The 72,089-nt window shown below is 35.8% G+C and overlaps 2 pseudogenes across 1 annotated transcript; one reads left to right on the plus strand and one right to left on the minus strand.

Annotated features, from left to right (window-relative positions):
- The first annotated feature begins 15,668 nt into the window (after nucleotides 1–15,668).
- On the plus strand, nucleotides 15,669–29,781 carry LOC143578258 (13S globulin seed storage protein-like; annotated as a pseudogene). Its single transcript, XR_013143229.1, has 3 exons — nucleotides 15,669–16,007; nucleotides 28,592–29,303; nucleotides 29,434–29,781. The product of XR_013143229.1 is annotated as a 13S globulin seed storage protein-like (transcript).
- Nucleotides 29,782–31,503: 1,722 nt separating this feature from the next.
- On the minus strand, nucleotides 31,504–31,726 carry LOC143578259 (mitochondrial import receptor subunit TOM7-1 pseudogene; annotated as a pseudogene).
- Between the last annotated feature and the right edge of the window lie 40,363 nt (nucleotides 31,727–72,089).

The following is a 72,089-nucleotide window of genomic DNA, read 5'->3' on the forward strand; positions in this document are numbered from 1 at the left end:
ATAGTCGAACGGAACGATTTCTACACCCGCGTGATAATCCCGAACCACACAATCGAGCAAAAGCTCTGATACCAATTGTAGGTTCCCAGCCGGATCTACACGAGATATCTCGTTCTACGTAGGTGCGGAATCCCTACGTAAGACGTTACGAGCGTAGAAGACAAAACGATTAAACACGTTACAATAAACACAAACACGTTATATTGCAACCGTAAACACATGATACAAAGATCACCAAATTACAGACTCTCTCTAACTCGTTCTCTGAATTAACTCGTTCTATTTTGTTTATCTAAGCCGTAACCTAGTTTATATAATCACGACAACTTTGCCTGGCATGTTCAGGCGAAGTTGTCACTAACTTCGCTTGTTTAACAAGTTCGCCCATATCAGCGAACTTGTTAGCAACTTCGCTTACATACAAACTCAAATCCAAACGACTCGATTACAGACACTAGACACTGAACTACTGACATCATGTACCAACAAAACTACTAGAAAAAATTACTTTAATGACACGTATTGCATGCCGTTAAAGGGTGCAGGTGACATGCAAAAATGAAGCCTCAGTCATGAATTGAATATGACATGCATCGGCATGTTATGTTTAATGGCACACATTTGTAACACACATTTATGACACCAATGTATGATTTGCATTTATGTGTGTCATCGTATTTTATATATATGTGTGTGTGTGTGTGTGTGTGTGTGAGAGAGATAGAGAGAGTATGAGGCTGTCACACATGCAAGCTTACATGCGAAACTCTTCAAAACTACATCGTTTTGTCTAAATGAACATTAGAACTACGTCATTTTAAATAAAAGTTATTAAAAATTAAATTTCACAAATAAAAATTACCTAAGTTAGTTGATATTGTTTCCTAAACTATATTGTCTTCCTCAATTCATTCACCCAGTTTCATATCTTTTTTTGCAAATTCGCCGTTGGCCTACTCCAAGTAACCAATATAAACATAATCAAACAAGTCACACTAACATTGTTATTAACGAGTATTTGAAGTCCTTCTCTAGCGACCAACTTCATTAAGTTTAAGACATAATAACCGCACTCGGTACTTCCTCGCTGAGTCGAGCACTACAAAATTACAAATAGTAAAATAATTAAGACATATAATTAAGTTGTCTAGTGATTTATAAACAAGAAAGTAATGCTTTTCATGTTAAAAAGTAAACTGCACATTGTTTCATAATTTTAAAGCATTTAAACTTAAATGGGTTAACGAGTCAACCAAACCCGACCTGTATTTAAAACAGGTTAACCCGAACCCGACCCGTTTTTAGAACAAGTCGTGTTAGCCGACCCAAGACCTATATTTTTTCATGTCAGGTTCGAGTTGTGTCAGGAATTATCGACCCTCTGATCATTATGTCTGGATTCAATTTATATGATATCTCATCAACATATGATCAAATTCAAACAAGATCTATAGCACAATTACTTAAAAAAATAGTCCATAAAAAGACAATTTTAATAAAGAATTAAATGCTCACCCTGCTGCTGACCCAATTGACTTTTACTTGCTTGTTGGATCCAACTTTTTCAGCGCACTGACTAACAATTCTGACCTGCGCGTGCACTGAACCGCAACTGACTTGCTGACCCGTTTGACCTGAAACCTGCTGACTCGTTTATCCCACTGACCCGTAATCCATGAACAACTCAATTAATCAAACAAAAACTATGTTTTTCAAAAAGAAGTTTTATACTTCATTTAACAAATCATGCTATAAATAAACATTTAAGTACGTTGTAGCAAAATCTTTTAGACATTAACAAAACACTTAAAGTTGTAGCAAAATTCTTTAACAAAATCATTGTCCATTTGCATGGTTAAAATACACTTTTAACCCTGGACCATTTAGTCTCTTGTCCTGCAACAGTGCAACCTGCTAACCCGCTGACCTGTGAACAACTCGACTAACCAACAAAAACTGAGTTTGTCAACAGAAGGTTTATATTTCATTTAATATTATTATCATTATTATTTTTATTTATTGTTTAATAAAAAGATTCATTATATGGTTTTTATGGTTATTAGGAATGGAATGTTGATAAACTGTTTATACGGAGGAAAACAAACGTTGCAGCAAAATCCTTTCACATTAATAAAACGGTTGAGTTTATGCAAATCCTTTACAAACTCAACATCCATTTGCAAGGTTAATATATACTTTTACCCCTAGACCATTCAGTCTTGATCCGCAACCTGCTGACTCGTTTGCTCCGCTGACTAACAATAATGGCATGCACAAAATTAAGGCTCCCAAGACAAAATAGAAAAACTTACAATTCTATCAAAAATCTCTTGGACATTTGAGTTGAAAGTAGCAAGTTTTTTGGCTCCTCCAATTGGGACCCATCTTTTATTGTAATTAATAAGAATTTTCCCTTTATTAGGTTTTTAATTTATATTCGGGCCTCTTTGTGACTTCGAACCTTCAACATGATCGGAACACCCAATTTTGATGATATGTTACCAAATCGCTTAGTTTCTTGTGGGTAAGAACTCGATCAAATTGGTCGGTCTAACATGGGAGAGGTAGCATGAATTTAACTTTCATATGTTGTAAGGTTGTAAGAGGGAAAACCATTTGTAATGGGGTAAAACTTATCTATTGGTGGTTAATGTGTGTACGGTTGTACTAGTAACTTTCAATTATGAGTAATAAAAATAGTTTTTCTGTTGGTCGTTAAAAAAAATAATTTTATCGTAATATTTGTTACATGTATTTATTTAGATTTTATATTTTTATTTTTATTTTTATTTTATCTACTTCATACTTGAAGAGTTTATGCCAAGATTATGATGATTGTTGTGCTTCTCTAGTATACCTTAAAGAAGGCTTTGTATTGCTCCAATGTCAATGATAATGAATTTGAAGTGACTACTCTTTTTTTTAGTGGTCTTCCTCTAAAATTCAGTCTCTCTGTCGTTATTTTATATTATTTTGGAGATTTGTTTTTCTGTTTTGCCATATCCTATTTGTTTGTATCAATAGATGTTCATCCGAGCAGGGAAGTTTGGTCAAACGTACTTTAATTCCGCAATTGTTATTTGATTATATGGTTTGTTGTGTTTTTCCCCATCATAATTGATTATATGAATTTTTATTATTTGATTGCACCATGTTTATATTGAATACTTGCAAAAATACTTGTAAGACCTCGATTTCGGTGTCCTACATTGGGTGTTGGATTAACTTATAAACATGGTTTCAAATATCATAGTGAATTAAAACTGTCACGGAAACATTAAACTTCAACCATATATTACATAATCACTCAAATCTCATTGTAACAATCAAACACTTGTCTTAAAACATAATAAAATATTATATTAAAACATCATAACATTCTTCTCGAGATGACAGCCTCTTCAGTCCAATGTCATTTGTCTTCCCACAAGCTAGTTGCCTTAGCTTATTTACCTGCGTGCATACTGAAAGTCAGCTACGTTGACTGAGTTCTAGTTATTCAGGTATCCTATATTACATTCACATGTATGCGAAGACACTCATTTCTTAATTAGCATGTTTGTCTTTCTTTCATACTTACATACATTCTTTCATCCTTGTATACTTTAACTTGCATATAGCATACGTAACTACCTCTACTTTTCAAGAGCCTTTTGCCCTATAACTCAGAGATATTATAAGGGTATGGTCCCCACCATCACAGATATTATAAATTTCTGGTCCCCACCATCACAGATTTTCAGTGGCGAAGCTTGGACGTGAACGCTGGGGGGGCGAACTCAAAATGTATAAAAAATTTCATAAACGAGGGGGGCCGGGCTTAAATTTTTTGTCGAAAACAAGCAAATTTACACTACGCATAAAATATTTCGAACGAAAACGGCTAAATTTACACTAACGCGCGAAAAAACAGGGGGTCGGGGCCACCCCTGGCCCTCATTATACTTCGCCTCTACATATATTATAAATGTAACACCCCGACCAAAGGCGGATTATACATCGGGGCGCCACATATTGTTTCATTACTCGTGACACTATTTGGGTGTCAATATTTAATAAATACATTCATTCGCGCACGCGCAAAGTAAACACAAGATAACATAAAGCAACATAATTCAATATATTATAAGGCAAAATATTCGAACAACAATAACTTGTCTTGATACATTTTAATCTAGGTCCAAAAGTAAAAACGTCCTACGTGTCCACAAGCTCCAAATGTAGCTACAGCAAACCTGAACATGTGTTAAAATAAAACGTCAAACACTTGCGTGTTGGTGAGAAATCAAGTTTAATACAATACATAGATAACAATAAATCTGCGCGCAACATGTGTATGTCTGGTTTTCAACAAGGGTGTAATCCGATCGGGACCAACTCTAAGATTCATAGACTGCCAGTGCTCACAATTGAGCTCACAAACAAGAAAGACTGTGCAAGTGTAAACAAAAGAGAAAATCATAAACGATAGTTCTCCCGTGTTCATCTAATGGTACCATGAGAACTGCGGAATAGACCGACAAGACGGTTAATGATCCACACATGCAAATAAACAGCCAAGTCTACGTCCTCAACACATGGGATACTGCGCGACTAAAGTTCATAAACAAGTTTAAGACTCCAAGTTTGTATGAACACATGAACATCCCAAAACATTAAAAATAAAAAGGGATTAGGTACGAGATTACTCACTTGATAAACGATGCGGTGTAAGATAAAGCAAGAACCAACTTTAAACAAGCACAAGTTAACCTAAAAATAAGATTATTGTTTTAATGATCTGTTTTAAGTCTTGATTATAAGTTAGCATAATTAATAAGTAAATTATTATATATAATATATTACCGGAAAAGCAGGGCAGAACAGGGAGGAAGACGGAGGCAGAGAGGGAGACGGCAGAGAGAGCAAGGAGGAAGTTAAATTAAGTGTTTGTGTGTGATGTGTTAGGAAAATATTATTATTATTTATAGAGAAACCCTAGGGAACACAATCCCTAGAAAAAGGGGAAAAGATCTCAAAAAGTAAAAGATTCCAAAAGCAAAAGATATCAAAAGATATGGTAGCAGGGAAAAGAGAAAAAGCTGACAGGGAACAGTAAAAAGCATGGGCGGATCAGATAAAGGTACTGGTCAAGCATGGAAAAAGCAGATCTCCAAAGATAATGTCAGTCACTTTTTCTACCAACCAATGGGGTTGGTGCGCATGCTGCGCCGAAAGTAACTTTTCAGACATAAAGCAGATTAGGTCAACGGCTCAAAAGATAAGACATCACAAAAGCAAACGGCTAGATTAAACAGAAGAAAAGACTCAAGACATAGCGCGAGAAAGCTTGAGCGCGAAGGCAGACACAGAAGGTCAAGAGTGCGCGAGCGCGAAGGCAGACAGAATCAACCTTTGCGCGCCGCGGAAAGAACTACAATTCTAAGCGCGTCGCGAGAACTATATTCCTTAGCGCGTCGCGGGAAGAACGGTATCCATAGCGCGCCGCGGGAAGAACTAAAATCCTTAGCGCGCTGCGGGGACAGTTCGTCTCGCGTATCGCAGGAACAACTGGTCTTCACGCAGGCTTCCTTGTAAGGAGTCTGGCGCGTGGAGCTGCGCAGACAACCTTAGGCGGGAAGGAACAAAGGACAAGCAAAGAGTTGGAAGAAAAGAGGGAAACAAGGCGTAAGGGCGGGACGGCGACAAGAGGGAAAAGAAGGCGGAAAGAGAGAAGAAGAGGGACGGGACGGCGGAAAGAAAGAGAGAGAAAGAGGCGGGAAGGAAAATATATTATTATTATTAAAAGTAAAAATATAAGTATAAATAAATATTAAATCATAAAAGAAAGAGATCGGGTCAGAGAAACGGGTACCTGGGTCGGGTCGGATCGGGGCAGATGTTACAGTCTCCCCTACTTTAAGAAATTTCGTCCCGAAATTTATCTCGAAGTAGGTTGCGCAGAGAACAGGTGCGGGTACTTGATCTTCATTTGATCTTCCCTTTCCCATGTAAACTCGGCTCCGCGCTTGGACTCCCAGCGAACTTTCACGATGGGGATGCGACTGCGCTTGGTTTGCTTAACCTCGCGATCCATAATCTCAACAGGCTTCTCAACGAAATGCATAGATTCATCAACTTGAACTTCATCAAGTGGAATGTGAAGGTTCTCGTCAGCTAAACACTTCTTGAGATTGGATACATGGAACGTTGGATGCACATTACTGAGCGCGGGCGGCAGGTCAAGTCTGTAGGCAACTTTTCCTACACGCGCGAGAATCTTAAATGGTCCAACATATCGAGGAGCAAGCTTACCTTTCTTCCCAAAGCGGACAACACCCTTCCAGGGCGACACTTTGAGGAGAACAAGATCACCAACTTGAAATTCGAGAGGCTTCCGCCTACGATCTGCGTAACTCTTCTGTCGACTTCTGGCAGTCAGCAGATGATCACGGATCTTGGCGATTTTATCGGTTGTCTCTTGAACAAGTTCGGGTCCTGTGATTTGAGCTTCACCCACTTCGCTCCAACAGATCGGGGAGCGGCACTTACGACCGTAAAGTGCTTCAAATGGGGCCATACCGATACTGGAATGATAGCTGTTATTATAAGAAAACTCAATCAAAGGCAGGTGCGAATCCCAATTACCTCCAAAATCAAGAACACAAGATCGGAGCATATCCTCAAGAGTTTGAATAGTTCGCTCAGACTGACCGTCAGTCTGAGGATGATATGCCGTACTCATGTCCAAGCGAGTTCCTAACGCAGATTGGAGAGATTTCCAAAAGCGGGATATAAAACGGCCATCGCGATCGGATATGATGCTCAAAGGAGTACCATGGCGGCAGACAATTTCCTTGACATAAAGCTGCGCGAGTTGCTCAACACGGTAGTTTTCACGAATGGGCAGAAAGTGAGCAGACTTAGTCAAACGATCCACTATTACCCAAATGCTATCATGTTTGCCTGCTGTCAAAGGTAACTTGGTAATAAAGTCCATCGCTATACCTTCCCATTTCCACGCTGGTTGTTCGAGCAAACCAGATGGGCGTTGGTGTTCAGCTTTTACTTTAGAACAAGTCAGGCATTTAGCTACGAACACAGCAATATCCTTCTTCATACCGGGCCACCAATAAGTAATGCGCAAATCCTTGTACATCTTATCAGCGCCAGGATGAATAGAATACCGAGATTTGTGCGCTTCACTCAGGATATCAGCGCGAAGATCCTCATCAAAGGGAATCCAGATGCGATTAAGATAGCAGAGAATTCCACTCAGATTAGGGACAAAATGCGCTTCCGCGCCACACGCTAACTCGGCGCGAAGGTTACCATTACTGATGGATGCGCGCTGCGCGTCACGAATACGCGATTCAAGGTTGCTTTGAATCGGCGCGAAGTGAAGCTGCGTGCGCGGCAAGATACAGTTAAGCTGGCAGGGTTTTCGGCTTAGCGCATCGGCTACCACATTAGCCTTACCAGGATGATACCGGATCTCACAATCGTAATCGCTGATGAGTTCGTTCCATCGGCGTTGCCTCATGTTAAGTTCTTTTTGATCATAGATATGCTGAAGGCTTTTATGGTCAGTGTAAAGGATACACTTAGTACCATAAAGGTAGTGTCTCCAGATCTTCAAGGCAAAAACAACTGCACCAAGTTCGAGATCGTGAGTTGTATAATTCTTTTCATGAACCTTAAGTTGCCTTGATGCGTAAGCGATAACCTTGCCTCGTTGCATAAGAACACAACCGAGACCTTGGTTGGAGGCATCGCAGTACACGACAAAATCATCATTACCCTCAGGTAGCGCAAGAACAGGAGCTTCACACAACAAACGCTTGAGCGTTAGAAAGGCTTCTTCTTGCTTCGAGCCCCAAATATACGGTTTACCTTTGTGCGTTAAAGCTGTTAAAGGCAAAGTGATCTTCGAGAAGTTCGAAATGAATCGCCGGTAATAACCAGCTAAGCCCAGAAAGGAGCGGATCTCAGAAGGAGTGGTCGGCGTAATCCAGTTCTTGATTGCTTCAATCTTGGATGGGTCGACATGAATACCCATCTTGTTTACAACATGACCAAGAAACTGTACTTCATCAGACCAGAATTCACACTTGGAAAGCTTAGCAAAGAGCTGCTCGGCTCTAAGCTTTTGCAATACCAATCGGAGATGTTGCTCATGCTCGGCCTTGGTCTTAGAATAAATCAGAACGTCATCGATAAACACAATCACGAATTTATCCAAGAAAGGCCTACACACCCGATTCATTAGATCCATGAAAACGGCGGGTGCGTTGGTTAAACCGAAGGACATGACCAAGAATTCAAAATGGCCATAACGAGTTCGAAAAGCAGTCTTGGGAACATCTTCATCGCGGATGCGCAACTGGTGATAGCCAGAGCGGAGATCAATCTTCGAGAAACAAGAGGCACCTTGGAGTTGATCAAAGAGGTCGTCAATACGCGGTAAGGGATACCGGTTCTTAATGGTGAGTTTGTTCAACTCGCGGTAATCAATACACATGCGAAACGATCCATCTTTCTTTTTAACGAACAACACCGGAGCACCCCAGGGCGAAGAGCTAGGGCGAATGAATCCTTTAGCGGTCAACTCTTGAAGTTGGCTTGCCAATTCTTGCATCTCAGCGGGCGCAAGACGGTAAGGAGATTTAGCTACGGGGGAAGCACCAGGGACAAGATCAATACGGAACTCGACTTCACGAGCGGGAGGGATACCAGGAAGATCATCAGGAAAAACTTCAGGAAAATCACGCACAACAGGGATATCGCGAAGCTTCTTCTTTTCTTCAGCAGGTTTAACCACATGGGCTAAGAATGCAATACACCTTTTCCGCATGAGCCTTCGGACTTCGGCGCAAGACATAAGTTTAAGACCGCGGGAGGGTTTCTCGCCGTAGATATGAAGATCACCATTTTCTCGAGGTATGCGAATAATCTTCTTGGCGCAAATAACTTCGGCGCGGTTATGCGAAAGCCAGTCCATACCAATGATAACATCAAAACTTCCAAGAGGCATGGGGATGAGGTCGATCAGAAAATCGTTTTCGTTAAGGTTAAGCGTGCAATCTTTAATCACCGAGTTAATTAAAACAGTTTCGCCATTAGCCAATTCAACTGAAAAATCTTCTTTTAAGTTATCGCGCGGTCGTGCAAGCTTCTGCTCAAAGGCGCGAGAGATAAAACTTCGATCGGCGCCAGTATCAAAAAGTACAGAAGCATAAAATCCGTTAAGCAAAAATGTACCATTAACTACGTCATTAATCGCTTGCGCTTGGTGCGCGGTTATGTTAAAAGCTCGTCCGCGTGTCACTTGGTTCGAAATCTGGTTCACCGGATTCGCTTGCGTAATCTGAACTTGTAGCCTTGGGCACGCGTTCCGGAAATGACTGGGATCACCGCAGTTAAAGCACGATCTGGGTCGTGGGTTTTGGTAGGTTGGTTGAGGGTTCTGCGGGTAGACTGGTGGTGTTGGCGCAATTGGATTGGCGGGAAGGACTCTACAGTTTTCTGCAAGGTGACCAGCGCGGCCACATCGGGTACAAAGTCGACATGGGACTTGAGGTGGGTGGTGAAGTCTACAGGTTGGGCAGAAGGGGTGGTTTCCTGTGTAAGGTTTCTTAGGTGGCGGGGCAGGGAGTGCGGGGTTGGTTAAGGCATAGTTGTGGACTACAGGAGGTGTTGGGTAGGCTGACAGAGGGTTAGGCGCGTATACTGGAGGTTGGTAGGCGGGTTGTTGGACTATGGGCGGGCTGGTAAGCGCGTAAGCTTGTCTGCGCCTACGTTTCGGGTTGTTATGGTGTGAGGGTTCAGGTTTGGTTTCTGTTGGTTCAGGGACAGTCTTGGTGGGTTTGGTCTTCTCAGTTCCCCGCAGGAACAGGGTTCCTGCTCTGACATGGTTGTCGCTGAGCACAGCGGCCAATTCGATGGCGTCAGAGAGGGTAACTGGGTTTCTGGCCCATACAGAATCTTGAATTTCCATGGGGAGACCCCCAAGGAATTTCTCGATGGCTCGGCGGGAAGGGGTAACAAGGTGAGGGACAAGCAGGCTTAGTTCATGGAAACGCGTCGCGTACTCGCGCGCTTCACCGCTGTATTGCTTCAAGTTCCAGAATTCCTCCTCCAGGCGCTTAACTTCGTTGGGAGGGCAGAATTCTCGCGTCAGAATTTCCTTGAATTCCTCCCATGTCATGCTAGAAGCAGCTTCTGCGCCACGCGCTTGAGCTACTCCATTCCACCATGTAAGCGCTCTAGATTCCAGGACACTGGAAGCATATAGGGTTCGTCTGCCTAGAGGGCATTGGGTATGGAGGAAAGTGTTTTCTATTTTCTCAAGCCACTGGAGCATCACGGTGGCTCCTTCAAGACCTGTGAACTTTGGAGGGTTACCCGCGTTAAAGGACTTAATGTTGTAACCAGAGGTGTTAGCATTGTTTTGGTTTAAGGCTTGGGCTATTGCGGCGGCCATTTCCTGGGAACGTTGCAGCGAACGTCTGCGCGCGGCTTCTTTCTTCTTGAGATGGCGACGAGATAGCGGAGGCATTCTATAAAAATTTTAATTTTAGTTAATATCTTGGTTTTATCGCAAAGTATAACCTTATAAAGCTTGGTTTCGCGGAGTCAGTTACTGTCAAAAGTTAAAGTAAAATAAATGACCCTAAATGCAGACTTAATAAAGGTAACAAATTCGAATCAAGAATCGACAATTCATGTATCACCATGACTTTCCGAATTCCCAATTTAAAATATACGAGCAAACGAGTATTGGAGATTGACGATTCATGTATCACCATGACTTTTCAATCTTCAATATAAAATATACAAGAAAATGAGTATTGGAGGTTGACACTTCATGTATCACCATGACTTTTCAAGTCTCCAACATCAGAACATAATCGTAAATGGAAATTGAAAATCAACTATTCATATATCACCATGACTTTTCGGATTTTCAAATCCAACAAACGAATATGTAAGTAAAATCAATAAAAATCGAAATTCAACAAAAATCGAAATATCGCGGAATAAAACATAAAATCATATACTGCGCAGGCGCGAGCATATTCATAAATAACGAGTAATTAACAATAAGCGCGCAAACATGAGATTTCTCTCATGCGCGAGAGGGGACTCTTAGGTATTCTAGGCCGTTACGTCTAACCACCTATCCTAAAGTCAACGAGCTCTGATACCAATCTGTAACACCCCGACCAAAGGCGGATTATACATCGGGGCGCCACATATTGTTTCATTACTCGTGACACTATTTGGGTGTCAATATTTAATAAATACATTCATTCGCGCACGCGCAAAGTAAACACAAGATAACATAAAGCAACATAATTCAATATATTATAAGGCAAAATATTCGAACAACAATAACTTGTCTTGATACATTTTAATCTAGGTCCAAAAGTAAAAACGTCCTACGTGTCCACAAGCTCCAAATGTAGCTACAGCAAACCTGAACATGTGTTAAAATAAAACGTCAAACACTTGCGTGTTGGTGAGAAATCAAGTTTAATACAATACATAGATAACAATAAATCTGCGCGCAACATGTGTATGTCTGGTTTTCAACAAGGGTGTAATCCGATCGGGACCAACTCTAAGATTCATAGACTGCCAGTGCTCACAATTGAGCTCACAAACAAGAAAGACTGTGCAAGTGTAAACAAAAGAGAAAATCATAAACGATAGTTCTCCCGTGTTCATCTAATGGTACCATGAGAACTGCGGAATAGACCGACAAGACGGTTAATGATCCACACATGCAAATAAACAGCCAAGTCTACGTCCTCAACACATGGGATACTGCGCGACTAAAGTTCATAAACAAGTTTAAGACTCCAAGTTTGTATGAACACATGAACATCCCAAAACATTAAAAATAAAAAGGGATTAGGTACGAGATTACTCACTTGATAAACGATGCGGTGTAAGATAAAGCAAGAACCAACTTTAAACAAGCACAAGTTAACCTAAAAATAAGATTATTGTTTTAATGATCTGTTTTAAGTCTTGATTATAAGTTAGCATAATTAATAAGTAAATTATTATATATAATATATTACCGGAAAAGCAGGGCAGAACAGGGAGGAAGACGGAGGCAGAGAGGGAGACGGCAGAGAGAGCAAGGAGGAAGTTAAATTAAGTGTTTGTGTGTGATGTGTTAGGAAAATATTATTATTATTTATAGAGAAACCCTAGGGAACACAATCCCTAGAAAAAGGGGAAAAGATCTCAAAAAGTAAAAGATTCCAAAAGCAAAAGATATCAAAAGATATGGTAGCAGGGAAAATAGAAAAAGCTGACAGGGAACAGTAAAAAGCATGGGCGGATCAGATAAAGGTACTGGTCAAGCATGGAAAAAGCAGATCTCCAAAGATAATGTCAGTCACTTTTTCTGCCAACCAATGGGGTTGGTGCGCATGCTGCGCCGAAAGTAACTTTTTAGACATAAAGCAGATTAGGTCAACGGCTCAAAAGATAAGACATCACAAAAGCAAACGGCTAGATTAAACAGAAGAAAAGACTCAAGACATAGCGCGAGAAAGCTTGAGCGCGAAGGCAGACACAGAAGGTCAAGAGTGCGCGAGCGCGAAGGCAGACAGAATCAACATTTGCGCGCCGCGGAAAGAACTACAATTCTAAGCGCGTCGCGAGAACTATATTCCTTAGCGCGTCGCGGGAAGAACGGTATCCATAGCGCGCCGCGGGAAGAACTAAAATCCTTAGCGTGCTGCGGGGACAGTTCGTCTCGCGTATCGCAGGAACAACTGGTCTTCACGCAGGCTTCCTTGTAAGGAGTCTGGCGCGTGGAGCTGTGCAGACAACCTTAGGCGGGAAGGAACAAAGGACAAGCAAAGAGTTGGAAGAAAAGAGGGAAACAAGGCGTAAGGGCGGGACGGCGACAAGAGGGAAAAGAAGGCGGAAGAGAGAAGAAGAGGGACGGGACGGCGGAAAGAAAGAGAGAGAAAGAGGCGGGAAGGAAAATATATTATTATTATTAAAAGTAAAAATATAAGTATAAATAAATATTAAATCATAAAAGAAAGAGATCGGGTCAGAGAAACGGGTACCTGGGTCGGGTCGGATCGGGGCAGATGTTACAATAAAATCTAATGCCTTATTTTCATACCACCATACATTCATTTCATACATTTAGTTATATACTTTCTCAACACATTTTATATACATACACTTAACTCTTTCATATCATACACTATCAATAATAACACATTCATATGGCATACACTTATCACTTTAGGTAGGGGTATTGACTAAACACATATGAGTATGCACACAACCCTGAAAACATAACAAGGGGCTAGAAACTCACATGGATCATGTTTCTCTCTGAGTAAACGAAACATCTCTTCTTAGCTTTGCACGGCTAACTATATAACAATCATAAGTATTTATTAACTACTCTTAACCAGATCGTATTCTAAGTTAGTGGAACCCATAACGAACGGGGGTTCTAGGGACGGCAGCCCCCCTAGCAGGGTCCAAGGGGCAAAGCCCCTAACTGGGGTCGAGCTGAATTTTAAATAATCAAGTTTTTGCTAAACCAGTCGAATCGAGTTTCGTCCTAACCGAGTTTCATTCTAATCGAGTTATCGTACTGAGTTTTCATTCAAATCAAATCGAGTTTTCATTCAAATCGAATCAAGTTTCATTCGATTCGTTTTGTTTTTGGATTCGATTTGATTTATCTTCCAAACGAATCGAGTTTTCTCAAGAACTCGATTCGAATATGCTTTTCCATGCCTTTAAGTTATAAATGTTTTCTTTCAATCCGATATGACTGTCTTATCAATATGTAGGATTCTGGGGCATAACAACTTCATTTCCTTACTTTAACACAGTCCGAACGTCACTAGTTTGTCCCGACTCATCCCAAACAACTTGTTTACTAAATATTTTATGTTTTTCTTACATGGTAAGGTCTGATTCGCCTTAGTACCAAATCTCAAAACAAACCGACATCTAAAACCTAAACATTATATCAGAAACATACCTTTTTCGGTTCAGGTTCGAGTCTAGACGTAGATCTGGACGTATTTTTTGTTGTTTGGTGATACTTGAATCATGAAATTTGCTCTCCTTTAGCTCGGATTGGATCCGGGTTTAAAGGAGAGTGTCTGTGTGTTATGGAGGCAAATGTGGTGGAAATATGGGTTTTAGGAATGTTATAACGGTGTTTAAATACCCTCAAGCCCATGGACTTAAACCCATCACCATCCATTAATCCATCTTCTATTTTCCAATACCACACTTAACTTACTATTATTCAACATAATTAAGTAATAACACACAATTAAATAAATAAAACTCTTTTATATATTATTTAAAAAGTAGGATGTTATAATTAGTTAAAATCTGAAATTAGTCATTTGACATTTTGATAGTTTCATATAGTTATGTTTAGAATTTAGATCGTTATTAGTAATATTTAAAGAGCTTTTCTGAAAACAACCTTTCTATTCTTCAAGATAGATGTATAATGTGCCAACACAATGGGTGAATATTACCATGTATTGTTGTTGTGATTATGTTTAGTGATGAAAAAACGATCTTTTAAACCTTAACTGAATCCACTTAGTTTTGATAATGACCAACTAATGTGACTTGAAACATTACTAGTTCATCAATGATGATTTTATGTCACACACACACGTATATACATATATATCCCAAAACACTTTATTAATCATCTTGAGTCTTATAATCAAGTGTGACACAAAACATCAAAGTGAAAAAATGTTATGATAAAATAAATCTCGGGAAAGAAAGTGAAAAAAAAAACTTACAAAAGACTTCTCACAACGTTAAAAACACAAATCAAACCAACCCTGCGAATTAACCACAAGCCGCCAGGTTACAACACTTTTGTTTTGGTCTATAAGAGGAATTCTTGTCCAACAATATATTAACCTCAACTACTCTAACGCACAAACACATTTAAAGCATTTTATTTATTTATTGTAACATCATTCATTCTTATATTATTAAGGAGACATCAATAGATTTCCTTGTGAGTTGTTCATAATTTGTTGATGGTTTGTGAGGGCAATACTCTTTTGACATAATATTGTTTTGTCATGTTTAAATACCATCTTGACATAGTAAATGGTTGAAGAATCATAAAGACTTACTATCTTGAGATATTGTTTTGAAGTAGATGGCCACTACATTTGTTTAGTGAAACGTTGTATTGGTAATCTCAACCATTTAGAGAAACTTTGGTGAGCAACTATTAATTGGAGAATCGGGAAGAGGATGTAAAGTAGATTGGTGAACATATACTTTAACCTCTATAAAATTAGTTTATCGTCTTTATCTCTTAACTTCTTACTTATTACATAAATTATATCTTAAGTTGTTAAAAGAGTTTTAACAAAAAAAAAAGATTAGTAAAATAAATTAATCAAAGTTTAAGAAAGCCGATTCACTCGCTTTTCACCCCACTCCTATCTCCTCCACAAACCTTCCATGTGGATAGATGTCCATAATCATTTATCTAAATCCCAACATTAAGTCACGAAAAACCTAAGGATATTAAAAGGATATTGACTTAAAAAGATCTTCCATGAAAATTTAATTACACAAATATTGTAAAAAGTTGTAATAGCCAAACTCTATTTATAAAAATATATACTGTATGCTACCAAAAAGATTCCAAACTAATTAATTATTATTTTAATTCCCAATCAACCAAATATCAATAAGACTTGACTTTAATTCTATAAATAGCCAACCCCATTTGCTTTGTAAATCATAAAGGCTCTCTCTATCTAATATTTCACTTACTACTTTTTGTAATAAGATGAAGAAGGCAATGGCGGTAGAGAAGTTTGATCAAACAGTCTTTGAGGGCGACAGTGGTGGATATTATGTATGCTCAAACTCCGAAACACGTTTATTTGCCGGAAAACTTCTCCTCCACCCTCTTGGCTTTGCTCCTCCTCACTATGGGGATTCCAGCAAAATTTGCTTCGTTCTTGAAGGTACTTCTACTTTAAATTTCGTACATGCGGCCATGGGTAAGAAAAAACCTGATTAACCGAACCAGGGTTAAAAAAAGAAACAAACCAGTTTAAAAAAATGATTATAGTTATGTGTACGAATAAATAAATTAAACGAACGAAACGTCCTTAATTAGCATTTATATATATTATTTTCTATAAAGAATATAATACGGTAACAGTTTTGTTACAATTTTTTAAATAACATATTACTTGCTCTTCGTTGTCCTTTATTAATTTTTTACCAGCCAAAGACAAATGTATAACTAAAACCATAGCTAAAAATACTTAGCCAAGGCAAATAACAAAGTTGCATAACAAGAAGTGGATATTTTAAATCCACCTAATTATAAACTTTATGCCTCTGCTTAAAAACCATCAAAACACCAAATCCATAATCAAATCAACAAAAGACTCATTCTTGAGATCATTGTAGTTAAAGATGATATCACTCCGCTTCCTCCAAACCATGTAGAGAATACAATTACTTCAATAACGGTTTTCTTTTGCTTATTAAACGTAAAGGAATTTATCCAAGAACACTAATCCAGCCAGTAGCCACCTACCAATTGCTCCTCAAATCGCATTATCCATCAAGCATGTTTTTTATCGTTAACGTCTTTACAATATAATTAGACTTATCAATTAAAATAAGGTTGAATCGGCCTCCATCCAAGCCTGTGGATAAACGAACAAACTTTAATAATTGAATGAACTGAACGGGTTTAAAACGGAAAATGGTGGTTATGAAATATCTAAAACCTATTTTCGTTTTTATCCAAAATCTAACTATACTCACTGTGGTCTGTGTATTCTAAAGCTATAGGCAACAAAGGCGGGTGGGGGGTGTGGGGTGTTTGGGATTGCTTATTTTCATCAACTTATACCTTATTAACTTTTTAAAAAGGAATAAGATGTTTGGGACTGCTTAATAAGTTACACTTTTGTAACTTATTAACTTAATGAAAAATTATAAGGAGGTAAAATAAGGAATCCCAAACACCCACTAAATAGAGTTTGGCATGTCATGCAAAATAATAGACTATTCATACTAAAAAATCATTTTTTTTAATCTATCATGGTATATGAAAAATAAGGGTCAAGTTATTCTATAAAAAGGAAAAAAACTGAGAAAAATGAGAAGGATTTATAGTCACACAAAAAAACCTCTCAAAAAAATAAAAAAATATAAATAAAAAACTATAACTCAAAATTTAATAAAAAACCGAAAAAAGTAAAAACACAAATACGTTTCCACCGTTTTTCTCATTCTCATAAAAAAAACGGTAAGTGAAAAAAGTTGTGTTTTTTTTGTTTATCATTGTGTTTTGTGTTTTTTTTTGTCATTGATTGTGTTTTTTTGCTTGACATTGTGTCTTTTTTTCTTTATATTATGTTATATTACTCAGCATTGTGTTATATTTCGTTAGGCATTATGTTATATTTTGCAATATATTGTGTCTTTTTTTAGTTATAATTGTGTCTTTTGTTCATTTTCATCGGCATTGTGTCTGTTTGTCAATTTTTTTGTATCTTTTTTGAACGGAAATTATGGCGGAAGTATTTTAGTTTTTTATTTATATTTTGAGTTATGATTTTTTATTATTTTTTAATGTATTTTTAAAGGGGTTTTGTGGTCACAGACCTTTCTTAGACTTCTCATTTTGTCTCCCTTTTTATTTTAACTTTACACTGAAAAATAATAGACTACTCATATATTAAAAATCGTTTTTCTTTTTAATATATCATGTTTACTAGCTTTTATTCCTTGCTTTACGAGTTTGTTTTACATTATTCGTTTTTAAAATTTATGTATTTTTTTTATATTTTAATTTTATTTATCATAAAAAAGTGAATAATATATTTAGGGTTTGATGATAATAGGGTTTCAAAAACAAATGTGTTATAACCCGGTTTAAAAGTTATTTGGGTTTGGTGAGACAGATGACTAGGGTTGTCAATTTATGACACAACCCGAAACCCGAAACCCGACACGAAAAAAATAGGTTTTGGGTCGCCTAACACGACTCATTTTTTAGACAGTTCAACCCGAACCTGGCCCGTTTAAAAATGGGTCAACCCGAAACCGACTCATTAAAAAGCGGGTTGACCTGTTAACCAATTTAAGAATTTTAGAAAAGTTAGTACTTTGATTTTAGAGATAAGAAGTGTTAATTATTAAAATGTTTTACATGAATAAGAGTAATATTTAATTGTTTACGTTATTATTAAGCCACCAGGTACTACTCATATTTGTAAATGAACGTAAAATGGGTTGACCCGAAACATGATGGAACACGACATGAATTTAGATGGGTCAAACACGATACGAATAAATATATGGGTTGGGTTGGGTTGGGTTAGGGTTGAAGAATCTCAACACGCGAACCCGCCAACCCAGCACGATTGACACTCCTACCCATGACCTACTTATTTTATTTATTTACTATAAAATTATTTCTTAATTTAAAATAATCAGATATTAATTTTTAGCATATCTCTATTTTCTATAGGATTTTAATATTAAATACTTTGTGAGATTAATTTTTAGTTTAATGAGAGGGTATAACCAGTTTAAATGCTATCTAGGTTTGGGGAATCTTATACTTGTGAATTTAGGTCAAACGCATGAGAAACTTCCATTTACAAATAAAGTAATCTGGTGACTTGAGAAGACGTGAGAAGTAAGCAAAGACCTTTTAAAAGTTTCGTTTATATATATTTAAAATATCCATATAACTAACATCGTTGTCTCAAAAAAAATAATAAAATAAAATAATTAACTAAATTACAAAATTGCTTTATGAGTCTACAATCTCTTTTCCAATCAAAACTTACAAGTTTTGTTAGTAAATCTCACCGTTTTTAAAAATTGTTAAGCTAATGTTATACTTTCAGTTTGTTTATAAATATTTAAAATTTATAATTATATATAATTCTCTCATAATATTTAAGATCCAGGATATTTTACAACAATATACGCATATCACCTAACCTCACATTTTTATTCATACTTAAATGGATGAAACATATATATAATTACTCAAATTTAAATCTATCTATATAAATGTTTACCAGTAAATCTTAAATGTTGCTACTCACCCCATCTCCATCAATCGGATTGCTTGATTTGTGATTTGTGGATTTTCATGCATTTGACTCGAATTCACAGGTATGAGTCTCACCAAACCCGGATAGTCCTTAGATAGGTTATAACATCTCATTTATATATGAAACCATTTCATAATCAAACACTGATATGCGTGGGTCATGGGTCTAAGATAGTCTTGAAACGGATTATAACATCTTATTTATTTGTGAAATAACACATTAATCATCAAACATAAATTTCCACGGGTCATGGGTCTCACCAAACCCGGATAACACTTAAACAAGTTATAACATCTCATTTATTTGTGAAACCTTTTCATTATCAAACCCTAATTTAATTCACTCATCTACATATTCTACATTGTCGGTCTATCCTATCCATCGCCGGTTAATTTCCATTTATCACCCACCATCGTTAACCTAGCTTTTCATACATCAACCACCATCGTCACCTACATCAACCGCCCATTTTTCATAAAACAGTATTTGTATTCATGTTTGTTCGTTTAAAAAAATCAACATGCTTATGTCCATTTATGTTCATTCGTGAAAAATCTAAAAAACCTACACATCTCAATTCAAAGAGCCTAAACGTTAAAAATATAGTGAACGTAACAAACTAATATATATGTACTAAATCAAAACAAAACTACGTTTAAAAATAAAATAAATCATTACAAAATATAAAATAGCAAAACGATTAAAAACAAACTTAAATAAACCCCTGTAACACGAATATGACTCAAACTAGTTCGGCGTGGGATTTTGAAGTCAGCTATGAAACTAGATGCGAATCTTAGAACGTGATGAAGATCTAATACCTTCCATGTCTGAGACTATCACAGGTCTTAAACAAGGAGTTGTAGATGGTTCAACCATTGAATGAAAGAGAAAGATCAGAAACCTGTGTATGTCGGAAGTTGCAGGTCCTGCTATAGAAGCAGATTAGGTAAGGGTGGGTGTACATGTAAGATCTTGTGTAGTGATGAAGTCCCTATCGGGACGTTTTGCGTCATGTGACGTCACGTCACCACGTGGGTTTTTGGTTAATGAGGTGTAGTGGATGGTGCCTCTTACAATCATTACCTCATTATCTTTTTTTATATTTTAAAATAACGCAAATAACATGTCATTATTAAATAACAAAATTTTACATTAATATTAAAAAATGACTTGAAATTACCCGTCTTCTCCTTCGAACCCGTCTTCTCCCTCGAATTGGTCGAATCGACCAAACATGTTGGACCAAATTCGCCATAAGCGAGTTATATATCTCACTTGAACGCATTTCATACGCATTTTGCACTCTCTCCCCCATAGTTGCTTGAGTTTGTTGTTGGACATTCCCCGGTATATAATGTTGACATATTGCTCTCTCTTTGTTTTATATAATTATATTATGCAATATGATACACGTATAAAAGCATCTCTCATTTTGTCCAATGTCTCTACACGATACCGATTTTCACATAATGCCAACGTTGGCGAAGAACCCCAAAACACCTCCCAATGTCCTTTCACAAACACTCTTGCACTTTCTTAAAACACCCATCTCTTTTCATCTATCGGGTCTCTAAATGTTTTCACAATAATCAAATATTCTGAATATATCTCATCTCCCAAATAGTATCTGTGTGGGTAGTAGTTATCGTCAGCCCAAAACAATGTGACTGTTAAGGTAGTGGATATGTAATCCTCTACCACGAGCGACACCTCCAAAATGTTTACGTCGTTAGACCAGTGGCTGCCAAAGTAGGCACCAAACTCAAAGGTCGTATGAATCAATCGCTTGAACACTCAACGTTGGTACTTTCTGGTCACCATATGTGTATTGATCTCACCATGCAGTTGGACAATTAGACCATTTCCGGAGCACACAATCTATACTTCTGATCATGTCGGGTAAACATATTCCCTTTCATGCACCGAGTCAATATGTTGTAGGTTGTGCCAAGCGGGTCTTCTAAGATAACGTGCACCGTATAGTAGTATTATGCCTTTATTAAAATAGTTAAAAAAAACTAAATAAACACTAGTTAAATAATTGTTTTTAAAATTTAACAAAGACAATGGCAAAAGTACTCCAAGGTGTCTCGTGTCGTTTCCCCCCCCCCCCCATGTAAGTACTCGTCATTGATTTCGGTCGTGTTTCCGTAGGCGAGCACGCGTAACACTCGCATACACTTCTGGATAATGGTGAATCCTAACAACGATCTTGTGTCCTGTTTTTGTTTAAAGTAATTAAACCCGCGCTCCAAATCTTTAGCAATGCACATAATTAAACACATTAGACATCCGAAAGTGACGTATAAAAATCTTCGGGTTCTTGTTTCTCGACGAGTCATTGAAGTAGTCTTTCATCAAACGATCGTTCACGCCCTCAAGGTCTCGTTCAATATATTCTGTTCTCATACCGGGCGAGGAGGATAACGAATAGATTGCATAAACTTTGACGCAAGCGCAATTTCACTCGTAATCGCCTCTTTCTCCCCCTTGTCATCGGATGTGTGCTCCTTATTATGAAAATATCAGTTAATTATATCGGAGGAAGAGAGATAATCCATTTTTTTGCGTTTTAGAAAGAAAGTCTATAAATTGTGATGATTGTTGTAGACTTTAATAAGATTTGTAGAAAGTGTTTAAAAGTGTGAGGAATTTTTGCATAATATTTAGTGATTATACAAGAAAAATAATTGAATTTCGTTTTATAAAGTAGTCGTTATCAACGACCAGTTGAACCAAGTCAAACCTCACCCCGACGCTATGTGCAAAGCGCTCCCCCCTCCCCCAGTGCCCCATTACAGGAGATCTAAGAGTGGAGAGAGTTTTGGTGGGTCCCACTAGACTAGTCACCTTAATGTTTATTTTCTAAATTTCTACTGGTTATTTAAATTAAAAGATAAAGAATAAAAGGATAAAAAGACAAATATGGCCTCATGTGCATGACATATGGGATGATTTAACTGAAAAATTTAACCCTTGTTAGTGTAAATGACTAAAACCGAGGAAAAAATGCATACAAAGGAAAAAAGGTGAAAGTAATTTTTGAAAAGGACACTAAATAAAGGTTAAGTGACTCAAATAAAACAGAACTTTACATAAGTGATTTAATTGTAATAAAACTGAAACTCGGATTAACGTCAAATAAAAACTCACGAGTCTGATGATATACAAGGTCGTTTCATGGGTAAGCTAAATAAGGTTAAGGCTTTAGACCTCCATTGTTTTAGGGCCTTAATATTTAATATGGGTTATGTAGTATGGGTTTTTGAAAGTAGAGTATTTTTAAAATAAGTAACTCATTGATGGGCGCGAGGAGAATTGTCTCCTGTTCATTACCATTACATATGATCATCCATATTACATAATTCTTAGATACTCTATAGTATTCAGGGCCGGCTCCGAGAAGGCGATTTTTTTTTTGGCCCAAGGCGAAATTTTTTTTGGGCCTTAAGTAAAAGAAACATTTTGTTGGGTTTAAACAATTTAATTATAAATGAGCTTACTAGGTTAAAATTTTAGTTGTTTATAAAACCGTTCTATAAAAATAAACTTAAAAATATCTCAAATAAGACTAGAACCCGTAAGCTCTTGATTAAATGTCATATCTATTTGTCACTAGACTAAGCTAGTAGATATGTAATTGTGTTAAAACGATGATTATGCATATTGTTTTTCATAAAAATACATATAACTTTTTTTTAAAAAAATTTTGGGCCTATTGGGGTGTCGGGTATGTGACCGTCGATTACCCTGCCACCCTCTATGACCGGCTCTACCTATACTCATAAAGATAAGAAAAAGACCTCAATATTTTATTTTGATTTAGACCTCCAAAAATATTTAGCCGGGCCATTATGATATAGCATCAAGTTTAAGTAGATAATTTGGGTGGAAAAGAAAGATAATTAAGTAGAGGTTTGCTAAGGAACAAGAGTCCTAGGGCCGAGGACTCTGGTTTCTTGAAATGTAACTAAAATATTGATTCTATTTTTCATGCTGTTTTTTTTTTGTCCTGGGTTGTATTTCTTATATTTCAATACAAAAAAAAATTCTAAATTATTATTATCATTAGTTCATTACCAGTAAAAAACCCGCGCGATGATGTGGCGCCGATGAATTTTAACGTGATACTTGTTTATGATAGTTGATCAATCATCTTGTGATATATTGCCCAGTAGTCTTGTTAGTTTCTTATTCGTAACTGGAGTTTTTTTATATATCTTTATGTTTATTGTTTTATTTTTCTTAAAGTTTTTGAGTTAATAGGATCAATGTAGTCTATAGATGTCATAAGATTTTGACATCAAAAAACATCCAACTTTTAATCAAGTATTCTTATTTCCCTTAGACCAAACGTACCGACACGTTATGGGGGAAGTTATGGAGGATAACCCCCCCCCCCCCCCCGCGCATTTTGGGTCTTTTAAGCGTTTTATGCGTAACGCGCTGTGTAGTACAATTTTCAAAAATATTCCTGTTAAAAAATAACTGTTGGAATTAAAAAAAAAACTTTTTTAAATATTAACACAAATATACTATAAAAACAAACCCAAACCTCAATTTTTTTACACACTTCTACTACTTCTCTATAAAACACTCACATATATATTCAAGAACACCAACCAAAATGAATCCGTTTAACAACCAACATTTAGTCTTATTATTATTGTTGCATTTTTTTTTAAATTTAATGTATTTTTTTATTTTAATATAGTTTTTATTTGTGAGTTTAATGTATTTTTTAATTTTAATGTAGTTTTTAAATTTTATATTTAATTATTTAATGAATTATTATTTAAAAAAAACAAAAAAATGTAAAAGTGATTGGGCACCACGTGGCGCATAACGTCAGGGGATGAAAAGTTATGATTGCACCCTCTTTTTGCAAAAAAAACCATAATTCTGATCGAGCGCCACATGACGCATAACGTCTAAGGGTGAAAAGTTATTACTACACATGGTCTTACAACTTGAAAAAGTGCATATGCATATATGGACTACCACAATACACGTGAAAGATGACAATTGTTATAATATTGTATTAGATTGTTAAGCACTAAGTACATTACATTTTGATATAATCAATATTTTTATCAAGGTTAGTTCAAAAGCTAAATTCTGGAGACAATATACATTTGGTTGGAAAAAAAAATGACACGCGTAATTAGTCTCAGTATACTTATATAATATTTTTTGCAACACTAATCTTAGCAACACCTAGCTAGTCCATACATTTATAATCAACGTAATCAACAAGAAATTTACACAAGAAAAAAAGGCCTTTGTGTCATCCAAATCATCTTTGGTCCCATGCCAGAAATGTAAGCACCTGCTAAGAAGAATTTAAAGATTGCATCACCCCTTTTTGCATATGCAACTTTCTCAGGCGGATCGGTGGTGTTTCCGGTTGTTGGCTTTTTTTCCGGCGAGGGCAGAAATGTAATTTCACAGTCATTTTCATTACCATACCATATGTGAAAACAGGTTCGGTAGGAATTTCTTGAACCGAACTTGATTGTAACCAAGAAACAATAGGTAATTGCCAATGTCCTAAAGCTAATTTATTGCACGACAACATATAGTTTAAGCCTTTAAAGGTTACAAGCATAAGAAATAGATGTCATTCCCTGTCAAGTTTCTGGCCTGCGTTGCAACCAAAATCAGCCTATAATTACTAATTGAACCTACCTTTCAGTTTGATAATAAAAGAAAACTGAAATGTTGCAGCTGCATTTGAAGTAGAGAATATGTTTATTACCAATGCCAATACTCGGACTCGTCCCTAAAAACAAATTTTTAAATTTAATATTAAAATAACCAGTGATAAAAATTTTCATACTAACTTTGTGATATCTACAGTATCATCAAGAGTAGACAAAAATATAATTTCCTATAGAATAATCAAAGAATGTCACAATAAAAAAAAAGTCAAATTGGAGCTACACTTGACAACAAAGCTACACTGTTTTGAATAAAATAAGCTAAGGATAATGTATCCAAATCTGTAAATGTGAGGTCTAGTGCTATGATATTAACAACGAACGTATAAACGAAATTGAGATGAACACAACGATTTGTTGCGAGGAAAAACCCCTTGATCTTGTTTAGATCAAAGGAAAAAAAAACCCCGGGTGATGACAAATCATCTATCACCACTTTATTAATCAAAAAATGAGGTTACAATTGGTGGAGATATTGATCAGTATTACAATGATAGCTAGGTGATCGAGCTCTGATAGAGAGAATGCTTAGGTATGTGTGAATACAAGGTGTTTTATAACAGATCATAATCTCAATTATAAATAAAAATAAAAGCTAACTAACTCCTATTTTTATGGCACTACTCCCACTAGCTTAGTCTTCACTTTTGACCACGTGCTGGAGGTGCCTTGTAGCGAAATATTAGGTAGACCACGTCTTGGAGCCGTTGCACTTGATAAATATCGACCTTTATATAAAAAACAACCGTTAACAACACCAAGTACCGAGGATCCATGATCCTGACATAGCTCTGGAACTCTTCGGAAGGATAATTGATCCAGACACATATTCAAAAATAACATATCCTCAGTACTCAATTATTTGTGACCCAACAAGAAGTCCTATTTATCCCCACTAAACGTGTTACAGCCATTTAACCACGTGCCATATCTTCTTGACTGCAAGTTAGTGGATAGACTAAGTCTTCTAACTGTTACACCTGCTAAATACAAGACTACACATGAGAACAACCGTTAATTAGTAATAAGTACTGAGGACCCTTGATCCTGATATGATCTGGAATACATGCTAAGGATAACTGATCCAGACATATGCCAGGATAACGTCTCCACAGTGCCAAATTTATGTGCCCTAACATACACCAATACCAACATACTCATTCAACTATCACCCCCTCGTTTATCTATTTCATTCCCTTTTAATTTGTCCTAGTTTTTCAACATTAAAAACCATCAACGAACTTAATACCAACCTTCATTGCCATGATTTTCTTTCATTTTCTTTTGGTCCCGATGTCCAATCATTAGGTGCCCCCAAGAGTTGAGATTCATAGTTGATTTTGTTTCTCCTCACCAAGCATAACTGAACATGTTAATCATATCAAATTAATATTCATTTTAAACTTACAAAGAATTCAATCAAAATTTCTGAAGTATAATATAAAGCAAGTAATTAATCACTTAAGACAACCATATCGAAACCAATTGATCAGTCGAACTTGGAAAAAAAATGCACGAACCTAGAATCCGAATCGGGATTTTCTTGAAGGGATTGAGGTCAACCAAAACCATTACCAATCTTGATTCGTACTGTAACAGAAAATGTGAGGAATACAACTATACAAGATTAGTAAAGTACAAAATATGTTAAAATAAAATATAAAAACCATTAAAATATTAGTAGATACTTACATAGATCATGTATTAAAGATTGTACAAGAATAATGGGTTCTTTAGAGAACTTAGTTGCATAAGATCATCTAATCCATCAAGAATCTCTAGATTTGTGGGTAATAAGCTATGAAAACACACTTTAAATACCTAAATTGAGAGATCAAATTAAAAGTCATGAATATTTGAATCACCAAAAAGTATAAGTCACAATTAATTAAAAGTCTGCATTTTAAAAATTAATAGCGGAAAGCTTTAAATAAAAACAATGCAAAACCAAAGGTAAACAAAGGCTAATTATCGTTTCAACCATCACTGTAAAATATGAAACCAAAAAGTAATTCATTCTTGAATAAAGCATTTTGAACCATATTAGCAAATAGATAATTATGAATCAAACAAATCGCAAAACATGTAAAGAATAATTTTTCTTCGTCCATAACAACTTATATTGCCTAATTTGAGGATTTTGCTCACCCTTTAAAACTAGTTATGAACTTCAGTACCATTTAAGCACATATGTCATCCTAACCAAAAACTCTAACCGCAGTTGGTACATTGAACTATAAAAAAAAATTATCAATATAGAAATTGAACTTCCAACATACTTAACTCTGGCACAGAAGACACATTGGAGATATAAACATACATCAATCTATATTAAGAATTTTAACAGCGCAGATTAGGGCAGAATAATATCATATACATAGAATTTCGGATATAAAAAAATACCATTAGTGATTTCTAACAATAATGAATAGGCACATGTTGTCAATCTCCAGTGCCTGCTCCATTGTCTTCTTCATCGGCGAGAATGGCACATTTTCTCCTAAATCTGAACATCTATGTACGTGGTTTGAGAAAAAAGAAGTTAACAGTTTTGTAATTAGAGGGAACGGTTATTGTTATCACTCAAAACATAAAAATAATAAATTTGAATTATATCATAACTAAATTATGGGGAAAAATAGTCAACATTAGATAAATAAAAGTTACAACTTTTATGCTTAAAAACTTGTAAATAGACGTAGCTATGACTTGTATTTTATAATCTGCACCTCGATTTGTATAAAATTCATATCAAAACGTAGATAAAAATAAGAACACTACAACGGTATGTTTGATATTTTTTTTAAAAACACAATATATCTCTAAGATGTTAGAAGAATAGTAAAAGAAAATAATTTTGAGAAATATACGGGCAAAGATGAAGGGGAAAATATGTAATTACATATTAACAAGTGAAATGTTACGTAAGATTTTGGTGATCAAAAGACATCTTTACCCCTTAAAATTCTAAAATTGATGTTACAAGAGTTTTACCTAAAGCAATGAGTTTGGTGTCTTTTAAAAATTAAGAGGTCTCTAACTCCTTCTTTATATATAGTAGAGATAGAGATTATTATTATTACTAGCTTTTATCCCCATATTACGAGGTTGTTTTACATTATTCGTTTCCAATATTTATATATTTGTTTGGATTTTTTTAATTTTATTTATTGTAAGGAAGTTAATAATGTAATTAAAATTTGATGATGAAAAGGTTTCACAAATAAAAGAGATGTTACAACCCGTTTTAAAAGCTATATAGGTTTGGTGAGACCCATGATCCAATTATTTTTTTACTATAAAACTGTTTTATAATTATAAATAACATCTTATTTTAAAAAAAAATAAGATATTAATTTTTAGTATATCTTTATTATATAGGAATTTTATATCAAGTATTTGGTGAGTTTAATTTTTAATTTAACGAGATGTTATAACCCGTTTAAGGACTATTTGGGTTTGGTAAGACGATACCCGTGAATTCGGGTCAAATGCATGAGAAGCCTCCAATTATAAATAATGAAATCTAGTGGCTTCAAAAAATGTAGGGAGCAAGCTTTTAAAGTTTTCTTTTATATATTATTATTATTATTATTATTATTATTATTATGTAACAAAACAGTAATCTACCCTAAATTTTCCAATATAGATTTGCTTCTTCCCATAACCTGTCACAAATGTTATCTACTAAAGTAACATACATCATATGACTCATTCAACATGGATACATAGATACCATCACAATTGGTTTGGTGACACCAAATAGTGGAGAAGAAAAGGTTTTCTTGATCCAGAAAGGTGACGTACTTCCCGTTTCCGCAGGGGCGGTTACATGGTGGTAACACCGACGCGATCATTATATTATTCGCTGAAACCAGCAAATCCCTAGTCCCCGGCAACCTCTCATACTTTCTTCTGGCCGGAGTTCTAGGAACTCTATCTGGATTTCAACCGGATTTTGTCAGTAAAGTATTTGGCCTAGACCAAAGGGAATCAAAAAATGTTGCTAACAGCCAAAAGGGAGCATTGCTTTTTAAACTTGGCTCTGGAATAAATATCCAGAACCAAGTAATCATATCGGGCATATATTACATGTCAATATTGATCATCCATCTGGTAAGGTCATATTTAAAGGTGGTGGAACTGTCAGTACCTTGACGGAAAAGAACATTCCAATGCTTGGCGAGATTGGTCTAAGCGCAAAATTTGTGAAGTTGGAGGGTAATGCTTTGTTAGCACCGAGTTATGTAGCCGACGGGTCAATCCAGATATTTTATATTGCTAAGGGAAGTGGTCGGATTAAGGTTATCGGGAGTGAAGGAAAGCTTGAGTTGGATAGTAAAGTTCAAGAAGGTGGCTTGTTTGTTGTACCTCAGTTCTTTGCTACTGCGGCGATTGCAGACGACTGTGGGTTGGAAGTTTTCTCTGTCATAACTTCTTCAAAGTGAGTCATATATTTCTTACAACTATTTTATAAAGTGTGTTTTATTTCGATAAGCTTGGTAATAATTATGAGTTCATCGCAATCTAAAACGACGATTTCTGTTTAATATATCATTTTACTTGTTTGATAGGCCTGTCTTTGAACAATTGGCTGGAAATACATCTATATGGACGATATTGTCTCCGGTGGTGGTGCAAACTAGTTTAAATATTACTCCAGATTCCGAACAGCTTTTCAAGTCAAAGAATTCAAAAAACATGACAATTGTCCCTCCAAGAACTTAGACTATGGGGTCTCAAAACAAATAAAACATGGTGTCAACATCATACATATCATACCTAGTATTCGTCTTGATATGTATGTAAGCCGATGAAATAAAACTGGTTGACCCTCTTATGTCAGATGTCTAAACTCCAAAACAAGAAGCTTGCATTTGTCTTAAGTTTCTTATATATGTATGTAAACCGATGAAATAAAACTGGTTTGACCCTCTAGACCTCCTTGGCAGCGTTGTAACAACGCTAGTCGAGCAGTAGGGAGAGGATTATTAATTAATCGAGATTGATCAAAATAAAAATGTTACGTATAATTTTCGATATATAGTCGTACGTTTATGTATACATGCACAGAATTACCGAACATTGGCAGGAAACTGCTGAAGTAGCTGAAATTTGGCCGCAAACCGCCGTAAATTGACTGAAATTAAGGTACAACTACCGATTTTCTCGAAGATCACTAAATAATTAAAATCAGTCACAGGCCGACCAGTGATTAATCACCAACGAGTCTTGATTTTTCCAACATTACAACTCATAAATTTCATCAATGTCAAGACAGATCATGAAGCCAAATTACAAAAGTAGCTCCCAGTTAACCGTAAAATTTAAAAAAAAAAAAGACAGTTGAAAAATATAATTTTTCATCTGAACTGAGATCCTTGAAGGTATGCAACTATGCAACAATTAACGGATTCTATGAATCCATAACGAAACAGAACACATAGCTAAATGATGCATTTTAACATAACAAAAAGCAAGAAATATGTTTTTTATGATTCAATCCAAATGTGGCTCATATAAACTGCCTTTAATCATAACGTAGGCATCAAAAATAGGGGTGAAAACGGGCCAAGCCTTGCTAGCTACACAAGATCAGGAGAGCCTTTGTATATTTACAAGCCTTAAGTATTTTTAAGTTCACCATTTTAGACTTCTATGATCTAATTTTAAATTACATAGTTAAGGTCGAGCGAAGCTGAGGCTCGTTTTTTTCACGGGTTGCGAGCCAAGTTCAAGACTTTTAAAAAAGAGCTCGAAACAAGCTAAACTTCAAAAAAGATTTTATTAATTCATCACACAGAGAGAACAGAACAAAAAGCCAAATGACAGATGACATAAAATCAACAAATGATTGATTATTATTGATGAATAATCTCCTTATATATTGGAGGAATCATAACTCTATACATATACAATTAAGGAAAAGAGACCATAAAAAATCTAGATACAATTTTAAATCGATGTAAATCTTGTCAAACTTTATTAAGTCTAAACAGAGCATAACAATATTCAACAAACATAATTATATGCATATGTAATTCACATGAACTACAATCAAACTAACCATCACATAAACAAAAACAGCTCGTCAATCCCCCCCAAAAAAACACGTAATTATTCATAACAAGAACATGTAAAAACACAGACAACCAAAATCCCCAAATTCACACATGAACCACAACACGTTTTCGACACGTGAACCTAAACACGACCCGTTTGACCGGAAAGCTTTTGTTTATTATATTATTTTAATGTGCTACTAATTAACATTTACATTTTACAACAAATTTAAATAAAAAAAACTGCATTTCAACTATGAACATGATATATTATGTAAATTTATATTACATAAAACACATTTTTTAAAAGAATATAACCAAGAAAGAAATAAGTTAAACAAGCTAACCCATCCGGTAAACCTAACCAGGTTAACCCTACCTGTTTAACTTAGCAGGTTCACTAATTTGCCCCAAACTCGCAAACTTCGTACTAAAACCCCCACTCATAAACTTTATTAATTCAAAACAGAAGCATAACAAAAATAAAACACGTTTATTCATAACAAGAACATGTAAAACCACAACCAACCAAAAACTCATTTAATTCGTTACACCATCAAAGTCGACAAATACCCAAACAACAGTTACCAATCAAACGGGACTTAAAAGCTGATAAATTGAGGGTTTGGGTTCAGAGTTCATGCCAATAATAATAATCATGGGTATGAACCCGTAGTGAGTAATGACTTTAGCCTTCTTCATGTCCACTCTTTCACGAGCTTTGAGGTTGAGTTGTCGTTTGAGGCTTTTGATCCCTTGGCTGATTTGCCTTTGGTCTTCAGAGCAACCTTTGATGGCATGTTGTGGTTGTCTTTGGTTCTGAGTCGGTGAATAATATGTCGGAGCCCTAATGTTTTTTTTTATTTTTGTTTTATGAAGTGGCTGGATTGTGGTATTTATAGGCCCGGATTGTCAGACTCAGTGCCCGACAAACAGAGGCCCAAAATGGTTATTTATTTATTTATTGAAAAACTAGTTTTAAATAATGCTAATTATTTTTTAAGGGAATGTTAACGTACAAATGAAAATTAACGTGCTAGATATGATAATCAAGTAGAATAATTATATATACAAGTGAGTAATTATGTAATTACTTCACAGAGTAATTATCATATAGTAATTACATAATTATTCTACTTGTATATATAATTACTCTACTTGATTCTCACGTTTGGCACGTTAATTTCATTTGTATTTGATTCAACCCCTTATTTCATATCGGTAAAAGAAGTTCCACCTGTGCACTTGGTTGGTAACGGTATCAACTACAGTCGTAATTGTTTTCAACGGTACACGATGGTTGTAAACCATAACTGAAAGACATTTAGAAAAATCGTTATGATCACTATTAAGCTAAGCCCAATAGGTCCAGCCAACGAGCCCAATTTAAGAGTGAGTAGATGCCCAAGCAAGTTAAACGTTCAGTTCAGGTTATAAGCAAGAACAAAGGATTGTGAAGGCATGAATAGAATTATGTGTTAAGTCTAGTTTTCTCATCTCCCGTTCTTTCTCTGTAATCTCATCCCCTTCTTCTTCAATTGGATAATCGTAATCTGTGTTGATTAGTTCGATTTCTATTATACATTGTATTTCATATCAGATCACAACATTGGTGCTTTCATTGATCCTTAGCTAATATGGCTTTGGATTGTTATGGAGATGCTCTGCATTCGATTTCCGATCTCGTTCCTGCTCCTTTGCCTCGCTTTTCGGGTGTTAATCCGGACCAATGGATCTCTACAGCAGAACACTATTTTCTTTCTTACGGTATATATGATGAGGAAAGATTTCTATATATTGTTGAATTATTCGATGATGAACCATTCTGGTGGTTTAATGGTTGGCATCGTAGTTCAGAATTCATCACCTGGAATGATTTCACCGCTGCAATGATTACTCAATTCCAGGATACTTCTGTTGACCCATTTTCGATTCACTCTGTTTCGATTCCGTTTGTTACTACTGCACACAAGGTGTTTGATGAAATGCCTCTTATTACTGAAAATGAAATTGTAAAGGAAGATCATGAGACCATGGATGATGAGGTATTGGAAATCCAAACTGACTCAATGGTTGATGCTCATGAGTCACTAGGAGTAACCGATGCTCAAATGGGTATATCCATTTATAATTTTGTGCCTGCACATGTTAAAACTTGTCTAATCCTTTTATTGGAAGATGATTCAAAGGGGACTAATATGGTAGGAACCAATGTTTTTGATGTTGAGTCATCTGTGGACTTAATAGTTATTAACTCATTTGGATGGAAACCAGGTTTGATAGAAAATCATGTTCCAGATTCTCCTAAAACATTTGTTTTTCCTGCTACTACTACAGTAATTGTTGGTCCGCGTTCGCCTTTTAGTGTTGCTTTTCAAGGAACATACCGGTATTCGGTCAATGGTTCAATCTCTGTTGAAAAACTCTTATGTCATAGGATGGTTGAAATGTCTAAACCAATCAGAGAGAGTGTGTTACCTGTTTTTCAGCCTTCTAGTGATTATTTGCTCATTGAGTCTCATGTTAGGGTTCACTGTGATCGTGAGAGCTGGGGATCATCACCTCCAATTATTGTTTTGAATACACTTGATGAAATGCTTGAGGTTTTAGACATAGGTGCTCTAACATACCAAATTTATTCTTATCAACAAGAATGGTCGTTGCACATGAAACAAAGAGTTCAGCTCTCCTCAAGTCTACTACTACATTGGTAGAGTATGTTTGGAGGGAACACATCAACATATACACTTAACTACACAATTTATTGTGGTTTCATTTCACAGGTCTTATGAAAGTTCCATTGTTTTTCAAACTCTTTATATTGTTTCTTCGGATGATATGAACCTTAAGATTCCACTCTTATTGGACCATATCCCTAACAAATTCAAACCACCGATTGTTGAAGACCGCTTTGAATTTTTATCTTTTGGGAGATCTGGAAATTTGAAAAGAATATGGATAATTTGGTTCTTTGGGCCATGGTTGACTTTCTATGAGTCAACAATGCAGATGGGTAATCTTAAAATTTTCTTATTCTTTAACGTTGCTGACTGGGCCAAAACGTTAATCAAGATTAAAGGCAATGAAGTCGGGTTGCTTGTTGTTGGTTGCTACCTCTATAAAAATCAAAGGAACAAAAACAACACTCAAAACAATCGTCAAGGAAATGGCAATTTGGTTATCCGAAAACACAAAATGAACTTCCAGTATTATGGGTGTCAAATGAAATTTTATACCATTGAGGGTATTTTGGTCATTGTTGAAAATCTACAAAAAGAGGCTCATGTGGGTTCTACTGAGTTTTTTGGTCAATTGGAGTTCTGTGACATTTCAACTTCCACTAATAAACACCTATGTGGCCCTCGAGACGTACCTATTGTCTACAAAAAATGTTATAAACCAAAAATACAAGGCGTGCTTTTGAATCAAGCTGATGGTAACGACAAGTACGACTTTGAAGAAACAATATATTTGGTAGTATGTCTTGTAGTTCAAGGTGGCCCAAGTAATAATCGCATTGCAACTATTGGCCTATTGTTTGCTTGGGCAGTTGACTTTCCATGGAAGCCTCCATGGTATTCGTTTTGTTCCGTATGGCCTAAACTGCCATCACTTGACTACCTATTTGAATGTTTGGGAAAATATTGGCCTAGTATTATAACAATTGGGATTACTACTGTATTTATTATCATCACAGTTGCTACAGGACAAGAAACAAAAGGCCTTCATGGTTTATATGAGATTAGTAGCATTTGTGGGTCCACCAACCAAGCCACATATGATGGCTCCAACAGAAAGGAAGGGAACTCCACCATAACTACAAAAACAGGTTTTCACCCTTTTGACAACCCCACACCTATTCCTACTCAATCGAAGAAAAACCAAAGAAAAAGCAAGGCCCTTGAAGATCAACGTGTTCATCTAGAAATCGTCCTGCTGCCCTTGGTTAACAGTTCAGATCCGTGCTACTTAACTGCATTTACAATCATCCAAGCAATTTATTTTCATGAATTACTCTTTTTGTTCAACGCGGCCGTTAGGAACTCTCTTTCACCTTAAGGACAAGGTGAATTTGAAAGGAGGGAGTAATGTTATGATCACTATTAAGCTAAGCCCAATAAGTCCAGCCAACGAGCCCAATTTAAGAGTGAGTACAGGCCCAAGCAAGTTAAACGTTCAGGTTATAAGCAAGAACAAAGGATTGTGAAGGCATGAATAGAATTATGTGTTAAGTCTAGTTTTCTCATCTCCCTCTCTTTCTCTGTAATCTCATCCCCTTCTTCTTCAATTGGATAATCGTAATCTGTGTTGATTAGTTCAATTTCTATTATACATTGTATTTCATATCAGATCACAACATTATAGGTGCGCATAAACTGGTTTTTAGACCATAAACTGGCTAAAATCGTTATCGTTATCGTTATAGGTGCACATAAACTGGCTAAAACCTGATGGGATTAGAAATCTGTATCTAGAGAAAATGAAAACCTAGATCTGTACAAATCAAATCAGGCCAGATTAAAACGGATCTGGAAACCCAAATTGTCAGCCAATTTGAAAAAAAATTAACTTAGCTTTTTTAATTTCAAAAAATAGAAAAACACATTGTAATATAATTTTAAGCTTAAAAATAGAAGGCAAGCATTCAAAATCGAAAATAAGAGAAATGCCTCGAGTAGGGGAGTTGTTGGCAATGATCGATCCTATTAAGTACACTCGTCTGAAAGCGACGAGAGTGAAGGTGGGTTTACTACTTTAGTTTATTTTATTTAATATTTATACACTACTAGTTTTTATGTCTCTGTATTACGTGAGTTGTTTTATATTATTTAATTCCTAATATTTATTTATTTTTTAAATTATTTTTTTTTTTATTGTATGAAAGTTAGTATTATATTTATGTTTTAATGATAAATTGTTTCACAAATAAATGAGATGTTATAACCCGGTTTAAAAGCTATATAAGTTTGATGAGACCCAAGACCCGTTTATTTTTTTACTATAATATCAGTTTTTTAATTCTAAATAATATATTTTTTATAAATCAGATATTAATTTTTAGTATATCCCTACTTTATATTAATTTTTAGTATAACCCGGTTTAAAAGCTAAATGGGTTTGATGAGACCCAAGACCCGTTTATTTATTTTTAATATAATATCAGTTTTTTAATTCTAAATAATATACTTTTTATAAATCAGATATTAATTTTTAGTATATCCCTACTTTATAGGATTTTTATATCAAATATTTGGTGAGATTAGTTTTTAATTTAATGAGATGTTATAACCTGTTTAAGAAATATATGGGTTTGATGAGACCCATACCCGTGAATTCGGGTCAAATGCATGAGAAACCTTCATTTAAAAATTAAGCAAATCTAGTGACTCCAAAACAAGGGATTGCGACCACATTGCGACACATATGATATTTATGTTTTCGTTTATATATATTATAGATAACTTAATTAGTAATGGCTTCGAATCATGTACAAATATTAATGATAAAAAAAAATTAATAGGTAATGAAATTATTCGAGATACAATGGTTACACTATTGAAATTTTCATAATGGATCTAATCATTATTTTGCTTGGTAAATTGAATAATAGCCACACCTAGTTATTTTAAGATACTTAAGATATGTGTAGTTGAGAGATTATAAAATGGGTCGTTTTGCATCATGTGGCGCTCAGTCAACAAAGGGTGTGTTTTTGTTTTTGGGGTGTAATGGTGTTGTAGCCTCATATATATATATATATATATATATGTGTGTGTGTGTATATATATATATGGTAGAGATATTGTACGCTAATTCTTTAACGTACGAGAGGTACGCGAGACGCTCAAAGGCAAAAACCTAAAACGCTCAGAAAACGCTCACAAAAACTTAAACGCCTAGCCAAAAACCTAAAACGCTCAGAAAACGCTCAAAAAACGGTCTTCGTGAAAAAAGTAAAAAATTGATCGATTAACGATCTAAAACCTGTTTTTTACGGCTAACCAATGATTAATTGGATATGTATTGACGATTCCGAGATGTTAGGATGTGATTTCATGGATCGATTCTTGAAAAACGGGATTAGTTAATGTACGTTAAGGATTAGTGTATTGAATCTTTTCAATATATATATATATATATATATATATATATATATATATATATAGGATGCGTATCATTACAGAACTGTTAAATTATTTAAGAACTTCAAGGAACTCTTGAAAACTAACGCTTTTTTATAAAATCTTTTGTATGTTAATGTTATTTGAGTTTAGTTTTATTAATTTGTTATATCTAAATGCACGATTACAATTATATATATTTATATATATATCACACACATATATCTAATAATAATATACACACACACAACACATAGGAGAAATACCCCCCCCCCCCCCCCCCGCACAATTCGCCCCATCACAGTTCATACTTTCCAGGATAATAACTTTGCCCGTCACAAGCACCCGATCCTCTGATATGTTGTACCATTCATCATTACCGAACATAAATAACTTCACAATTCTAAACGAACAAGAAGTAATAATCACAGTTCCAAACCAGCTAACAGGCATACAGTTATAATAATAGTAGAACTTTCATGGAAAGCAAGCGGTATCAAGGGTTCTATGATCGTACACACGATCAGTATATGCAAACCCTAACCGAAGGATCATCAAAACAAGCAATAGTTCTCATGACTTGCAACTGACCAATTTTATGAAAGAAAAGAGGGCAAAAGAAAACAAAACACAAGGTAATATTGCTTTTTAGGTTTAACCTAAATCTATAGCCGCCATAACCATATATTTCAGTTTCTATGTTATAGATTTATCTCCTTCATCATCGCTTCAGTTACCAATTTCTATCCCCATATCAACATGATATGCAATTCCTTCTCTAAGTTTCTTTGTTCAACGCACTGAACTTTAACCTAGGAGAAGAATGAGATAATAAGAGAATACTGCATCTGAAACTCTATTACCGATCTGAAACCGCTTATCAAGTCATGTTACTATCATCTTTTTCGGCCATTTTTTATTTAATCAAAGAAACAAAAGTTTTTTCCGGTTCGGTCGGTGGTTCATCGGTTCCGGTCGAACCGTAAACCATCAAACCCACCCGGGTTTTTTAGAAAACGGGCTATATGGTGCTTACCGGACCGTAATATATAGCGGGTCCCGGTCGGACCGGCTGGTATGGTCCGGGTTTCAAAACATTGATCTTTGGCCCACCTAGGGTTTAAAATATTGATACCTGCACTTGCAACTTCTGTTACACATATCTGGTCAACACACAAGCCGTCGACCACAGTGGCTCGACAATCGGCAATCTGCCAAACAACCTCCGTCAACGGCGATCATTAACACGATTCTGTTCAACGACTTAAAAGCATTATCTGGCTAACATAACCTGGTCAATTCCGGTTACTCCTCCTTCACCGAATCGCCAAAAAACTGATTGAGCCGGCCACCTCGCAACAGTCACACCTACAACCTTTATTTCACGAACCAGAAAATCACATTCGAAATCAAGAGATACCCACGAATTTCTCAGATTCGAACACGACAGCAAAAACCAAAACCCTATTTCGACAAAACTAAAATCGTACGGAATCCAAAACTAATCTGCGAAATCGTAACCAGTGAAACAACCCATGTGTTCAACGAGCCAAGGCTCCGATACCACTGATCACCACCAAACAAGATATAACTTATTTGTCCACTTGATAGGAACGAAGTGGCGTGCGGAAGCGAAACAACACACACATGCACAACGATAAACACGCATAAACGAAAATATAAACGACACAAGAATTTAACGTGGTTTGGTTCCCGCTAGGGAACCTACGTCCACGGGCTGCAACTAGGTTTTTTTATTAGCTCAGAACAAATATTACAATTACATGATGGGATATATATAATAAACAAGATTAAGGTTAAACATAATTAGGAACCAAAACCAGACCTCCTAATAAAACCGGCCCAAAGGCCTTCATAACCTAACAGGCAGGAACAGTCTAATGGGAAATTGGATGTGGGTAAATACTTCATGGATGAGTCAAGGGAAAACTACATCATCTACATCATCAAGGGAAAACTATTGGGTATTACCTAAAGATCATTGTTTTCCTAATGGATCAACGAAGAACACCTCATCTACAACTCACTGCTCCGTCCATCTTAAACTGTTTAAATGAAATTGTAGTGGTTTAAAAAAACATTTAATGCTATACACATAAAAATGACACGTTAGACAAAATCCTCAATGAAAAATGCCACATTTCTTTTAACATGACACAAGTTTCATGATCGTGTGTGTAATAAGTATAACATGGATCATATATGTAGGTGTGAGACCCTGAGCGGAAGTATAATGAAGACAAAGCGACCACATCTATACACTGTGAAGATAAAATGATCGCATCTACCCAAATAAAGATAGAAGGAATATCATGCATAACGGTCACGATGGAAACAGGGACCCATAAGATCACACCTGGATATACTTAGACAATGAGATGGTCCCTCTCGGGGACCACTAAAAAAATAGTATCAATGTAGATGTGATAAGTCCACTATATATGTACAATTGTAATTGTAACTAAGCAAGATGTCAATATACTCATACATTTACACTTTTCACTGTAAGTTTTACATTTCATTAGACATATTAGCAAAACTCGTCCTTTACATTTGTGATTTGTACTGAGTGGTCTATAATATTTAGCAATAAACGAGCAAACATACTTACTAATAAAAACCTAGAAAATTCTAAATCAGACCATTAACAACAAGCAAGTATACCTAACGGCTGTAGAATAGAGAAGTCCAGAACTATCGAACCTTAGAGACTCCGTTAAATAAATAAAACTAGAACTAGAAGCCAATTAATTAACAAATTTATAAAAATGTATTTTTTTAAGTTTTTTAAAATATTAATTTTTAATCTAATTAATACTTAACCTATTTAAATTAGTTGAACTAAATTGAACTAGGAAAAACAAATTACTAACCTTAAGACTTTGATGAATTCAAATATGAAAAGAGGTTATCTAGACAAGGAATCTGAATAGTGATAGCTCGGACTTATTGGTTACAACAATTGCTAAAGTAACAGGGATATAATGATATGACACCTTAGGAAACCTAATGGGACCTTGTCCATAATCCGGGTGCCACCAAAGAGGAAACCTTAAGGGGCGTTTAAATAGACCGGTTGGTTGGTTCACCTGTCAGTATCACCAACTTTGGCTAATTACCCTTAAAGATAGATTATTCATCGGTTTCACTACCTTTATACAACTAAGTGCACGGGGTAGTCTAATAACAATCTACTAGACAAACTTAAATAGTGAAACTAAGGCAAATCTAGGTAAACATTCTGTCAGCGCGCTAAAACTCAAATCTTAACAGCACAGACAAACCCGACTACTTATCACCCGTCGAATATCTAAGTAAGTTTGAATACCCACCTCTAATCAAATGCTATGAAACAATTTCTATGGCTAACAAGCTCAATAAACCATAAAAAACTCATAACCACATAGTAAACTGCCTAACATGCACCTATTATCGAAATACATAAACCAGATAACATGTGAAACACTATTCAAGCATTCAATCATGAGTATATATAAAATAACACACCCAACAAACTAAAACAAACTTTTTAATTAATCAAAACTTAAAAACAAAACCCAAAAAAACTATTAAGTCACAAATTGTCAACAAAACATCAAACCAGGCTAGATAATTATGTGTTTAGCCTAATAATGTTTAACATAAGATATAAGTTCAAAATATCAGTAAACATGGTCTTAAATACAAAGGTAAATCAATATTAACGTTAATTCAAACCCGAGACTCGGTTATTGATTGAACTAGAGAACCGATCTTCAATCTCGAGCTCCAATAGCTTCTCCTCTTAAAAAATCATCCAAGGGAATTTACTTTGACGACTAGGGGTGAGTTATACTGTCTAGGGTTATCAAAATCATTTAAATAGGGTTTCACAAAGTGATATCGACATACAGGTACCCACCACGTGTCGTTGGTGTCACACCCCGACCGGAGACATAAATACGTCGGGGCGCGATGATAGTTTATAGCAAACGATACTACGTGATAAATATTTGTTTAATTCAATTTAATATCAACCAATACAAAGATATAGTAAAATAAATTGTTTTATAGTAAACTAGGTCCAATCATGCAATCATATATTTTGCACCAAGTAATCTACAACGAATAAATTTTCAATACTTGAAAAATATGCGAGAGTGTCAAGTATAAATAGTTGGTGAAAAATTAGGTTTTAATAAAATAAAATTTAAGTTGAAAACATTTCATATGTTCTAGTTTACTTGTATACTTTTATGACTACAACCAAATCTCTGACATGTTTAGTATGTCGTCTAATCCACAATTAGACTGATATGTTTAATGTTTAATGATCATCAGATTCTGAACACACATGCATCTACCCGAAGCTTGAGTGGGCGAGTCGGGTCAATAGATCTATCATCATACTACCACGGTGTAAGGCCCCGAGCCCGGTGACCTACTTGGACGTTGGATATACTCATTAACACAGTTTAAGTATTAGAGTTACTTAAAACTTTTCGGGAACATAATAAGTCAACCATATATTACATAACATTCCAACTCTCATCTTAACATCATTTAAATTTGTCTAGCAAAATAAAAACATAACAAAATATAACATCATAACATTCTTCTCAAGATGCCAGCATCATCAGTCTAATGTCATGTGTCTCCCTCAAGGTAGCTGCCTTAGCCTATTTACCTGCGTGCGTACTAAAATCAGCTACGCTAAATGAGTTCTAATTAATTATGTAACATACATTACATTCATATCATACACACACACACACATACGTATACGTATCCGAGGACACATATTACTTAACCTGTTTATCTTTCATTTGTACTTACATACGTGCATACGTTCATACTTTCATATCTCATACTTTTAGTTTTTCATATATGATACATACTATATCTACATTTTAAAGAACATTTCGCCCTACTTAATCGGATATTATTAGGGTCCAGTCCCTTCTTCATCGAATATTATTAGGGCCCGGTCCCTTATTCAACGGATAACCATACATAATTTACCGTACAATCTTATATACAATGGATATATATATACATATATATCTACTCTAAATTTTTCTACATTCATATATCATTCATAAGACATTCATCTAACATACACTTACCACTTAAGGTGAATGTATTAACTAATCACATCGAGTATGCACACAACCTCGAAAGCACAACAAGGAAATAGGGCCTGGAACTCACCTGAATCCGATTCCTTTTTGAGTTTATGGTCATGCCTCTTCTCAGTTGGGCACGACTAACTGTGTACAATTTACAAACATAACTTAACTACTTTTAACTAAAATCATACTTCTAAGTTAGTAAAACCCCTAACGAACGAAGGTCCGGGGGCAACGCCCCTGACAACGGGGTCCTAGAGGCGGCAGCTCCTAGCAGGGTCCAAGGGGGCTTGGGTTAAGCTTAAACGTGTCGAGTCTAATTGATTAGATAAAAAATGGATTATATGATTCAAGTCTTAAACGAGTCGAGTCAAGTCTAATCGAGTTGAATCTAAACGAGTCGAGTCAAGTCTAAAGGTGTTGAATCGAGTCGGGTCTAATCGAATCGAGTCTAAAACAAGTCGAGTCAAGTCTAAACGAGTCGAGTCTAAACAAGTCGAGTCGAGTCTAATCAAGCCAAGTCCAATTGAGTTGAGTTGCCATGTCTAATCGAAGTAGAGCCCTTGGCTGGGTTTAAGCTGCCAGGTCAGCTTGGAAAACTTTATTCTCGTTAATAGGGCTTCATTAAAAATACATCAGAAAAATGCATCTTTAAATGAATCAAATCGAATAATGAAATTAATCGAATCGAATTCTGAAACGAATCAAATCGAGTTTTCTTTAAGAATTCGATTCAAATGCTCATTTTCATATCTTTCAAAAGCTGCAAATCGCCCTCTTTCATGCTCGGATCTGGATCCGGGATGAAGGAAAGTGTTTGTGTGTGTTTTTGAGTGTGAGGAGGCAAAGGTGGAAATGAGGGTTTAGGGTTTAATGGAGGTTTAAGGGTGTTTAAGTACACCTAAGCCCATGGACCTAACGCATATCCCCATAATTTATTCCATATTTTATTGTCTAAGTCCACACCCTATTATTGTTTAACTTAACTAAATAACCACACACCAATAAGTAAACAAATTTTATTTATTTATTACTGTTATTATTATTATCAAAAGTTGGATGTTATACAAGGGCTTTGTAAGTTAATGGTTATACATGCTATTATGTATACATTTGTAATAATCACACACAATGAATATCATGAATAAAGCTTGAAACAAATAACATGTAAACAAATAGATTATGCATGTTATCCATTCAATGAATAAAAACACTTAAAAAAGGGCTATTAACTCGTAAGTAAGATAAAATATAGCATGAATAAATCATAGAATAAATAAGTGTGTATAATTTGGCATGTTTTCCACCCCGTAAAAATAAAAGCATTCAAAAAGAGGCTATGAACTCACTTTTGTTGTTAATGAATTGAGATTTTGTAACATCCCGAAATTCTAGAATAATAATAAAACATATTATTTGCATTGGAAAAATTAATTTGAGACTAAAGAATAATAATTATAATATTATAATAAAGATAGAAAGATGGTAGGCTAAAAGATGGAAATTAAATATGTACTTAAGATGAAGATGAGCCTTGTAACACCCCGACTAAAGCGGAATACGCCCGGGTGTGACGTACAGATTGCCCAAAACACATGTGACACTATTAAGTGACAATAATATCATTAATTCATTCAAATCACAAGTACACAAGTTGTTCAATAAAACAATTACAAAGGAAAACAATAAAACCCACGTCTTATTTATTTATTATTGAAATAACCTATCTTCTAGTGACTTCGTCCATTTCATCCTCTAATGAAAGTACCTGTAGCATATATATAAAATAATGTCAACTAAATTAATAGTTGGTGAGTTCACAAAGTTTGAAATAATATAAAAAAAAGCCATAAAATTCATTGAAAACTTGTGAAAACCACATAAGGGTTCTTTACACTAGAAACGATGGTCCATGAGTGTAAAGAATAAATGAAGGTCTTTTCCAGTTGGGATTGTGCACCAACGTACTTAGATCGGAGTCCCTTTTCCACCAGAAACAAATGGTCCATGGGTGCAAAGGAGGGCGTATGATCATACTTATCGAAGAAATCCATGCACGTAGTAATTGAGCAAGTAACAAGTAAACACAAAAGTCCATGATGCGAATTGTAGTTTGTAAATAATAAAAAAGAAATTGAATTGTTGATAGGATATATATGCTACCCCCAAAATAGTTAAAAAGGGTAAAAGGGGGTGTGAGAAACTCACCTTTGATATTGGAGACAACTTGAAATAAATAACCGAAAGCGAGTTACAAACGAAGCAATTGAATCTCACGAAACTATAAATAATAACGAAGATACAAAAAATCAAGGACTAGTAACCAGAATTATAAAGTTAATTAACTTATGCTAAATGGGGACTTGGGGATTTTTAATGAGTTTAACAAAAATGAATAAAGTTTATATAAATCATTTGATGTTTATTAGTTGAAGAATGATTTGTAGACAAATAATTATAACTTATTAATATAAGATTAAATAATAATACTAATAACAATTTATGATTAAACATTTGTTTCCAAGTAATATAATTACTTAATTTTCTCATAAATAGTAGTTATGTTAAAATAAAATAAACAATAATTAATTTACTCAATTATTAATTCAAAGATATGAAGTATGTTATATCTATTGTAAAATATTTTAAATAAAAGAATTTTTATAAATAATCTTATTTAAAGAAATTTTATAAGTTATGATGATCAACGAATCATAAGATTTAGATAAATATATATTCATATTTGTTATTGCAAAATAACTAAGCTTGATCCAAGATTTAGAAAAATCAAAGTGTTCATCTTGGATATCCATGATCATAATGATTCTTAAAACCAAAATATAATATTTTTCTGATAAAAGTAACATAATCATGAAGAACAACTTATGAACAAGTATGAACATTCAAGATAAAATCAAAACAAAAGCAATAAAATTCTTGAAATGGTAACAACTTACTTGTTAGTGCTCTTAAACTTAAGAAAGAATGGATTGAGATGTGAAAATAATGGAGGATTTGTCCTCCTTTTATATTGAAAATATAGAGTTGTTATGTCTTAAGAAAATTATGAAAATTAATCATATTTAATATAATTAAAACACAAATTAAAAATTGTTTAATAGGGTATTCAAAAGGTTTAACTATTTTAATAAATTTCATTGAATTAAAACATTCATTAATTATTATTAATTAAGTAACATATGAAAAGATGATGATAATAATAAAATTAATAATAATAATAATAAAATAAAAGTAGTAGTTGTAGTTAAATAATAATTATAGTACATTGCATGGGACATGTACTTAAATATTTGATCTTGATTATGAATGTTTTAAATGAGTATGTAATACTACAAAGGTGGTGAAATGCATAATTGCATAGAAATGATCACATAAAATCATTAATGAAAATTGATATTAATTAATAATATTATAAAAATTTAAAATGGATCGATTTTTTGGGTTTGAAAAGTAACGAATGTTAGAGGACTTACAAATTTTAGAAATTTCGTCCCGAAATTTGAATAAAAATAAAAAAAAAATCTTAAAGAGAACAAATAATAAATGGAGTTGTTAGAAATTTTAGCAATTTTATACATGCACAATTAAAATAAAATAACGTAGATCTTTGAATGACTCGAAAGAACGCCACAAATAGGAAATGTGACAAGGACACTTATATATCGGATTTAGCAGCGGCGTATCCACCATGCCCTTATCATATTGTATTTGCCCCGTGCTCCAAAAATCATTCCAAGTTCCGAGTTATTTCACACAACCGTACTTATTATATTTTCCATGCGAGGACTTTGATAATTACGTGTCGACCCGTAATTACCTCTATCGTTGGATGGTCCATATAACTTGCTTTATTGTGTGGTTTTAAGACATAGACCTTAGATAAAGAAAAAAAATATTCTCATATAGAACTTCAAAAAAATAATGAATTAAAAAGGGTAAAAACATTATAAAACACATTAATAGACCGTTCAGGCCAAGGACAACGTTAAAACACTAAGTCAAGTAAATAGAATCATTGTGTCTAAACCAAGTAAACGATGTTGAAAATGAAATAAATGAGGTAATGAAATTAAAGTACGAAACATTTAGAATTATAACCATCGTAACATGTAACTGAAATACCGGGATCGAGAATAACGTGGTAAGTAAACGTAGCATTTAACCAATGAAATATGAACATGTATATTTGATAACGCATTGGGTTCCAGAATAGATTTAGATAAACGAAACTGTTATATATCAAAATATCAAAAAGTTTAACGAATGTAAATTTCCGAATAATATTCAACGTAACTAGCGGCAACATTGAGATGAATAAACAATTACATCTTACGAACATGTAAATTTATAATAAAGTGAAATGGGTGAATGAAATTTTAATATCAAAATCACATAGGTCTATAAAAAGAAAATTTCCAATAATATCCTTGAGTTTATCAAAGTAAACAATTGAATTTTATTTTGAAAGCAAAATAACGCATTTGTCTCAGATTGATGAAATCACGAACAAACAAATGGTTCAAATAAAACATTGTGTGGAAGAGAAGTAAATGAATAATCCAAAACAATTTGTGTAATAAATAACATAACATAAACTCAGCATGCACATGGGACACAATTCCCGTTCAAAGTAAACGAATTTATTAAGAGAGAGTCGGTCACGAATATTCAAATGTAAAAAATATCATTAAAACACAGTTTCTATTAGGTAGCTATGTACACATAAATGTTTATAGTCTCAATTTTCACTTAACATGTATTTTTAAGAAAAAAATGGGTCATAGACCACGAGATTTGAAATAACAACGTAACCCAATTTAGCAAAGCGAATAAGTATGATATACGAATTTACGTTTCGTAAAAATACAAACGAATATGGATCCAAAATCAATGGACAATCAAAATAAACTACATAAACGATATTCTAAAGAAGTGGATGTAAAAGTCACTTTGGGTAAGTTCGAAACATACATGAAAGAGAAAAATAAAGAAAAGTAAATGTAGCTTGCGAAGCTTGTCTTCTCGAATATAGGTTTGTTTGTGTCACACCCTCAAAATCCACTAACGGAGTTTTACCGTCAGAGGGTGTGAACTGGCAGGATCGGAATCATTAGTTATAACCAAACCAAAGAAAACGTTTAAATGAAAAATAAGTGCGGAAGCGTAAAACCTTAATTCAAAAGTTGCGTCACGCAGGACGACTTAAAACCAAATGTAAATGTTAAAATTAAGTTTGCAGAGTAAGATGTTTAACAATTAATGCATGCTCCTAAACCGCGCGCCCGCCTCGGCTACCTGAGAATAACATACTAAAAGTGTCAACACAAGGTTGGTGAGTTCACAAGTAAAATAAGATAAATCGTTTAGCGTTTTGCGTAACCTCGTTACGACGTTTGAGTGTGTAACCACGTTACAGCGTTTAAGTGTTTTGCATTACCCCGTTACGACGTTTGAGTGTGTAACCACGTTACAGCGTTTAAGTGTTGCGTAACCCCGTTACGACGTTTGAGTGTGTAACCACGTTACAGCGTTTAAGTGTTGCGTAACCCCGTTACGGCGTTTGAGTGTGTAACCTCGTTACAGCGTTTAAGTGTTTTGCATTACCAGATAGTGTTATGTCAAATTATATATCGATAGGTAGCTAATCTATACAACAAGTATCGCTAAGTGGTTCGCAACCGAAGCTGACTGTTTATCAAGTGCCCGTCACCAGGTCCTCCAGACCATGGTAAGTGTTAGCCAAAATTACACCCACTCAACCTCCAGTTGAGCTTAGCGTCGGGTGGGGTTTGTCAAACCCAGTAGTACTACCCAAAAGTGACTCGCTATTCCAAATATTAACCGGTCCGATGTGTGGGACTTCAAATGTTACATGTGCCGCTTAGCCTTTACAAGTGATATATAATTTATAACAAAATCTTTCATATGCGTTTATCTCAGAAAATATGTTTATCGGAGTATGTTATCTCCCCCAAGTGAAAAACGTTTGAAAACAGTTTAAGAGTGGGGTAAGTGAACTCACTGTTTGCGAAGAATATCCGATCTAGATCACCAAGTGATGCGCGTCGTAGAAAACTCTCTAGCGTTCTAAAATAACAAAGAGATTTTCTAAGTATCGGAACGTTTAACGAGTCTCTAGACTCGGCACATAATACCTATGCACGTAACATGTTTCGTGTTTCGTTTGTGAATCGTGTGTGACTTAAACAAGTACAATTGTGATACGATACATGAGTGAGCAATTACTTTCGTGTCATGTATTAATAACATACTTATTAGCAATTATTCCCGTAAGGGCATTTTGGTCAACAAACAAAGACTAACTAACCATTATTCCCCATAAGGGCAATTTGGTCAATTCATGGCAATCAACTAGCAACTATTCCCCGCAAGGGTATTTTGGTCAAAATACAACAATTATATAAAAACTATCATTTTTCATGCATTCCTATACAACTCAGCAGCTAGTTTCGTTATGACAGAATTTCTACTTGAAAGATTGTGCTATTTCACCGATCATATCATCTCAATTAATTCACCAAAAATTACCACAGAAGCATACATATCTTAGGTTTCCAGAACATCTTTTATCTTATTTTTATTCCATATAGATTTCTCATAATGATCAAAACACTACAGAAAACTCATATCAGTCAGATTCATGCACATCAGAATGTTATTTGCAATTCCCGTTAAAAGAAAAATCCAATAAATGCAAGACCACTTGGGTTTGGTTCCTAACTCAGTGAGTCAACTTCCAGAAGTGGAACCAACCCAATTGGTCTCGTAGTTCATGAGATACAACATTTACAACATAACCTAACAGCAGGTCTAACAGCTCAGCTTTGCATCACGTTTTTGTAAAATCATAAAAGTATACTTCCACTTATCCAAAAATTACGAATTTATACTTCATAGAAACTAGACTCAACCTAGTTTATTGCAGTACCCACAATCTCAATCAATTTTCACGTTTACACTTCGTTACAGTCAGTTAAACATCGTATATACATTCTGTCCAGAATCTGTTCACATCAAAACTCAACAATTTAACAATCTATGAACTATCATGCATTCACATAACACTCTAGACTCCATAAACAATATCCATGCACATAAATTACACCCAATAAAACTAACAATTAAACATAGAGGATGCATAGAATAGTTGTTTATACCTTCCTAGCACCTTAATCTTCAATCAAACTTGAAAGATCTTGAGTGTGTGTGTGTGTATATTGATCTATCACAAGGAGAGGGGAGAGGGGATGGCTGGCCGATTTGGGGTTAGGGAAAAGGGATGGGAGTTAGGGTTTAGGTTTATCATGTATTTATAGACTAATATGTTGCACCTTGGCCCCTCAACTCCTAAGTATTACTTTTTCTAGAACATTCTATCATAACTTGCACCTTAAGTTATCATTAAGTATTTCCTTTTTCTAGAACATTCTATAATAACTTGCACATTAAGTTAACATTAAGTATTTCCTTTTTCTAGAACATTCTATCATAACTTGCACATTAAGTTAACATTAGGTATTTCCTTTTTCTAGAACATTCTATCATAACTTGCACATTAAATTAACATGACAATAATATTATCACATAACACATAATCCTAACACATAATTATCACATCATTAGTGTTTTAGTGTGTTTCATTTATTCATCAATCGTTTGCGTTTCGGTGCAAATCCCGAAAGACTACTACACATGTAGTAAGTGTTAAGCGTCATTTAAACCCTAGTTTAAATGTAATGAAGTTTGCGTTATAGATTCAATAAATCTAAAGTTTGAATTGACGGAGTTGCGTTAACGGAGTTAACCTGAAATTGACGATTGTCACATCATTCCCATGTTAAAGAATTTTCGTCCCGAAAATTTGAGTCAAGTCGTGATGAGTGTCTGAAAAAGTAAGAAAAAATTTCAGTTTGTCATATCATCCCCTAGTTGAAAGAAATTTCGTCCCGAAATTTAATTCATACTTCCGGTGATTTCTGACGGTTTGCCGGGTTTCGCGGTTTTCTGTGTTTGGTCAGCCCTTCAAAAAGGTGAGGATACTTTTTCATCATTTGATTCTCGCGTTCTAATGTGAACTCCGGTCCACGTCTCGAGTTCCAATGAACTTTAACAATTGGAATTTTGCTGTGCTTGAGCGTTTTGGTTTCCCAATCCAAAACCTCAACTGGTTCTTCAATGAAGCGTAACTGTTCATCAACTTGCAGTTCCTTCAAAGGGACTACTTGAGTTTCATCGGATAGGCATTTCTTTAAATTCGATACGTGAAAAACGTTGTGTACACCGCTGAGTTCTGCTGGTAAGTCTAGTCGGTACGCCACTGGACCAATGCGTTCCGTTATCCGATAAGGACCAACATATCGTGGGTTGAGTTGTTTCGCTTTCCAAAGCGAACCACACCTTTCCAAGGTGAGACTTTGAGTAACACTCGATCGTTTACTTGAAATTCGAGAAGTTTTCGGCGCTTGTCAGCGTAACTCTTTTGGCGATCTCGTGCTGCTGCCTTGCGATTTCGGATTTGAACAATCTTTTCCGAAGTTTCGAGTACCAGTTCTGGACCAGTGATTTGGCTGTCACCCACCTCTGCCCAGCAGAGTGGTGATCGACACTTCCGTCCGTACAGTGCTTCAAACGGCGCTGCTTTAATACTTGTGTGGTAGCTGTTATTATACGAAAACTCTACCAAAGGTAAGTGGGGTTCCCAACTTTTTCCGAAATCCAACACGCATGCACGCAACATGTCCTCTAAGGTCTGAATAGTTCGTTCACTTTGCCCATCCGTCTGAGGATGGTAGGCTGTGCTCATAACAAGGCGTGTGCCTAGGGCGCTTTATAGTGACTTCCAAAAGTGCGAAGTGAAACGAGAATCTCGATCAGAAATGATTGAGACAGGCACTCCGTGTCTAGACACTACTTCTTTCATGTAAACGCGAGTCAGTTTTTCCATTTTGTCCTATTCCTTAATCGCTAGGAAGTGCGCGGACTTAGTCAACCGGTCAACGATCACCCAGATGGTATCGCATCCCGTCGGTGTCTTAGGCAAACCCGTAATAAAATCCATTGAGATGTGCTCCCATTTCCACATTGGGAGTTCCGGTTGTTGCAGTAGACCAGATGGTTTCTGGTATTCAATCTTGACTCTGGCACAAGTCAAGCATTTGCTCACGTAGGTGGCAATGTCGGCTTTCATGTTCGGCCACCAGTAAAGTGCCTTTAAATCATGATACATTTTATCTGAGCCAGGGTGGATAGAATATCGGGACTTGTGAGCTTCGTCCATCACTAGAGTTCTCAACTCTCCGTATCGTGGAACCCAAATCCGGTTCTCAAAATATCGGACCCCGTCCGATCTGGTTTCAAGTTGCTTGTTCATGCCCCGCATGAGTTCCGATGGAAGATTTTCATCTTTCAAAGCTTCCAGTTGCGCATCGCGAATCTGATCGGGTAAGCTGGCATGAATCGTAAGTTGCAATGCTCTTACTCGTCTGGGTTTTTCTGTTTCTTTTCTGCTGAGGGCGTCGGCCACCACATTGGCCTTGCCCGGGTGGTACTTGATGGCACAATCATAATCTTTGAGCAGCTCGACCCAACGACGCTGTCGCATGTTCAGCTCCTTCTGATCGTAGATATGTTGGAGACTCTTGTGGTCGGTGTAAATGGTAAACTTGGTACCGTACAAGTAATGCCTCCATATCTTAAGAGCAAACACCATAGCTCCGAGTTCCAAATCATGGGTCGTGTAGTTCTTCTCGTGAACCCGTAGTTGTCTAGAGGCGTAGGCTATAACCTTCTCGAGTTGCATCAGCACACAACCGAGACCTTGTATAGATGCGTCACAGTGTACCTCAAAATTTTCTGTTCCCTCGGGGAGGGCTAAAATAGGGGCGCTACAAAGCTTGGTTTTCAACAGTTGGAAAGCGGATTCTTGCGCGTCACCCCAGTTGTACTTAGTGCCCTTGTGAGTCAAAGCGGTGAGGGGTTGAGCAATCTTTGAAAATCCCTCGATGAAACGCCGATAGTAGCCGGCCAGTCCTAGGAATTGTCGCACTTCAGTCGGAGTCTTAGGTGCTTCCCAGTTTTTTTATGGCCTCTACCTTACCGGGATCGACATGGATACCATTCTCGTTGATCACATGTCCTAAAAAGTGAACCTCGCGAAGCCAAAATTCACATTTCGAGACTTTAGCATACAGTTGTTCCTTCTTCAGTAGTTCCAGAATTATCCTTAAGTGCTCTTCGTGGTCAGTCTCGTTCTTGGAGTAGACAAGAATATCATCGATGAAAACAATTACGAACTTGTCGAGGTACGCCTTGCATACTCGATTCATGAGATCCATAAATACGGCTGGCGCGTTGGTTAGGCCAAAAGGCATAACCGAGAACTCGTAGTGACCATACCGTGTTCTGAAAGCCGTCTTTGAAATATCTTCTTCGCGCACTCTTAGCTGATGGTAACCAGATCGTAGATCGATCTTCGAGTAGTAACTCGATCCTTGAAGCTGGTCAAACAAATCATCGATTCGGGGTAAAGGATAACGGTTCTTGACCGTCACCTTGTTCAACTCCCGGTAGTCGATGCACATTCGGAAAGTCCCATCTTTCTTTCGGACAAACAAGACAGGGGCTCCCCATGGCGATGAGCTAGGTCGGATAAAACCTTTATCCAACAAATCTTGCAACTGGGTGGACAACTCCTGAAGTTCCGCCGGTGCGAGCCGATACGGGGCTCGTGCTATGGGTGCTGCACCGGGTGTCAACTCGATTTGGAATTCGACTTGTCGAATAGGAGGGAGTCCAGGCAAATCCTCCGGGAAAACTTCCGGGAAGTCTCGCACAACCGGTATGTCTTCAATTCGTTTCTCCTCCGCGGGTTTCTCAACAATCTGCGCCAAAATTGCCGGATGACCCTTTCGTAGATACTTCTGTGCCTTCATAAGGGTAATGACGCTGGTGGTCATGCCGCTTTTCTCGCCTCGGACCGAAATGATCTTGCCGGAAGGGGTGGTAATATGGACTATCTTATCATGGCATATAATCTCCGCTCGGTTCTCGGATAACCAGTCCATGCCGACAACGACATCGAAACTACTAAGCGTAAAAGGAATAAGGTCGATGTCAAAGACATGACCTGACAGTTTCAACTTACATCCCGCAAGTATATGAGTTGTTATTACAGTTTTACCGTTAGCTAATTCAACAGGAAACTTAGCGTCTAACGGGGTTGGAGTAAGGTTTAAAAGTTGGCTAAAGGCTTTCGACACAAAACTCCTATCAGCTCCAGTGTCAAACAAAATAGAAGCAAAATAATCGTTTACAGGGAACTTACCGGACACCACATGCGGATCTCTGCGGGCTTGACCCGATCCAATCACAAACGCTCTTCCTTTGCCATTTCCTCCACCATTACTGCCACTTCCATTACCCCCATTATTGTCATTCTGTTTCAGCTTGGGGCAATCCTTCGGGAAATGACCTTCCTGTCCACATTCAAAACATCCCTTCGTCGTCATCGGTGGCTTAGGAGCACCCTTCGCCGCAAGGTCTCCTCTACATTCCTTCGCCTGGTGACCTATCTTTCCGCATCTTTGACACTTGACACGGTCACACTGACCAACATGATGAAAGTTGCACCTGTTGCACTTTGGATATTTCCCAGCATATCCACTCGAAACCTGCCCGCTACCGTTGTTGTTGTTGTTGTGATTCTGAGTGTTGAAACTCCGAGTAAATTCGGGCTTACGGTAGTGGTGTTGCTGTGGGAGGTTTGAGGATGAAGATCTGGTGTTGTCAAACTTTCTCTTCCCGCTGTTCGGGTTGCTGTTGTTGTTGCTGTTGCTGACGTGGTCATTACTCGGGTTGTCACGGGCTTTAGTGGTCGAACCCCAAGGTGGTAACGCACCTTGGGTCACAGCCTGATCCGTCAGTTTGTGAGCTAAACGGATCGCTTGTTGGATCGTGGCTGGTCTGGAAGACGTCACCATACCCTGAATCTGTGGTGCTAACCCATCAATGTACATCTCTATTCTCTTGCTCGGCGGATCCACCATCCGCGGACACATCACTGCCAACTCGTGCGAACGAGTAGTGTAGGCTTCAATCTCCGAACCCACCATTTTCAACGATCAAAACTCCGACTCTAACTTCGAAATTTCTTCCCTCGGACAGTACTCCTCTCGCATCATGTTTTTGAACTCCTCCCAGTTCATCGCGTTAGCCAGTTCCAATCCAAGGATCTGCACATTCGTACATCGTCTGTGGACACCTCTGAGTGTGCCTCTGGCTCAGCCGGTTCTTCCTCCGGTTCTTCTTCGGGTTCCTCCTCGGGATCTTCCTCGGAATCTTCTTCAGGCTCCTCTACTTCAGGTTCTGCCTCGGGCTCGGCCTCAGGCTCTGCCTCAGGTTCTGATGCGTTCTGAGCAAGTTGCATTTGTAGGATATCGCAACGTTCTAACGCTATCTCCGTTCGGGTCCTTGCTTCTTGGAGTTGCTCTTGCAAGTCTATCATCTCGGCTTGCATCTTCATCATAACCTTGGTTTGTTGCTCACTAGTCTCTTGCATTTCTTTCATTGCCGCTGCCATGCGGGCAATCTCCTGAGTCTCGGTTCCATCTTTAAACAGTCTGGCAACATTTTCTCTAGTGTAGCGCATGTAACCCACATCACGCTCCAAACAAGAAACGACAGCTGCGAGAACTCGCTCTACAGGTTCGGTTATAGGTGGTAGAGTGTTAGGGTAAGCAGGATGGTTCGGGTGAGGCAACGGGGGAACTTGTTCGCGATAGACCATACGTCTGATCATGTTGGGGTACCACTCCCAGCTAACGTCGTTTTCATACAGGCCTCCGGATAGGCGGTACCTCTTCGGTGCAGGAGCTTCGAGTTCCGGGACTACACGGGGTGGCGAGGCAGTAGGTAACTGCGGTTCCTTCCCGTGGGCATGCGTCATCGAATCGGATGATGATGAGGGTGGCGTCGACATTTCTACAGGTAAGCCGTGTATATGCGCGCGTATGAGTGAAGGAGGTAAAGAAATAAGATTTCAAGACTACACAAACCTATGCAGTGCGTATCATTATAACTAATGGGTCGTCGCGGTTATAGTCTAGTATGCATGCAGCTTCTAGTTCGCTATAACCAATGGCTCTGATACCAATCTGTCACACCCTCAAAATCCACTAACGGAGTTTTACCGTCAGAGGGTGTGAACTGGCAGGATCGGAATCATTAGTTATAACCAAACCAAAGAAAACGTTTAAATGAAAAATAAGTGCGGAAGCGTAAAACCTTAATTCAAAAGTTGCGTCACGCAGGACGACTTAAAACCAAATGTAAATGTTAAAATTAAGTTTGCAGAGTAAGATGTTTAACAATTAATGCATGCTCCTAAACCGCGCGCCCGCCTCGGCTACCTGAGAATAACATACTAAAAGTGTCAACACAAGGTTGGTGAGTTCACAAGTAAAATAAGATAAATCGTTTAGCGTTTTGCGTAACCTCGTTACGACGTTTGAGTGTGTAACCACGTTACAGCGTTTAAGTGTTTTGCATTACCCCGTTACGACGTTTGAGTGTGTAACCACGTTACAGCGTTTAAGTGTTGCGTAACCCCGTTACGACGTTTGAGTGTGTAACCACGTTACAGCGTTTAAGTGTTGCGTAACCCCGTTACGGCGTTTGAGTGTGTAACCTCGTTACAGCGTTTAAGTGTTTTGCATTACCAGATAGTGTTATGTCAAATTATATATCGATAGGTAGCTAATCTATACAACAAGTATCGCTAAGTGGTTCGCAACCGAAGCTGACTGTTTATCAAGTGCCCGTCACCAGGTCCTCCAGACCATGGTAAGTGTTAGCCAAAATTACACCCACTCAACCTCCAGTTGAGCTTAGCGTCGGGTGGGGTTTGTCAAACCCAGTAGTACTACCCAAAAGTGACTCGCTATTCCAAATATTAACCGGTCCGATGTGTGGGACTTCAAATGTTACATGTGCCGCTTAGCCTTTACAAGTGATATATAATTTATAACAAAATCTTTCATATGCGTTTATCTCAGAAAATATGTTTATCGGAGTATGTTATCTCCCCCAAGTGAAAAACGTTTGAAAACAGTTTAAGAGTGGGGTAAGTGAACTCACTGTTTGCGAAGAATATCCGATCTAGATCACCAAGTGATGCGCGTCGTAGAAAACTCTCTAGCGTTCTAAAATAACAAAGAGATTTTCTAAGTATCGGAACGTTTAACGAGTCTCTAGACTCGGCACATAATACCTATGCACGTAACATGTTTCGTGTTTCGTTTGTGAATCGTGTGTGACTTAAACAAGTACAATTGTGATACGATACATGAGTGAGCAATTACTTTCGTGTCATGTATTAATAACATACTTATTAGCAATTATTCCCGTAAGGGCATTTTGGTCAACAAACAAAGACTAACTAACCATTATTCCCCATAAGGGCAATTTGGTCAATTCATGGCAATCAACTAGCAACTATTCCCCGCAAGGGTATTTTGGTCAAAATACAACAATTATATAAAAACTATCATTTTTCATGCATTCCTATACAACTCAGCAGCTAGTTTCGTTATGACAGAATTTCTACTTGAAAGATTGTGCTATTTCACCGATCATATCATCTCAATTAATTCACCAAAAATTACCACAGAAGCATACATATCTTAGGTTTCCAGAACATCTTTTATCTTATTTTTATTCCATATAGATTTCTCATAATGATCAAAACACTACAGAAAACTCATATCAGTCAGATTCATGCACATCAGAATGTTATTTGCAATTCCCGTTAAAAGAAAAATCCAATAAATGCAAGACCACTTGGGTTTGGTTCCTAACTCAGTGAGTCAACTTCCAGAAGTGGAACCAACCCAATTGGTCTCGTAGTTCATGAGATACAACATTTACAACATAACCTAACAGCAGGTCTAACAGCTCAGCTTTGCATCACGTTTTTGTAAAATCATAAAAGTATACTTCCACTTATCCAAAAATTACGAATTTATACTTCATAGAAACTAGACTCAACCTAGTTTATTGCAGTACCCACAATCTCAATCAATTTTCACGTTTACACTTCGTTACAGTCAGTTAAACATCGTATATACATTCTGTCCAGAATCTGTTCACATCAAAACTCAACAATTTAACAATCTATGAACTATCATGCATTCACATAACACTCTAGACTCCATAAACAATATCCATGCACATAAATTACACCCAATAAAACTAACAATTAAACATAGAGGATGCATAGAATAGTTGTTTATACCTTCCTAGCACCTTAATCTTCAATCAAACTTGAAAGATCTTGAGTGTGTGTGTGTGTATATTGATCTATCACAAGGAGAGGGGAGAGGGGATGGCTGGCCGATTTGGGGTTAGGGAAAAGGGATGGGAGTTAGGGTTTAGGTTTATCATGTATTTATAGACTAATATGTTGCACCTTGGCCCCTCAACTCCTAAGTATTACTTTTTCTAGAACATTCTATCATAACTTGCACCTTAAGTTATCATTAAGTATTTCCTTTTTCTAGAACATTCTATAATAACTTGCACATTAAGTTAACATTAAGTATTTCCTTTTTCTAGAACATTCTATCATAACTTGCACATTAAGTTAACATTAGGTATTTCCTTTTTCTAGAACATTCTATCATAACTTGCACATTAAATTAACATGACAATAATATTATCACATAACACATAATCCTAACACATAATTATCACATCATTAGTGTTTTAGTGTGTTTCATTTATTCATCAATCGTTTGCGTTTCGGTGCAAATCCCGAAAGACTACTACACATGTAGTAAGTGTTAAGCGTCATTTAAACCCTAGTTTAAATGTAATGAAGTTTGCGTTATAGATTCAATAAATCTAAAGTTTGAATTAACGGAGTTGCGTTAACGGAGTTAACCTGAAATTGACGATTGTCACAGTTTGTGGCATGAAGGTTTCCGTGGAAGGTGGTGCCATGATTTCATAGCCGAAACTCATTGGCGTTAACGAAGGAGAAATAAGGGAATGGATACATCACAACGGTTGTAAATCGTGGTGTTTTTATATCTCATGGCGAAATCAGATTATTCTATTTTAGTTAGGCAAAACGTTTTTAACTAGCGCTAAAACTTGAGAATTTTATAAAATCCTTAACGTAAAAATAAATGTTTTCTTTTTGCCAGCTGCCTAGGAAAGAGATTGTCAAATAACCTGACTTGTTGAATGAAATATAGCCTCAAAAGGGCTTAAGATTTGTTTGAAACAAAAAGTTTACTTTTAATACAGTTTGAAATAATAATTACATTATTATTAGAGGTGAAGATAATACCAGTAATAATAATATTACTAATCATAATAATAAAAATATTATTGAATAAAAAAAATAGTTTCAAAAGGGCTCAAAACTTGTTTGAAGCAAATATTTTACTTTAAATATTATTATATAATAGTAGTGACAATGATACTAGTAATAATAATATTACTAATATCAATAATAATAAAAAATATTAACAATAATAATAATAACAATTCTAATAATAATCATATTGATAATTACCGTAATAATAATAGTGATGGTGACGGTGATGGTACTAGTAACAATAGTAGTAGTAATATTAATAATGATGGTAATATTAATAACTTCAATTCTAATTCTAATAATAATAATAATAATAATGATAATAATGATAATAATAATAATAGAGGTAATAAATTATTTTTAAAGAAAATCAATTTGACTGAAGATTAAAATAACTAAGGATTTGGGATTTGGTACGAGGTGTTAGTAAAAGAAATAAAATGTAGAAAAATAGGCAAAAGAAAATGTAGACGAGTTTGATGAGTTTTGTAAAAGTCTAAGTATTGAAACCGAAAAATCGTATAAGGTCGACAAAGGATGCGGGGTTAGGGTGTTGCATGGCGGAAACAAGTTAGGCCTTCCAAAGTATGGCGAGTGTGCTAAGGTCACTACAATGTTAGTAGGCTTGAAGCATGAGGTTAAACATGTGATTGAGACAAATGGTTAGGTACATGTCTTGCAGATGGGTGAGTGGTGTTGAGTTTAGGTAGGTTTTAGCAATAAGTGGTAATTGAATCTATCACGAATTTAAGTATATCAACGTTTCGAGGAAGTAACGCGGTAGACTTACACATACTATACAAAGGAAATGTTTCTGTGCGAGGCTCTTTGGTTGGGTTTGGTTTGCGTTTCCAAGAATGGTGCTGGGTTTGAATATTAATTTACTATAGCGATGAAGGTTGTTGCGGTCAAACGTGGGGTGATTGGGATCGCGGAGGCCATTTACTTGATAACTTGGATTGTCATTTCGTGAGTTGAGTGTAACAACTAGGAAAACAAGGAAGCATGATACGAAACGTGAAGAATTCACGTGACTTGAGACGTAAGTATGAAAACGACTAATAGAAACAAGTAAAGAAAAGAAATCGCATGAAACAAATTTGAAATCGAAATTGGAATTCCCATGAAACGTCATGAGTTTTCACCTTTCAATAAACGAAAACCTCATAAATTATTGAATAATCATATGGAAAAAATATTAAACTTACATTAAATAATGAAATCGAATGTTCGTAAACCACCATGACTTTTTAAATTTTCACTTCTAAAATATAAGGGTAAATAAATATGGAAATAAGGTAATCGAATTGAAATTCGACCAGTCATGTATCACCCTAACTTTTTGAATTTTCAATTCTAAAACATAATAGTAAAATAACAAAGGAATCGTTTGAAATTCGGTTATTACTTTGCAAACTTTTAAAAGTTTAAGCCGTAAATGAGCGTATAAATAAAGTAAACGTGTCACAAAATTTATTTAAAACTTAACTATTCTCGTATAAAAATGCGTAATTAAATCGAACCGAAAGCTGAGTATTCGTATACAGACTTTCAGTTAAAACACGTTGTAAAACATAGAGGAGTGCAACCATATTCTTTTCACAAAGAGAACATGGTCGCGTTTGAAAACTTAAAGTTGTGATTCATATGGCGTTGAAAGTGGTATGCTTTGGTTTAATAGAGTTCATGCTTTTTCCTAACTCTCCAGGTAAGCAACCGGGTCCCGCGTCTGATTGGGATTTATACGCATTGCTTATCCTTAGGTTTCAATAACCTTGGTGTCAAGAGTTTCGGAAAACAGGCACGTCCCCCTTACAGTTTACTACATACCCTCCATATAGAACCATCTTTAAGAAGAATAAATATCGGAACACCACAATAAAAATCAATAATTGAAAATGTTGGAAAACTCTTTGTTTTTAAGGCATAAGCCTTGGACTTGTGTGTGCTTGTGTAATTAAATCATCAGTATAATAGTATTTGCGTACATAAGGCATAAACAAATTAATAATAACCAAATAATGTGCATTGAACAATCAAATAAGGCTCACATAATTTTCTAATCATGCAACCTTAACAATTAAGCAAATAAACTATAACCAACTAAAACACTACGTCTAATGTCCTATCTTATAGTCACGGCTTTGATACCAATCTGTAACACCCCGGCTAAAGCCTAATACGCGCGGGTGTGACGTACAGATTGCCCAAAACACATGTGACACTATTAAGTGACAATAATATCATTAATTCATTCAAATCCCAAATACACAAGTTGTTCAATAAAACAATTACAAAGGAAAACAATAAAACCCATGTCTTATTTATTTATTATTGAAATAACCTATCTTCTAGTGACTTCGTCCATTTCATCCTCTAATAAAAGTACCTGTAGCATATATATAAAATAATGTCAACTAAATTAATAGTTGGTGAGTTCACATAGTTTGAAATAATATATATAAAAAAACCATACAATTCCATGAAAACTTGGGAAAAACACATAAGGGTTCTTTGCACTAGAAACGATGGTCCATGAGTGTAAAGAATAAATGAAGGTCTTTTCCAGTTGGGATTGTGCACCAACGTACTCAGATCGGAGTCCCCTTTCCACCAGAAACAAATGGTCCATGGGTGCAAAGGGGGGCGTATGATCATACTTATCGAAGAAATCCATGCACGAAGTAATTGAGCAAGTAACAAGTAAACACACAAGTCCATGATGCGAATTGTAGTTTGTAAATAATAAATAAAAGAAATTGAATTGTTGATAGGATATATATGCTACCCCCAAAATAGTTAAAAAGGGTAAAAAGGGGGTGTGAGAAACTCACCTTTGATATTGGAGACAACTTGAAATAAATAACCGAAAGCGAGTTAACAAACCAAGCAATTGAATCTCACAAAACTATAAATAATAACGAAGATACAAAAAATCAAGGACTAGTAACCGGAATTATAAAGTTAATTAACTTATGTTAAATGGGGACTTGGGGATTTTAATGAGTTTAACAAAATTGAATAAAGTTTATATAAATCATTTGAATTTTAATAATTGAAGAATGATTTGTAGACAAATAATTATAACTTATTAATATAAGATTGAATAATAATATTAATAACAATTTATGATTAAACATTTGTTTCCAAGTAACATAATTAATTAATTAATTCTCATAAATAGTAGTTATGTTTAAATAAAATAAAAAATAATTAATTTACTCAATTATTAATTCAAAGATATGAAGTATGTTATGTCTATTGTAAAATATTTTAAATAAAAGAAATTTTTATAAATAATCTTATTTAAAGACTGTTTATAAGTTATGATGATCAACGAATCATAAGATTTAGATAAATATATATTCATGTTTGTTCTTGCAAAATAACTAGGCTTGATCCAAAATTTAGAAAAATCAAAGTGTTCATCTTGGATATCCATGATCTTAATGATTCTTAAAACCAAAATATAATAGTTTTATGATAAAAGTAACATGATCATGAAGAACAACTTATGAATAAGTATGAACATTCAAGATAAAATCAAAACAAAAGCTATAAAATGCTTGAAATGGTAACAACTTACTTGTTAGTGCTCTTAAACTTAAGAATAGAATGGATTGAGGTGTGAAAATAATGGAGGATTGTCCTCCTTTTATATTGAAAATATAGATGTAAGGCCCCGTTACCGGTGCCCTACTTTGGACGTTGGATTTACTCATAAACACATTTCATACTATCAGAGTTAATAAAAACATTCGTGGAATTTTAAAACATTCAAACCATTACATTACATGACCATTAGTCCTTGTCTTAACGAGAATTTCAATTATTTAAACATAAAACATTGTCTTTTAAATATCATAACATAACACTTCATTGAGATGCAAGTGCCTTCAAATCCATGTCATGTGCTTCCCTTCAAGCAAGTTGCCTCATTCTACTCACCTGCGTGCATACTAAAAGTCAGCTACGCTGAGTGAGTTCTAGTTACTCAGACGACATATAATACATTCACATACTAACATATGCACCCGAAGGTACATACCTTTATAGTTACTTACATGCTTACATACATTCGTACTTTCATCCTTTCTTTCATACTTACGTAATACTTCCATTCGTACCTATAAGTTTTTAAGGGCATTTCACCCTATCAACTTTGCCGATATTATTAGGGTCGGTTCCCTACATTCGCCGATACTATTAGGGTCGGTTCCCTTCATTCGCCGATACTATTAGGGTCGGTTCCCTACGTTCGCTGATACTATTAGGGTCGGTTCCCTACATTTGTACTACTATAACCTACCTTTCCTTTACATACTTTCCTTGACAATGCGTGCAATCTCCGAAGAGCGTTCACGTACCATAAACATATCATACATACGTTATTCATACATCATATATATTCATACATACATCATTCATACATCATACATATCAATCATGTCCTTAACTTCCACCTGACGGTACTTGAAATATCCAAAGATCGTTCACACACCATCAAGCAATCATCATACATAAATCATACAGGGCATACACTTACCATTTAAGGTAAGTGTATTAACTATCACATCGAGTATGCACACAGCCCCGAAAACATAACAAGGAATGGGGCTAGAAACTCACCTGAACTCGGTTACGTTCACCGTTTATGGTTATTCCTTTCTTGAGTTGTGCACGACTAACTGTATAACAATTACACGTATCAATTTAACTATCACTACCCATATCATGTCTCTAGTTTAATTATAACCCTTAACGAATGGGGGTCCGAGGGCAGCGCCCCTGGCAGCGGGGTCTAGGGGAGGCAGCCCCTAGCAGGGTCCAAGGGGTAGAGCCCCTAGCTGGGTTCGAGCTGGTCCTTATAACGAGTTGAACCCTATAACGAATGACCCCTTTGTAACGAATTGAACCTTCTACTTCGTTATCTCCTTTAACAAATGACTATAACGAATTGGGGCTAATTCGTTATCTTTTCCTTAACGAATCCGGATACGAACTAAGGCTAGTTCGTTAGGCTTCTTGTAACGAATCATCTGACGAATTGCCTCAAATTCGTTAACTTCCTGTTAACGAATTAGGGTTAGGTCAGAGAATGTCAGAACATTCTCTGACATCCTTAACCTCGTATAACCTTTTCCAACGCCGCCTTTCTGGCGCCGCCGCCGGAAAACCGCGGATTCGCCGGAAAAAAGAGTTTTAACTTGTTTTTCACTGTTTTTGCCCCTTTTGATCCCTAAGCTCATCTTAGGCTCGGTTTATACCCAATTCCACCCAGATATCATGACTTAAATGGTTTAACGGTGACGGCTCACCATTTCGTGATTATATCTAACGGTTTTAAGCTCAAACAACATCATACTATCATTACCTCGGGTTGATGCTCGGTTTCTTGGTGATTTTGGCTAGAGAGAGAGAGAGAGAGACTAGAGATAGAGCTTAAGTGTGTGTTTTAGGAGCTGTTTGGAATATGTGTGAAATGAAATTAAATGGGTATTAATGACTTATATAATTATAGATCATGGGCTTAAGCCCATGGTCTTTTCCTCTTTCCGTCATAACTCAAGTCCATAACCCAATTCTATTTAACCCAACACTAGCCCGACTCATCATAACTCATACTTTCTTTTATTAACCGAAACCAGAAAACGAGATGTTACAATAGAGTTGTTATGTCTTAAGGAAATTATGAAAATTAATCGTATTTAATATAATTAAAACACAAATTAAAAATTGTTTAATAGGGTATTCAAAAGGTTTAACTATTTTAATAAATTTTATTGAATTAAAACATTCAATAGTTATTATTAATTAAGTAACATATGAAATGATGATGATAATAATAAAATTAATAATAATAATAATAATAATAATAATAATAATAAAAAAATAAAAGTAGTAGTTATAGTTAAATAATAATTATAGTACATTGCATGGGATATGTACTTAAATATTTGATCTTGATTATGAATGTTTTAAATGAGTATGTAATACTACAAATGTGGTGAAATGTATAATTGCATAGAAATGATCACATAAAATACATTAATGAAAATTGAGATTAATTAATAATATTATTAAAATATATAAATTTAAATAGAAACAAAACCGAAAATTTAAAATAGATCGAGTTTTCGGGTTTGAAAAGTAACGAATGGTACAGGCCTAAGGTCCATGGGCCAAATGAGTATAAGTACCCTTAAACCCTAATCCTTTCCATCTTCGTCCATTTTACACCTTAGCCTACACCATCAATGACACACACTTAAGCCAAACAATCTCTACCATACTATATTCAACGATCCAAGACCAACCGAAGGTAAGAAATCATTTATCTCAGCTGACCCAACCTATTAGAACCCAACACCGAAGCCCCGTGATGCCGAATGAGCCATTTGAATCTAGATCTAGCTTTATCCCGGTGTTTAATCAACCAAAAACGAGCTTAAGGGTCACCTTAGCTCAGATCTGGACACCCTGAAGCTACCCAGGTCATAAAAGATCAAACTCCGGCCAACCATGGTTGTTAACGACGGCTGACGGCGCCGGAATCAAAGAAAAACTTTAAAAACACGAAGTAGAGAGCCGAACAGAACATTACGGCGTATAAGTATATACGCAATATAAGTTTAAGCAGCCTATATGTGGGAGTAAGCCATATAAGTATGCCAGCATGTATGTATGAAGCGTATATGTTTAAGCATCACATAAGTATGTATAAAATGTATATGTATGTGGGCTTATATGTATGTGTAACCCGTATATGTATATGACATATATGTATATGTGATGACATGTATATATGCCCGTATATGTATGGCGTATATTTATATGTAATAACGTGTATGCATAACCGTATATGTATATGGCGTGTATGTATGCTCGTATATGTATATGGCGTGTATGTATGCATGTAAGCCGTGCATGTATGCCCGTATATGTATATAGCATGTGATCTGTATATGTATGGACGTATATGACTTATACTTCAGGTGTACTTATACGCTGGGAAGACTTACACGCAGGAGAGGACTTATACGCTAGATGTGGTTTTCATGCAAACAAACAATAAACAGCGTATAAGTACATAAACGATAGATAAGGACTTATATGATATATGAACTAAAGATAAGAAATTAATTAACAAGGAAAGGTAACGTTAAAACGGGAAATGACCTAGAAATATGATATGATTGGAGTAGTTAAGTAATGTTTGTTAATTGATACACAATTGGCCGTGCACAACTTAAGAAGGGCATAGCTGTAAATTCATAAAGGAATCGCTTACATGTGAGTTTCTAGCCCCATTTTCTTGTTATGTTTTCGGGGCCGTGTGCATACTCGATGTGAATAGTTAATACACTTACCTTAAGTTGTAAGTGTATGTCCTATATGATTTATGTGATAGTTAATGAGGTTATGAATGAATGCTTGTTGGTACGTGAATGATCTTCGGATTTTGCATGTATCTCCAAGGAAGGTAATCGTTAGAATATGTGATTGTTTTATAAATTGTGTATGAATGATATAGCAGGGTATGTATGAAATTGTATGAATGATAGTATGAAGAAATGAAGGTATGAATAAACGAAAAGGAGGGACCAGACCCTTATAATATCTGAGCTGATAGGGACCATACCCTCATAATATCTGAAAGGATAGGGACCAGACCATTATAATATCTGAGAGGATAAGGACCATACCCTTATTATATTTGATAGGTTATAGGGCGAAAGGCTCTTCAAAACATATAAGTATGTAAAGTAAGATTAATTATAAAAGTATGAAAGAAAGGAAGATTGAAGGGAAGAAAGGAGATATGTACTTATGTATGTATGAAATAAAGATAAACAGGTTAAGTAGCTAATATGTATCTTCGGATACGTATAAGTAAGTATGTGAATGTATTGTATGTTGTGTGATCAACTAGAACTCACTCAGTGTAGCTGACTTTTAGTATGCATGCAGGTAAATAGGCTGAAGTAGCTGGCTTGAGGGAGGTACATGGCATAATCTAAGGAGGCTGGCATCCAAGGAAGATTTGTCTTGATGTTTTAATAAGCTATTTAATGTTATGTTTTAAAGACAGGTTTTGAATGTTTTGTAATGAATGATTTAAGTTTTATTATTCTGTGGAAGTTTTAATTATGATATTTAGGACTGTGTTTATGAGTAATCCAACGCCAATGTAGGGTACCGAGAACAAGGCCTTACAGATTTGCAACACTTTGGTATAGAGCCCTGATGATCAATAAAGTTGTTATTAGGATGTTACTTTATTTTGTTGGAATAGCATCTCCAAACTCGGTTCCTAGGAAAAAAGTTAAGCGGGTCTATTCATGCCCGGACATGCCACTTGTTTTTCTTTAGGCCGTAGCCTTTGTGAAAGAACCATTGGTTAAATATCTATAGATTTGGTGTTTGATTGAAAGTACAATTGGACTTATCTTTTAGGGTTTTAAATGATAACTTTATGGTTTAGAGTATTAGACTTATCTTTCTCATAAAAAAAATAGGTTACTTGCTGTTAAAGAGGGAACTCAAAAAAAATGGAGAACTGAGGAACTCTTAAATTTACATGCACAACTCTTTATTTTATATGTAAAATAAATATAAAAAAATTCGTTTTTCATGTAAAAAACACATTTTTACATAATATTTTAGAGTTTCTTTACACATAAACACATGTATAAGTCGTTTTTAAAAAATAAAAAATTTCTTCGTATAAGGCCGATAGTCATGATATAGAGGAAAAATGAAGAAGACCAGAAAGGCCGCAAGTTGCACTGTGAGGGCCGCAATTTGTGGTCCTGTCTGGTAAGAGAGGCCGCAAGCAGGAGCGCAGATCAGGAAATTTTAGGAGAAAGGCCGCAAGTTACGGTCCCATGACCAAAAAATGCGGTGTGATATGCTATGGCCTAATATGTTTCACACCCTCGCCAAACCCTCCATGAAAGCAACCGGGTCTCGCGGTTGATTGAGATATATGCGCATTACATTTCCTTAGGCTCGCAAGCCTTGGTGTCAAGGGTTCGGAGAACAATGTGTCCCCCTTCCAGTTACTACATATCTGTCACACTAATCATCGCAAATGGGAGTAAAAATTAAATATATGGGAATTCTTAAGGAATTTCCCAAATTAAAATAATAAATCTAGTTTTTGAAAATAATTTTGAGAGTGAGGCATAGCCAAGGAGTTGTATGTGTTTTTTGTGTACAATCATATGAATAAAAACAATTAAATATAATTAAGCTATGAACAATTTAAACAAGTAGGATACAAGTTCAATAAAACATGTATATGAACCTTAAACATGCTACCAGTTTGTTACATCTAACCACCTATCTTATAGCCTTTGGCTCTGATACCAATCTTTCATACCCCAACCTAACGACAGAACATGCCGGGGCGCGACAATATATGTATCATAGCTCAAAGACACTAATATAATAATAAGTGTCAACATCTAATTTGTTTCATTCATATCAAAGTACAAAGTATTTAAAACAAAAGAAATTACAACATTTAAACTTTTATAACTTTTAGCCTAAGGTGTGATCTATGTTCTCCACTTCAAATCATCTAAAACAACAACCTACAATATGCATAAAAACAAACAATTTGTCAACAACACATGTTGAGCGAGTAAATTCACAGTTTGGTGTAACCTATATAAATCGTGATCATAATGAAATTAAACTCACAATTACAATCCCGTAGCTATCGCCAACCTTTACCCTAAAGTTAATTTCATTGTCGTGCCCTATTGATTGCCGTTCTTGACCTTTTTACGCCGGCCCTATTTCTGTCCGATTACCCCACCTCCAATCGTTGTTTAAGGTAATTACATATATGGTTTTAATCGCGCCATCAAGTAGATCAAAAGCCCTATGATTAATTAGATCCAGTATAACGTATTGGATCGATTTGATTATTAGGGTTTATAAGCAAATCTGTTTTGATCGACTGTTGTATATATATTTTTTAATCTGGTTCTTAAAACATCTCGTCAATGGGCCAGCTGGTTAATACACATGTATTTGTGGGCAGAGGTCGCGGGTTCGACCCCCCCTGCACAACGTTTTTCTGATTTTTCCTTGTTTTATTTCTTTTTAACCCATTAAATATTTATATTATTAATAATAATAACTAATAAAGATTTTCCTAATAAAAACTGGTTTTCGATACTCGTTTAATCCTCGTTTTCATTCACATAAAGGCATATACTTAGGAACTAATGTTCTAATAAAATTATTAAATCAAGGAATTTTATTTATAAAACTACAAATAATATTAATTAAGTTATGTTTTTATGAATCAAAATGAATGTTTTATATAATAAATCTTGATATATAATATTAAATTAATATAATTTTGTTGAATTAGTGTTCATAATAAATTCGCTACTTAGCGAACTCTTTTAACTCTCGTTTTCATTTTCGTGTATATTCATATAAGCAAATATGTATATAATATATATGTATATATAAGTATATGATAACTTAAAAGCTAATATTTGTATAAATATAAAAATCAAGTAAGCTACATATATAAACACACTTATATTTATAAAAATTAAAAGAAATATTTTTCCACGATATATATTTGATTAAACAAACAAATTATGTTATCTTATATATGATATTATATTATTATATTAACTTAATATTGTTTATATAGTCGTCATAGTAAATCTTGTACATTAATTAGCGTATTTCGTTTGCTATCGTTTCTCATTAGGATTTAACGTTCGCGTGCGATATTTTTCCGGCTTCTCGTTATCTTGAATCTTCATTTGTTCGTCTATCGAGGTGAGTACCACATTCTCCTATTTTACTCGTTTTCTATGTTTTGGGGACATATCCGTAAATTGTATTTCTCATATATACTTATACTCAAAATTGCAACTTTGTCTTATGTGTTAACAACTTATACCTTACTTATTTATGTGCTTATTTGCTTTGTATGCTTCCGCATTCGGAGAGGTCCAACATAATCTTAGTCTAGTATGATCATACGCTAGTCGTTATAGCTTTTTGCTTCTCAACATCTCAGTTATACTTGCTCATTTGGTTAATTTGTTATACTCATATGACATGTTGCAAATACTTATGTTCTCTATGAACATTTAAACTGGTGTTGCTCACTCAACTTTGTGTTGACAAAATCATTCTATTTTCAACGCATATGCTGGTTATCGTTTGATATTCAAGATGGTTTGGAAGAAAAACTTAGGATTGCACGTTAGAGAGAATAAATAAGATTATAAACTTTGATATATTTGTATTGTCTTAGTTATTTGAAATGTGGAATTTATATTTAATGTTTTTGATTATTTAATTAACTTAATAGATATTGTCACATTTATTATTTCATAATAGTAACATTTGAAAAGTTGTGAGCAATCAGTTCGCCCCGGCATTTCCGCCGTAGGTTGGGGTCTGACAGATTGGTATCAAAGCCGAAGGTTTAAGATAAGTCGTTAGAAATTTCCTTAGACACATGTTTTGGAGCCATATACGTGCCTATCTGTTTACCTTTATGTGTTCAATTTTAAATGTTTATAGCTTTCCTAGATAATTTTTTTTATTTATTATTGTATTGGTATGCATACCCACACAAACTCTGAGGCTATGCCTCAACATTCAAAGAAAAGTTTTCGAAAAGTAAATCGATTTTATTTTCGGGAAATTCCTTAAGAATTCCCACCTGTTGTTTTCACTCATACACCTTAAGGCTAGGTTATGTGGCATGTCCGTATGATAAATGAAAGGGGAAGAGAAACTGTGAGTTGGGCACGGGCAAAACGGTTCCAAGAACCAAAGGTAAGACGCTATTCCTTACCTGGGTGATAACCTGACCACAGTACTCAACCCTATGGACCCGAGCGAGACCCATAAATGCCATATGACCGAAACCTTAGGTTGATTTTAAACCGAATTCACGGTGGTTCGTGGCTAAACTCGGTTTTCCCAATTATTGTGTTTCGTTATTTAAATGGTTAGTTGGGTGAAAAATTCATGGAACCCATGGGCACACATACTATCCATTTCTTAACTTGTTTTCGTATTTTTGTTGGAGTAATCAAACATGGTGGTTCACAAGATACTCCGACTACCATATTTATTTCGATAGTTCGTTATTTAGTTTGGTCGGTTAAAACGCCGTGTAACGCTCATTGGGCCGACAAGCTTCATTGCATTGTTAATTCGTTAATTAGTTGGGACAAACAAATTGCCATGTAACGCTCATGGGTTGTCCAACTCAGTTTTTATTTGTTAATTCGCTGGGCCATTCAAATTGCCATGGAAAGCTCATGGGAGGCCAACATCCACAATTTATATTTCGTTAGTTTATTGTAAACTTAACATTCTAAATTTTAACTGACTTAACTCCTCATGTAGTCACCACACATCAAAATTATTGACTACATCATTTAACAACTATTTACGCAATGTACCCCCTCATCGTATAATCTTTTACATTTAATCTTTGTGGTGCAAACCTCCTTACTTCTTAAGACAACATTATCTTTTTCACATAATTAAACATTTTACTATTCTTATGATTTCCTCAATTTACTCTTCATCTTATAAATCCTCATTTTTGATCCCTCTAGTATGGCGTCTCTAAGAAACCACCGTCGTCACCAACGTTCATCCAGTTCACGCGATCGCCACTTGGCCGCTAGAATCACAAAGGAATTTGCTGCTGCAATGCCCACAATCATCACTCAAATCCAAAGCCTCAACTCCAATGGGTCTGCTACTTCCGCCACACTGAACAATTCTGATTTCCGTAACTTCCTGAGCACTAAAACCCCATCCTTTCTTGGTAAAGAAAACGCCACCAAATTGCTGCAATGGTTTGAAGAGATGGAAAATATTTTCATCCACTGTGAACGTCCGGACGCCAAACGGACTAAGTTCACCTCGAGCAAGTTCGAGGGTCGAGCTGTCATCTGGTTGAATGCCCTGAGGAATGACCAAGGGTCTGACTTGGTTGTATTCATGCCTAGGGAGGAACTTAAATAAGCAATGAAGAAAGAGTTTTGCCTGGAACATGAGCTGCAGAGACTCGAAGCCAAATTCTGGGAACTTAAGCGGATTGGTGGGGATAACTCCGCCTACTCTAACCGGTTCCGCGAGCTTAGCCGTATTGTGCCCCATTTGGTAACCCCCGAGACTCGCGGTATTCAGAAGTACATTCGCGGTCTTCCGATCCTTTTTCGTGGTGCCATGATGAGTCGTAACCTGCTAACCATTGGTGAGGCGATGGACCTAGCTGCCTCTCTTACCGATATTCATGTTAGGGATGGAACCTTGTCTCGCAAGGATTCCAAGCCTACTCCCGACAAGACTATGACTGACTCCTCTTCTAATGCTGAAGCTGAGACTAAGCCTTCCTACAACAACAACCACAACAAGCGGAAAGCCTATGCCGTTAACCAACCCAATAACCAACCCCCTCCTAACCAAAACCAAACTGCCCCA

The sequence above is a fragment of the Bidens hawaiensis genome, unplaced genomic scaffold (genome assembly GCF_021521415.1).
Source record: "Bidens hawaiensis isolate Kalapana, Puna unplaced genomic scaffold, B.hawaiensis_p1.1 tig00029087_1, whole genome shotgun sequence".
NCBI classification, from domain to species: Eukaryota; Viridiplantae; Streptophyta; class Magnoliopsida; order Asterales; family Asteraceae; genus Bidens; species Bidens hawaiensis.